The 72,089-nt window shown below is 46.3% G+C and overlaps 1 protein-coding gene across 1 annotated transcript; it reads right to left on the reverse strand.

Moving 5' to 3' along the window:
* Window positions 1-19,180: 19,180 nt before the first annotated feature.
* On the reverse strand, window positions 19,181-48,660 carry MEX3D (mex-3 RNA binding family member D). Its single transcript, XM_063915708.1, has 2 exons — window positions 47,811-48,660; window positions 19,181-23,372 (listed from the first exon to the last, which is right to left on the reverse strand). Exons 1-2 carry the CDS (start codon window positions 48,622-48,624, stop codon window positions 22,105-22,107), a joined length of 2,082 nt encoding a protein of 693 aa, XP_063771778.1. The 5' UTR covers window positions 48,625-48,660; the 3' UTR covers window positions 19,181-22,104.
* Window positions 48,661-72,089: the final 23,429 nt, after the last annotated feature.

Below are 72,089 nucleotides of genomic sequence, written 5' to 3' on the forward strand. Positions count from 1 at the left end.
CACGGCCAAGAGATCACAGGCAGGCATGCTATTGGCTGCTGACTAACGTAATGGTTCGCTATAGCGTAGCGGCCGCTCGGGACCACGAGGAGATCACCAGCGGCGCAGACGCTCACAATGTCAAACCTTTATATCTAAACCATAAACAATGTAATATGCAGTAAAACCTTAGTGTAGAGATAGGGTGTAGATGCAACACAGTGTAACCTTATTAACTTAAAAGCTGTTCGAGCGTCACCGACGCTCTGAGAATACTTAACACTATAAGAAATACACAGATACCGTGCTTAGGGTTTAACGCCTTATATGAATGTTATTACTTGCAAAAAGAATAAAACAATACAAGTCACACACTACAATATAACATAGACTAACTAACCAGATAACTACACAGGAAATACAATATAATACAATTACGTTTGCAGGAAAATTAAGAGAGAAAGGGGAGAAGAGAGAGAGAGAGAAATGGCCCACAATAACAAGAAATACAATATGATTGCGGAGAAAAACTTACGCACAAAGGGGAACGATCGCATGCGCCTCTGGACATCCAGCTCCCGATTATCAGCAATGAGAACCGTTGAAGAGTGAGCTGGATGTGATCGGCTTGTCTATTTATGCCCCACACACAATACAATTCAATGGTCCCTACAACCTCATTGTTCATTGGACACAGGAATTCCTCCTCGCATTATAACAAAAGGTCATAGGTTGATTCATACAGGTGGGCTGTGACGATTTCCAACTGCTCAGGTGGGTGGGAAACTAGGTTTCCTGCCGCATGGATAAGTAAGTGCAAATAATAGTAAATGGACATAAACTTCTTATGTCCATAACTATTCGCACGAGCGATTAATTAGCTTCAAACCAACACCGGAATATTGCTAATTAAATACTCTTCCGATGGATACTAAACACCACTGTATTACTCCTGTCTGACCCTTCGTATCAAACAAAGAGGGATTTCTCCGTACATGAACATTCTACATTAACCAAACTTTCAGATTCTATCAAAGGGACCATAATCTACAAAATACATTATATAGTAAAAATATGTAACGAAAGAGTCGCCCGCTAGACGCATACAATCTCTACCGTAAATGCGCATACCGTGCGCCTGCGGGTGCCCGCAACAGCGAGTATGCGCACGCACGGGAGAGCGCACGCATGCGCAGCAGGGACACATATGAGGTGCAAATATGGCAGTGTGCATCGTGATATTTTTCTGACTTTGACAATATATACATACCTCCCAACTATCCCAATTTTCGCGGGACAGTCCCGGTTTTTGGGGACTGTCCCGCTGTCCCACCCGCGGGCCGCAGTGTCCCGCGGTGGGGGGGCAGTCGGGAGGCTCCTGTCATCGCTGTCCTGCTTAGCTATTCACTTGAGACAGGAGAGGGGGCATGCCAACAGCTCATCGAGCGCTGGGCATGCCCCCTCAGTGACCAAAACGGGGCGTGGCTTGCGATTGCAGTCCTCCACGAAGCCACGCCCCTTTTCAATAAGTCACACCCCTTTTCGGGGCTTCGCCGCACGTGCGTCCCTCTTTCAAGATTTAGAAAGTTGGGAGGTATGTATATATATATATATATATATATATATATATTGTGACAAGAACACTGGGATAGTGTTTGAGGGCAGGTATATTTGTCCCAGGTTCTTGTCTTACATGTTTTAGAAAATGTTAACTTCTAGGAAAAATGCTTTTTGTTTTGTCTGAACCTTTTCAGTTTGCTGTAAAAGCTGGGTAAAGGCTCTGAGAGAGAGATAAGGCGAGTTCTAGACATTGGGCCCAGTTCGGGTCTTTGGCCTCACAGAGGGCTAATCAGGGTTTCAGCTGTGTAAGAGTGATATAGTGCTTCTAACCTGATTAGTATGGGCAGACTGCCTGGGAAGGCTGCAGGATCTGTGTGTGAGAGACACGCTTTCTGATGCAAGTAAGCTATACAGTATGTACTGAAGAACTCTGTGTTTTGTTTAGTGACAGTTAGGAACGTCTTATGTTTAGTTAGTGCCGGACAGGCAAGGTATTTTTATTTTGGGGTTTGTTTTATTTTCTGTTTCAATAAAACTGGCCGGGGTCAGTTGTACCAGAAACTGGACTTGTGTTGTTCCTCAGCTGCTGCGTGCTGCCATATTCCCCAGGAAAAGGCACCTTGCACCCCTACAGTGTTACAACTTGGTGGAGAATGCGAGCAGGCCGTTCTGCGCATAAGTGAAAGCAGCAGCTTTGTGAGGCCTGCAGAAAACGGTGGTTTATGCAGATACAGCCCAGTGTGAAGTTACTGAGACTCACCCCTGAGGGTTTGATATATGTCCTGGGTGAAAGCAGCTGCAAAGCCGCCTGAAAAATCTGTTGACATGGAGGATCTGCTTAAAGCCTTGCTGCAAGCTACAGCGGCTCAGCAGGAGGCCAACCGACAGCAGCAGGTGGCAATGGAGGAAAATTGGAGACTACAGCAGGAGGCCAACAGACAGCAGCAGGTGGCAATGGAGGAAAATAAGAGACAACAGCAGGCAGTTGTTGATGAACTTTACAGGCAACAGCGTCAGGATAGAGAGGCCTTAGCAGAAGTGGTGCAGAGACTTGCAGCTCGGGTTGGAGATGTGGCCGTCAGTGCTCCAACCAGCTCTAGTTCTATACGAGCCAGTCACTTCCTGCAGAAAATGACAGAGGCTGATGATGTGGAGGCCTATCTGACCACGTTTGAAAGGACTGCCGAGCGTGAGAACTGGCCGAAAGCACAGTGGGCCAGTCTGCTGGCACCTTTCCTGTCAGGTGAGCCCCAAAAAGCTTACTTTGATTTAAGCCCTGCTGAGGCTCGGGACTATGATAAACTAAAGACTGAGATCCTGACCCGCCTGGGAGTCACGCTGTCAGTACGAGCACAACGGGTGCACCGTTGGCTGTACGCCATGGAGAAGCCTCCGCGCTCCCAGATGCACGACCTTATTCAGCTAACAAAAAAATGGCTACAGCCAGAGACATTAACTGGTCCCCAGATGGTGGAAAGAGTCGTCATGGATCGCTACTTGAGATCTTTGCCCATGGTCCTGCGCAAGTGGGTGAGCCATGGAAACCCGGGTACTGCTGACCAATTAGTGGACATGGTAGAGAGGTATTTGGCAGCAGAGGAACTACTGATGACCACCCAGCAACCCATAGATCCTCGACAGCGCCCTTCAGTAAAGACTGGTAAGACTGTTCCGTGGGAAAACGTTGCTGGGCGGTTAAGAGAACGCAAGGCTGGAGAGACTGTAAACACTGGCCCTGGAAACAGGCCAATGGGGCTAGACTGGTCTATGCTGCCCAAATGGGTTGATAATCGTGTGGTTAAATGTTTTAGGTGTGGTATGCCAGGTCATGTTATTGCCAATTGCCCAGTCACGCAAGAACCCATGCAATGTGATGCTGCCTTTGAATGTCGCAGAATGTCTTTCTTTGCTAGGTTAGCCTGTACTGTGGTACCTTCACCTGAGCTGGAAAAACAAATGTGTGATGTGTTCTTAGAAGGTAACCGGGTAGAGGCCTTGCTAGATTCAGGAAGTTTAGTTACCCTCGTGAAAGCTGGGTTAGTGAACCCCTTAAAGGTCCAGCAAATACCTATTGGGGTAACTTGCATACATGGGGATACCCAACATTATGCCACTGCTGAGGTGAATATAGAAACTTGTTGTGGGTCAGCAATGGTTAAAGTGGGACTGGTCCCTACCTTGGTGCATGAGGCCATAATAGGGAGGGATTTTCCTCATTTTTGGAAACTGTGGGAATCACGGTTATCAACAGATGTGAGAAGTAAAAAGCCAGTTGATAATACCGGTGATTTTATGGATGTACGTGGGTCTTCGGAACTTTCTGGCCCTTTGCCTTTTGCTAGTTTGGCTGGGGAAGTGACAGATGGGGAGTCCAGTGAGGACCCTCTTGCCGGGAACAGAGACATAGTAGTTAGAACTGAAAGCGTGCCTGACCTGGAGGTAAAGAAGGATCTGTTTGCGTCTGAACAGTTAAAGGATCCTACCTTAATAAAGGCTAGAGAGAATGTTAAGATTGTTAATGGGGAACCTGTGGTACCAGGTGACAGGGTTACGTATCCCCACATGGCCATCTGTAATGAGCTCTTGTACCACATTGTCAAAAGGGGTGAGGATGTGGTGGAACAGCTGGTAGTTCCCCAGCCTTATCGGAGAACGGTACTAGATTTAGCTCATAGTCACGTTACCGCAGGACATTTAGGGGCAGAAAAAACCACTGAAAGAGTTTTACAAAGGTTCTTTTGGCCAGGGGTTTATAAAGAAGTGTCTGAATATTGTTCTTCCTGTCCTGAATGCCAGTATCATGCCCCTAGACCCCATTTCAGGAGCCCACTAGTTCCCATGCCTATTATAGAGGTCCCGTTTGACAGAATAGCCATGGATCTCGTGGGGCCCTTGTTAAAGTCTGCTCGGGGCCATCAGTATATCCTGGTAATTATGGACTATGCCACTCGATATCCTGAGGCTGTCCCTTTACGCACTATCACAACCAAGGCGATAGCTAGGGAGCTGGTGCAGGTATTTAGTAGAGTGGGAATACCAAAAGAAATTTTGACTGACCAAGGTACTCCATTTATGTCAAGGATCATGAAAGAATTGTGCAAGTTATTTAAGGTCACTCACCTCAGGACGTCCATCTACCATCCCCAAACTGACGGGTTGGTGGAAAGGTTTAATAAAACATTAAAAAGTATGTTAAAAAAGGTTGTTGAGAGAGATGGGAAAAACTGGGATTGTTTGTTGCCCTACTTGTTAATGGCCATCAGAGAAGTTCCTCAGTCCTCTACGGGGTTTTCTCCATTTGATTTGTTGTATGGTAGACACCCCAGAGGGCTGTTGGATGTTGCCAAAGAGACGTGGGAAGGACAGCCCACTCCTTATAGAAGCGTTATTGAGCATGTAACACAAATGCAGGATAGGATTGCAGCCGTGGTACCTGTTGTCAGAGAGCACATGGAACAGGCCCAAAGTGCTCAACAGAGGGTCTATAACCGGAGTGCCAAGATACGGGAATTTGCTCCTGGAGATAGAGTTCTTGTTTTGGTACCCACTGTGGAAAGCAAATTCCTAGTTAAATGGCAGGGTCCATTTGAGATTAGGGAAAAAATGAATGAGGTTAATTACAAAGTATACCAGCCGGGAAAGAGAAAACCCGAACAGATCTACCATGTTAACTTAATCAAACCCTGGAAAGATAGGTTGTCTCTGTCAGCGGAGCCTTGCCCTTCGGTGTCTTCACCCCGGTTGCTTCCCGCAGTGAAGGTGTCAGAGACATTTTCAGCTGATCAGAACAATCAGGTTAAAGAATTTCTCATCCAAAATAGGGAGGTATTTTCAGAGCTGCCTGGCCGAACGACCATAATAAAACATGACATTGTCACAGAACCAGGGGTCAGGGTTCATTTAAAGCCATATAGGATTCCTGAAGCTCAGCGAGAAGCTATTTCTAAGGAAGTTAAAACCATGTTAGAACTTGGAGTCATAGAGGAGTCTAACAGTGAGTGGTCCAGTCCCATAGTGCTCATCCCGAAGCCCGACGGTAGCATACGCTTCTGTAATGACTTTCGTAAGTTAAATGAGGTGTCCAAGTTTGACGCATACCCCATGCCCCGTGTGGATGAGCTTGTAGAAAGGCTGGGAACAGCCAGGTTTCTCACCACATTGGACCTGACCAAAGGTTACTGGCAAATACCTTTATCTGATAGCGCCAAAGAAAAAACAGCCTTTTCGGTTCCGGAGGGGCTGTACCAGTATAAGATGTTACCCTTTGGGTTGCATGGGGCTCCAGCAACCTTTCAACGGGCGATGGATAAAATTTTGAGGCCCCATAGAAAATATGCAGCTGCCTATTTGGATGATGTGGTAATTCACAGTACAGACTGGGGGTCACATTTGGTTAAAGTACAAGCAGTACTGGACTCAATCAGAGAGGCAGGGTTAACTGCTAACCCAAAGAAGTGCTGCCTCGCAATGGAGGAGGTCAAATACTTGGGCTTCACCATAGGCAGAGGTCTGATTAGGCCCCAATTGAATAAAGTTGATGCTATTCAAAACTGGCCTCGTCCAGTGAATAAAAAACAGGTAAGGGCTTTTTTGGGAATTACTGGGTACTATAGACGGTTTATTCCTAATTTTGCGACCACAGCGGTGCCGTTGTCAGACCTTACCAAAGGGAAGCAGTCAAATGTGGTGAAATGGAACCCTGATGCAGAAAAGGCGTTCCAAGCGTTAAAAGTGGCTTTGTGTTCACAACCGGTGTTGATAACACCAGATTTTTCAAAAGAATTTGTGGTACAGACAGATGCCTCAGAGGTAGGGATAGGTGCTGTGCTGTCCCAAACCAGAGATGGGGACGAACACCCTATCATTTATTTGAGTAGGAAACTCAATGAGCATGAAAAAAGGTATGCCATTGTGTAAAAGGAGGCTTTGGCCATTAAGTGGGCACTAGATACCTTGAGATATTACCTCTTGGGTAGACAATTCAGACTAGTGACAGACCATGCCCCTTTAAAATGGATGTATGTAAATAGAGGCAAGAATGCTCGTGTAACTAGATGGTTTCTAGCGTTGCAGGACTTTAAGTTTACTGTCGAACATAGACCGGGAACACAATTGGCCAACGCAGATGCATTGTCTCGCATCTTCTGTTTGGGGGCTACAAGTGTTCCGGCCCCTAGGTCGAAACAGGGGAGGGGGATATGTGACAAGAACACTGGGATAGTGTTTGAGGGCAGGTATATTTGTCCCAGGTTCTTGTCTTACATGTTTTAGAAAATGTTAACTTCTAGGAAAAATGCTTTTTGTTTTGTCTGAACCTTTTCAGTTTGCTGTAAAAGCTGGGTAAAGGCTCTGAGAGAGAGATAAGGCGAGTTCTAGACATTGGGCCCAGTTCGGGTCTTTGGCCTCACAGAGGGCTAATCAGGGTTTCAGCTGTGTAAGAGTGATATAGTGCTTCTAACCTGATTAGTATGGGCAGACTGCCTGGGAAGGCTGCAGGATCTGTGTGTGAGAGACACGCTTTCTGATGCAAGTAAGCTATACAGTATGTACTGAAGAACTCTGTGTTTTGTTTAGTGACAGTTAGGAACGTCTTATGTTTAGTTAGTGCCGGACAGGCAAGGTATTTTTATTTTGGGGTTTGTTTTATTTTCTGTTTCAATAAAACTGGCCGGGGTCAGTTGTACCAGAAACTGGACTTGTGTTGTTCCTCAGCTGCTGCGTGCTGCCATATTCCCCAGGAAAAGGCACCTTGCACCCCTACAGTGTTACAATATATATATATATATATATATATATATATATATATATATATATATATATATATATATATATATATATATATGTGTGTGTGTAAACACACATACACACACACACACACAACTAGAATAACCCAGCACTCCTGATGCTCCCCAGCGCGATGTCACCTGCTCCCATGCCTTCTTTAGACGAGAGTGCAACCTCTTATACATAGTAGATCCATGAAAGCGGCACTGACAGACTTAAGTAAAGTTGAAGTAAAGTGCTTTTAATATAGCATCATCTACATTTCGGGGTCGCAGCCCCTACGTCAGGATGGAGAAAAAAAAATAGCATTTTGGTACTTACCGATAAATCCATTTCTCTGAATCCAGTCGGGGACACTGGAACAGTCTTATACAGTATGGGTGTGAAGCTTGCAACCGGAGGTGTGGCACAATCTAAAAATTAGCATTGTCTGCACAGACTGTTCCTCCCCCTTCACATCCCTCATCCCCCAGTTTGGAAAATTTGACTGAGAGAATAGGACATGATATTATAGCACATGGCGAGGAACCGAACCATAGAACATATCAAACAGCATCCAAGAAACTCTTTTAACAGAAAAACTAACACTGTTTGCACAAACTGTTTGAACAAGAACTTTGAACACAGCAGGTTGACAGCACCGAGGTGGGCTTCCAGTGTTCCCGAGTGGATTCAGAGAAATGGATTTATCGGTAAGTACCAAAATCCTCTTTTCTCTTTCATCCACTAGGGGACACTGGAACAGTCTTATACAGTAGGGGACGTCCCAAAGTTATCCCCAAGGGAGGGAGTGCTGTCGGTGGCCTGCAAAACTAAACGTCCGAACTTAGAATCACCGGACGCAAAGGTCCAAAAAGATAAAATCTAAAATTCTAAGATCTAAGCAAAGTCTAAGATCCATGAGTACCCGGCAATCCTCATCACGACTGTACAACTAGGGGTCGTAGCATACCGCTGTGGACACACATTTAATCACAGCGATCTCCCCCGTTTTGGATGAAATAAGTAGTACCACAGAGACTTTTATTATCCGTTTAAAGGGACAACTATACTCAATTGAGAACTTAATAAATTGGCTACAAGCTGTACTATGGACTGCAACATTATAAAATCAAGAGAGATGGTGATATAGAAATGGAGGCAGGGGCTTTAACTAATTAATTGTATGGTATTAAAATATTTTTTATTGTTTTTTATGTGGAATGCTATGAAATTAAACATATATTAATAATTTAACAGTATATCTTTATTCCAGCGCTCTTTTTTATTTATTGTATTTCTCTTGTATTGTGTGTGGAACAGTACCACCAGTAGGAGCAGCAGGAAATTGATAATAATTGTAGTGGTTAATGGATATAGGTTTTTTGTGGTGTGATAAGCGCTGTGTTTTTATTAATTATTATTGTTACATTGTCCACCTGGATCTGCACGGGACGGTCTTGAAGAAGATGTACCGCTTGTTGAAGGCCATTGTAAATGGCTCTTAACTCCAGAACGTTTATGTGAAGGCAGGCTTCCTGTTGTGACCAACGTCCCTGGAAGTTTTCTCCCTGAGAGACTGCTCCCCAGCCTCAGAGACTTGCATCCGTGGTTACTAGGACCCAGTCCTGAATCCCGAACCTGCGTCCCTCTAGCAGGTGAGAGCTGTGCAACCACCACAGGAGCGAAATCCTGGTTTTTGACGACAGGATTATCTTTCTGTGCATGTGTAGGTGTGACCCTGACCACTTGTCCAACAGGTCCCATTGGAATACTCTGGCAAGGAACCTGCCAAACTGTATGGCCTCGTAGGCCGCCACCATCTTCCCCAACAACCGAATGCACTGACGGATCGACACCCTTGATGGTTTCAATATCTGTTTTACCATTTTCTGGATTTCCAGAGCCTTTTCCAGCGTAACAAATACTCTTAACTTCTGTGTCCAGAATCATCCCGAGGAAAGACAACCTTGTCGTCGGTTCCAACTGTGACTTTGGGTAATTTATGATCCATCCGTGTTGTTGGAGTATTGACAGGGAGAAGGATGTGTTTTGTAATAACTGATCCCTGGATCTCGCCTTTATCAGGAGGTCGTCCAGATAAGGAATTATATTGACTCCTTTCTGACGAAGGAGGACCATCATCTCCGCCATCACCTTGGTGAATACCCTCGGTGCCGTGGAGAGACCGAAAGGTAACGTCTGGAATTGGTAATGGCAATCCTGAATCACGAATCTCAGATAAGCCTGGTGAGGAGGATAAATGGGAACATGCAGGTAAGCATCCTTTATGTCCACCGACACTAAGTAGTCCCCCTCCTCTAGACTGGCAATCACCACCCGAAGTGATTCCATTTTGAAATTGAACCTTTTCAGGAAGAAATTCAGATCTTTTAGATTTAGGATCGGTCTGACCGAGCCGTCCGGTTTCGGAACAACAAAGAGGCTTGAATAAAAACCCCGCCCTTGTTGTGACAACGGTACTAGGACTATAACCTGGTCTTGACATAATTTTTGGATTGCCGCTGTTACTGCTTCTCTCTCTGGCGGAGAAGCTGGCAAGGTCGATTTGAAAAAATCGGCATGGGGGAACGTCTTGAAACTCTAGTTTGTATCCCTGGGATACTATTTGCAACACCCAGGGATCCAGGCCAGACAGAATCCAATCCTGACTGAAGAGTTTGAGACGTGCCCCCACCCGAGTGGCCTCCCGCAAGGGAGTTCCAGCATCATGCTGGGGATTTGGCAGAATTAGGGGTAGACTTCTGCTCTTGGGAACCTGGAGCCGGTGTGGGCTTCTTTCCCTTTCCCCTACCTGCAAAGAAGGGGGAACCTCTCGCCTTTTTGTATTTATTGGGCCGAAAGGACTGCATTTGCGGGTGATAGGTCTTTTTTGCCGGTGCAGGCGCAGAGGGCAAAAATGTTGACTTAACTGTGGTAGCCGCCTAGACTAACGCAGCCAGGCCATCGCCAAATAAGGCCTCACCTTTATATGGGAGAGCCTCCATGTTTCTTTTGGAATCTGCATCCGCGTTCCACTGGCGAATCCATAACGCCCGCCTAGCCGATACTGCCATGGTAGCGGCTTATGAACTCAAGAGTCCAATATCCTTCATTGCTTCCAGCATGTAGGAGGCAGAGTCCTTGATATTCCCTAACTTAAGGAGTATCTCATCTTTATCAATCGTGTCATTTTCTGATGACACGCTTTCTGACCATTTTTCAATAGCGTGACTCACCCATGCGCAGGAAATAGTGGGCCTGAGCAGTGCACCATTGGTAACACAAATGGATTTCAATGTCGTTTCCATTTTGCGGTCTGCCGGCTCTTTAAGAGAAGCCATGCCAGGAGCACGGAGAATTACCTTCTTTGTCAACCTGGAAAGTGCACTGTCTAACACAGGGGGTGACTCCCATTTTTTCCTGTCTTCAACCGGGAAAGGATAAGTTATGTGAATCCTTTTGGGAATACAATTTTTTATTATCAGGATTCACCCACATCCCTTCAAACAGAGCATTTAGTTTGTGTGAAGGAGGGAACGTGACTTTGGATTTCTTTTCCTTACATAAATAAGCTTTCTCCTGAGGTACAGGAGTGCTTTCTGTAACCTCCAACACGTCCTTTATAGCCACAATCATATATTGTATACTTTTTGCCAATTTATGATCTATCTCTCTGGATTCACTATCGTCGACACAAGAATCAGAATCCGTGTCGGTATCAGTGTTTACAACATTTGCAAATGGTCTCTTATGTGACCCAGAGGGGCCGCCCGCATAAGGAATAACAGCATCCTGAAAAATCACATCTTCCACAGATTTTCTCCAGCATGCAGCCTTAGATTCAGACTTATCTAATCTACGGTTAATCAGATGCATACGGTCACGTAGCTTTCACCCATGCAGGCTCTTGGTGTGCCGGTAGCACCACCACATTACAAGTCTGTGTCCCTAAAATGGCTTCCTCCAGGGAGGAACTCCTTGCCTCAGACATGCCTCACACGTGTACAACACACTCACAGACACACTGGGACTTATTTTGGGGACAGACCCACAGTAAAATCTGTCAGAGGGACACAGGATAGGAGCAGCTAGTTCACAAACCCAGCGCCAGTATTTCCTGTGAACACAGTATGTCCACAGCCCAAAAGCGCTTTTAAATAGTAATATATACTATCAAATGCACCACAATCGCTTTGTGCCCCCCCTTTATAGCACCCTGTACTTGTCAGAAGTGGAGGAGAGTACCAGCGTGTTCTCTGCAGCCTGAGGAGACAGAGAAAATGGTGCAGAGTAGTGTGCTGGCTGTCTGAGGAAGAAGCTCCGCCCCTCAGTATCCATGACAATATTTATACTGGCGGGGGTAGGGCTGTGCCAGCGGTGCCTTATGCACCCTTTTAGCCAGTTTGAGGTATTTTTCTTGCTGCCCGGGGCACCCCACCCCCAGCAGTGCCTGTGTGCGTGGGCAGCAATGGCACGCTGCGCTCCCGCCAGCCACGCTGCACCTCAGCCATCACTTACTTGATTTAAGATCATTCTTCTCATACTCACCTGTCTTCTGTCTTCTGACTCTGTGAGGGGGGGGACGGTGTGCTGTGGGAGTGAGCATCTAGACACGGCTAGGATTCAGTTCCCTTCAGGAGCTAATGGTGTCCTGTCAGCCAGAAACAGAGTCATGAAACTTGAGGAAGTTGGTTCTGGTTCTGCCCCTCAGTCCCACGAAGCAGGGAGTCTGATGCCAGCAGATCTCCCTGAAAAGAAAAAACCTAACATAAGTCTTTTCAGAGAAACTCAGTAGAGCTCCTCAGAGTGCATCCAGTCGACCTGGGCACATTTCTAAAACTGGGGTCTGGAGGAGGGGCATAGAGGGAGGAGCCAGTTCACACCCAATGAAAAGTCTTTGGAGTGCCCATGTCTCCTGCGGATCCCGTCTATACCCCATGGTCTTGATGTCGTCCCCAGCATCCTCTAGGACGTATGAGAAATTAAAAAAGGACTCTTACATGATAAGGCTCCTAACTCAGAAATCCTTCTGGCCGAAGCCAAGGCAAGTCATAACGTGACCTTCCAAGAAAGATATTTCAGGTCTGTTCTTTCCAACAGCTCAAAAGTTGGTGATTTCAAAAATTCCAAACACCAAATTTAAGTCCCACGGCGCCGTGGGAGGACGGAAAGGGAGTTGTATCCTCAGAACCCCTTGTAAAAAGGTTTGAACCTCTTGCAGGGATGCTAACCGCTGTCGAAATAGGATGGAAAGAGCCAAAACTTGAACCTTCAGAGACCCTAGTCTTAGTCCGCCATCTAGACCAGCTTGAAGGAAAAGTAGAAGCCTGGATAAGTGGTAGTTTGTTGAGTTCCACCCACGTTCCTGACACCAGTCCATGTACCTCTTCCAAATCCTGTAGTAGTGCATGGTTGTGACCTGCTTCCAAGCAGCAATCATCGTAGGAATTTCCGTTCTTGGTATTCCTCTGTTTCTTAAGGTCCAGGTTTCAATAGCCACGCCGTTAAACGCAGTCTGTTCAGGTCTGGGTGTAGGAATGGTCCCTGAGATAGCAGTTCCTCTCTCTGAGGTAACCGCCAAGGATCTTCCGCTAGCAACCCTTGCAAGTCTGAGTACCAACTATTGCGGGGCCAATCTGGTGCTATCAGTATTGCCCACACTCGTTTTAGTTTCATCTTCTTTAGAACCCTGGGTATGAGTGGGAAAGGTGGAAAAATTTAAACCCTTCTGTAACTCCAAGATAGTGTCAATGCGTCCACTCCTTCTGCTACTGGATCTCTTTGTCACGGGGCTTGGATTTTGAATATCCGGACTTGTGGCTTGGGTTTCGGTAGCTTTCCACAGGATAAACCGGGCAGGCTGGATAAAAGTCTTTTTCATAGGACTTCTGAGAGGATTATGCTGGAGCTGAGAACTGAGGATTCAGTCAGTGAAGTGAAGAAGCCTGGAATTCAAGGAACTTGCAGAGAAACTGGAACAGAATGCTGTAGATTCAAGGCTGTGGAGCGCAGATTGACACACACACACAGTACTGTGTGAGACGTTGCACTGGCGATTTCTTACCCAGAAATCCCCAGATTTATACCTGCAGACTGTTTCCCATTGGTTTTGCAAACCTTGCAGGTGACTGAGTGTTTTAGATTAGCTGATCCTTCACAGGCGGCAACGCCCATCCCATACCTCTGCAGCTGGAAGCTGCACAAACTTTTGCTGCTGCCTCTGAGACCTCTCCTCCCAGATATGCCTGCAAGTCGTGCCCCTCGCCAGCAGCCCGCACCCCCACCGGAGGGACCACGCCAGAGCGTCCGGACAGGTAAGTACCGCTGGTCCCGGAATCCGATCCGCCGGACCGTGACACTCTTGTCCTGGACACATATCTGGGCAGTGGATGGTTTGGCAGAGACGCCATTAGGTCCACTTGAGGTAGACCCCATCTCCTCACCACCATGTCAAAACTCTCCCGGATGCATGTCCTGGCGGCTGATGAGATAATCTGCTTCTAAACGAAAGAGCGACCGGGCACTGGTATGCAATAAATTCCAAAAGAATTATGAGAAACCAAAGTTGGACAATTAACCTTTCAATTAAGGTCCCTTTTGGTTGTGCGCCCAGAGCCAGAAAGTACAAGTACTGACAAGGAGAGAAAGAGAAAGCTCTTATGTGGGCGCACTCTTATGAAAAAATTAACATTCAATTATGACAAATACATTAAAACATGTTTATTAATCAACTTAAAAATGAAAGATAGTCCCTCTATGATCCAAAAAAGGGGGTGTACACATAAGAAAGATGTGAGAGGGAAAAAAAAATGAATATAAATATAAATAGTATATATAATAATAATAAAATGTTCTGGTCTTCTTTTGAAGGGTGGACACCAACAGCAGTATCACCACTACGTACTATCTCTAACATTCCTTTTTTACTCCTACTAGTGTTCAGGTTATGCTGATCTAGACATTCTCAAATTTGTTTGAACAAAATTGATTAACGGGTTAATATCTAACTACTTGTTATTAACCCAATCTAAGCGGTCCTCCAATATACAGTACTGATCTCCTTGGTTGGTCTCATTAATACAGATTATCTGTACTGGTCAGGAGAAACGGGTGCTAGACTAGTCTGCAGCCTTTCTAAATCCTTCTTGTGTGATTCAACAGACCAGAACATTTTATTATTATATATACTATTTATATTCATATTCATTTTTTTTCTCTCTCTCACATCTTTCTTATGTGTACACCCCCTTTTTTGGATCATAGAGGGACTATCTTTCATTTTTAAGTTGATTAATAAACATATGTTTTAATGTATTTGTCATAATTAAAATGTTAATTTTTTCATAAGAGTGCACCCACACAAGAGCTTCCTCTTTCTCTCCTTGAGATAATCCGCTTCCCAGTTCTCCACACCTGGAATGAACACTGCCGAGAGGATGATGTTTCGCCTTTCTGCCCACAAGATCTTTGTGGCTTCCTTTAAATGCCATCCTGCTCTTTGTTCCTCCTTGACGGTTTATGTAAGCCGTCGTCGTGACATTGTCAGGTCTTCGGCTAAGAGAAGTGCATTGTAAACTGCTCTCAGTTCGAGAATGTTTATGGGTAGGCTGCTCTCCTTTAACGTCCATCTGCCCTGAAACTGATGTTCCTCTAGGACGGCACCCCAACCTCTGACAACGGCGTCCGTTGTCAGGATCTTCCAATCCCAAATGCTGAATCTCTTTGCCTGCTGCGAGATAATCAAGGTGGTTCGTATGCGCGGTGGAAGTCAGATTCTTCGATGTAGAAGCCAGTGTAAACCTGCTCCCTGAGCAATGAGGTTCATCTGGAATGGTCGGGAATGAAGTCTGCCGTACTGGAGAGCTTCGAACGACACCACCTTCTTCCCGAGAAGTTGCACACAGAGTTGTAGAGAAACCATCTGTGTCCTTAGTACCTGAACCACTAATCTCTGTAGGTCCTGGATCCTGTTCTCTGGTAGGAATACTCTCAATTGTACAGTGTCCAAGATGAGACAGAGGAATTGAATCCGTTTAGTTGGCATGAGGTTGGATTTTTGGAAATTCACAATCCACCCATGTTTAATGAGAAATTGAAGAGATGTCTGAACATCCTTGATCAGCTGTACCTGAGAAGATGCCTTGATCAGTAGATCGTCTAGATAAGGTATAATCGTAACCCCCAACAGTCTCAATCCTGAAACCATGATTGCCATGATCTTCGTAAAGATTCTTGGGGCTGATGATAGACCGAATGGCAAGGCCCTGAATTGGTAATGATCAGTCACAAGTGCAAACCTTAAGTAAACTTGGTGAGGAGTCTAGATTGGGATATGCAGATATGCATCCTTTATGTCCATGGATACCATGAACTCGCCTTGATCTAAGCCTTCAATGATCGACTGGATTGATTCCATCTTGAATTTGTAGACCCATAGAAACTGGTTTAAAACTTTTAAAATTGAGTATCGGTCTGACCGTCCCGTCTGGCTTTGGCATGACAAAAAGATTGGAATAGAAACCCGTTCCTCTCTGAGAGGCAGGAACTGGAATAATAACCACTGACCATAGCAATTTTTGAATTGCTGTCAGTAGTGCCTTTGCTTTCTGAGGGCACCGAGGCAATCCCGTTGTAAAAAACTGACTGTGAGGTCTCTGTTGAAAATCCATTTTGTACCCCTGGGAGATTATGTTTATCCAAAGTTCTGGTGAGGTTTTGGCCCAGATATCCCTAAAACCTTCTAGACGCGCGCCCACCAAGGGGGACCCCAGGTGAGCTTGGAGTCCGTCATGCCACGGTCTGGACAGCAGGTTTATCCTGCTGTCTGGTCGTTGCCTGTGATCGGCCTCTACCTCTGCCCCCACGTACTTGTGTACAGAAACCTCTTCCACGGGCTTGAAAGGACTGCAATGTAAATAAATTAAACGCTGGTCCCAAATAACCTCTCCAAACCGGTGGAGTGGCTCTCGTATAAGGAGTAGGTAGAAAGGTGGACTTCCCTGCTGTAGCTTGCGAAATCCACTTGTCCAACTCTGGACCGAAAAGCATTTTACCCCCAAAGGGGATGGATTCTACCGCCTTCTTGGCGTCAGAATCTCCGTGCCCTTCTCTGAGCCATAAAATCAGTCTAGCCGATATGGCCGATGCGGAGATGCGCAATGCTATCCTGCTATATCCTTTGAGGCTTGACACAAGTGTGAAGCAGATTCTCAAATGTGTTCCGCCAGTTGGGTAATCTTTTCCAAGCTATTTTCCTCCTCAATAGCCTGTACAATACATCCAGACCATGCTCCCTTGTTGACCCAAGCACAGACGATCGTAGGTCTCTGTGCTGCACCTGCTGCTACAAAAATGTACTTTAAAGCTGTGTCAACCTTCCGATCTGAAGCATTAGGTATTGGTAAGATTATCTTGTTTGACAACCTTCCTAGGGAAGCATCCACTACTGGCGGAGTCTCCCACTTATCCATTACACCCTTAGGTAAAGGGTAAGTTGCTTGAAACCTCTTCAGAACTTGAAAATGTTTGTCAGGCTGTTTCCAAGCCTCCTCTATTTGAGATTGGACGGATTTAGGAATGGGAAACACTGCTGAACGCGTTTTTTTGGAATTCGAACAATTCGAAATCTACTGGCTCCTTTACTTCTTCTACTTTAAAGTTTAGGCTCTCCTTTACCGCGTCAATTAAAGAATCAAGACCCGAGATTGCCGTGTCCTCTTCCGTAAAATCAGCGTCTAGGTTAGATTCAATTAACTCATCTTCCTCTGTATCAATGAGAAGACCCTCTTCCTCCTGATTCCGGTACAATAGGAAGAGGTCTTAACTGCATTGCGTACATTCGTTTCTGCTTGTGCGGGCGGTGTTAACCTGATGAGAAATTCCTTTGTCTTTGAGAATCCCGCAGCCCATTCCGATTGTTGCTTGCGTGATTCCGCCATCTCCTTGGAGATTCTATCTGTAAGGATGTCTTCCCATGACCTAGCCAGCCAGAGCACTGTTCCCAGGTGGAGCGTCCTTGTCTAAGAAGGAGTCGCACACCCCGGAGCTGCCAACTCGCGTGCTCTTCCTGTTACATTTCGTACAAACATAATAGGTCTTGGTTGGTGCTTTAGACATGTTGTTTGAACCCCTTACCAGGGTACTACGCAGCACTTTCACCCTTTAAACTAGGAAGAGAAAGACTGAGAGATGACGGAAGCAAAGGTATCTGATCCGGCTGGAATTACCTTTCCCTTTATATAGAAAAGGCGCAGGACAAAATAACTTATGAACAAAAAAACAAAAACACCAGCCGACTCGCAACCCTCACACCCCCAACTGTAAATCAGCTACGATGTTAGAGTTAGTATCCGCTTGCTTCCATGTATTTTCTTCAGGATCTTTGAAACAGAATTCCCTTGAAAATATAAATAGTAAATTATAATTACTTTTCAGATCCTCACAGAACGTAATATATATTTCTCACCAGCAGAGGGAGCTGTTCGCACAATAAAATCTCTCTTCTAATAACTATATATTTCACCAGAAGGGGGAGCTGTTGATATAATAAAAATCTGAAGAGGGGGAAGAGCTCATCCATCTGAGATTGGCGCCTGTCTAGGAATATTAAGATGGCCGCCACTGAAAGAAAAAGGTTACCTTATATTTTATGCCGCAGGCTAAGCAGCGCTATCTCCACCACTTGCTCCTCTAGAAAGGAGTTGATCACATATACTTGGTTCCCACTGCCGCTGGCTGTGTGCTCCCCCTGCCCCACACGCGGCTGAGGGAATCTCCTCAGCCGCGCTGCACTGATCACTGCAGTGTCTCTCCCCCACCGGTCAGCGCGCGCCGGGACCGCGCTCACCAGGTCTCCATAGCGGCACCTCTCAGTGTACCAAGGACCATTGCGGAGTCTCTGTTCCCCTCCCGCTAACTTTGCTGCTGATAGGAGACCCTCCTGACTGCTGCCTTGTGAGGGGACTTTGGCCGCGCTGCTGCGGGGATCTGACATTATATACCTACAGATGTTTCTATTACAGCCTATAGGAAAATAATAAAATAAAAATTAACACTACTTGGGCCCTTATAACAACCAGTACTCACGCTGCCCAAGTTGAAGAGGATCTCCTGTTGAGAGATGCAGGTACCTTCAAAGGGATCTTTGTCTCTCAAATATAAACAGGCCATGTCTCCCTTTTATTAGGTGGACGCAGCACACTGTTTTAGAATTTTAGTCAGGAGCTCAGTGCTCCCACGTGCTGTACCTCCAGCACAATTTTTCAAACTGGGGGATGAGGGTTGTGAAGGGGGAGGAGCCGGCTGTGCAGACAATGCTAATTTTTAGATTGTGCCACACCTCCGGTTGCAAGCTTCACACCCATACTGTATAAGACTGTTCCAGTGTCCCCTAGTGGATGAAAGAGAAAACAACTTAACGGGATAGAAGAATTCTTATATCCCGTTAAGCTGTTTTTTTCATTGAGTGCTATACAGATTGCTGCATCCCATTTATTGCTAGATACAATTTGTTATTCATGGTTACAGGTTTCCATTTTTGAAACCACATTAGTATCCATTTGGTTAGTTTGTTTTTGATGTGTATTTAGTAGCACGATTTGTATGTGTAGTAATGGTTACCCTTAGATAGATAGATAGATAGATAATCTCTATCTCAAATAAATGAGACTAATGAAACCGTTACTGGGGAAAGCAAGTTGAGGACGTCAAACGAAATGTACAATATACTTGATTAAATACCATGGTTTTGTCTTTTTGCTTCAATCACCCGATTTATAAATTAGATAGATATTCAGGATATAAATCTCCTTTTAAGCAACACAAACGCCACATTGAAAGTAGGGAGAAACTTTTACATCAAAGGCAAGAAAGCATGTTATATTAAAAACTTTTATTAAAGAAAGTTTAACATTACAAAAAAATAAACTCTTGTTAACAGTTGTACACACCCAATTGGGTTTCTTCAGATTAAAACATTGCTTAATACTCTTTAAAATAAAATATTTAAAGTATTTTATTTTTATGTTCAATATTACCCAACCCCCCTCCCCTTGCAAATTATAAAATAAAAACACAAAAACAAAAAAATAAAAATACAAAAACTGTACCAAGGGCAGGGGAAATAAAAATAGCTCTAAGTACAAAAGACAATCACAATGTAAATTCACCAATGGTATTTTCTTTTTGTAATTTTTGGTCACCTGAGGAATAATGTGTTGCAAACTACACCAGCAGTGACAGCAGCTGCCATGCGAGGTAATGGACATGGAGAGAGGGAAAAAATAAAAAATAGAAAAATATAAATAACACAAACCTCTTCCACATCATTGATGCAAAAAGATTATTTACAGTAATATGGAATGCTATATATGTTCCAGTAATGGGCGCAAGACAAGGGTTGGGTGCTTCCATACATTTGTGAGGTTGGCAAACATTTTATCTAACAAAATTTAAAGTTGGCCTAGAGAAAGAGAGCAGGTATGGCTATCACATGTATTCAGAGCTGACTGCAATACAAAAAGTTATAGGCAGCAATATAACAGATATACATTAAGGGAGGAATTAGGTTGAGTTAAGGATTCATTACATTTCACAGTTAAAATTTGTGTGGTTTCAGTTTTTCAGTTACATGTTTAACCTCAAGTGTTAAGCTACACTAAAAACTCAAATCTCAGGGGGGGTGAATTCAATTAGCTGCAGTTAATTACCACTGCTAATTGATCCGGGAGAGGGTGGGTAGGTGTGGGTGTGTGTGTGTATGTAATTAAATTACCCCTGATAGCTGGCACTATTGGGATTGTCTTTCACTTGAGGCTGGAGAAACAAAATCCCAGTGCAGTTTTTTTATTTTGTGGCCGCCATATATGTATGGGTCCGGGAAAAGTTCCCAGATGCCCGTTTTGTTTAAAAACAGCCACACAAAAAAAACAAAAAAAAAACCACAGAGTAATTGAATTGCCCCTAGAAGGGGAAAAAAAATAAAAAAATATTGCAGTAAATCAAATAAACATTGTTTGTTTTTTTTTAATACAAACCACCTTTGTAAAACAACACTTTGGTTTTTGAAGACAGTGTTAAATGTTGATCTACAAAGCAGCTATTTGAGGATTATTGCAATTTAAGGCAGCCATAGCAATTTAAACAACCTACATTTACACTAAAATTCACTATACCATGTACTGAAAGTGTTGAATAATCATCCAATTCTAAATAAACGGTGTGTCCTTTACACATTGCCTAACCTGCTGCAGCATTATATAGTTCCCAAATGAAAGGGGGTGTAAGGTTGTATGGCCTCTGGTCATGTGCCATGGCTTACCAAGAGCCATTAACACATGAACTTCTATTTTGTCAATATTAAAATAGTAACACATTTGCTTTAGCAATATGAAAATATATAATTTAATGTGGCTTAAGGAATATAATTTATAACACTTATGATATGCTTAAAGAGAAGTAAAACATGGCAAACCTATGTGGAAGTCTGTCATCATCATATGACCATTAGTGTCCTAAAAGAATACGTACATTTTAGGAAGCATTAGGTTTATGATTTTCAAGTTTCATCAAAGACATACTTGGCTCAGTAGAAGCCGTGTGTCTGAAAATAAAAGTTTTACCTTACTACTAGGAAAAGTTAAACCCAGCAGTATTTCCTGCACTGGAAGCAAAGCACTTAAGCATTTAAATAGGGTTACCACTACAATGACAAAAGAAAAATACTTTTAACGAAACCCTAAAATGCTCAACCTAAAGCATGATTTTAAATGACTACAAATAGAGATGATCAAACTGCTTAATGCAATGCATATGGTAATTCTGTTTTTTTACATAATATGCAATGCAAGATATTGGCCTAGAAAGGTTACAATACTTATTAAACTTCTACTAATCTGTTTATCACCATTATTCTATGATTTCAAATATACATTAAGGTTAGAAAAGTGATCCAAATGTAGTTTTTCTATAGAAAAATAAAAATGTATTTGACCATATTTTTTATTTATTTATTTTTAGAGATCATGAAACGGTCTTTGTATTTATATAGAGCCGAGGTCCTACAGGGAGAATATGTTGTCCCATTACGTATTGGAACATCCCCATTTATCATACTATTATAGAACAGTGCATGTAAGGTAACAGAAAAGATGATCAGAAACTGTTCTAGTCTATAAAGACAGACTTCAATACTGGATGTTTCCCACATGTCTGGCTTACTTGTGGAAGTGCAGCTCATTATTAAGTTTATTGTGTTTGATTCCCCCCTTTACAGAGCAGAGGACCTGAGGCAGAAGTGACATGCTACTCTGAGGCTGCAGCTAATGCACACTTATGCAGCTGTTCCAATATATACTCATTTGTTTCATTTAAAAATAAAATCTGTTGGGCAGATCACAGTTAGGAGACCCATACACACATCAGCTCAACTATCAAAACAGACATCTCCTTTCCTTTCCATTTTCCAATATTTCTTAGTTTATTAGACATAAAAGTGCAGCTTTTCTCTTTTCATTTCATAAAATGGAATACTATTTGGGGTTGAAAAGATGGAAGAGACGTCTTTCTACAGGTATCTTGATGTACAAGAGAAAGTCTTGTGTAAAAGGGTTATTGTTCTGTAAACATCAAAGTTTTTTTTGTTTCAACCCATTTGCCGCTGAGAAAGTGTCTTGACCCCTCCGCATTTATTTTGACGTTACATATATATAAAAAAAAAAAAAGTGGTTTTAAAACCATCAGTAAGTAAAGTGTAGTGCTAAGAGACATGCCACTTTTGGCTAGTGTTGGCAAAACGTGCAATTATGAAAAGATGCGGATTGCCTGGGTGGCAGGGGTGTGGCAGGCTGGGCACTCTGGTAAAACCCGCTCGCAGATCCGGATGGCACATTCCATGCAGAAGAGATTGTGCCCACAGGGCACCAACGCTGCTATGACCTCACTCTCGTAGCAAACTACACAGTCTCTCCCACTCTTGCGCTGGCCATCTGAGCTGCTGGAATCAGTGGGAGAGCCAGATGCCACAGATGAACTTCCGGGAAGAGAGGAAGATGATGAATAGCCAGCACTAGTCGAAAAGGAAGAGAGAGATCCTTGGTTTGGCAGCCAAGAAATACTATTGACTGGATCACTGTGAATCCTACGTGCTAGTGGATGCTCTAGTCCTATCCCAGGATCAGGCAAGGTGGGGGAGAGCAAAGGGGTGGCACTTCCACTCATGCCGCTATTTCTCCTCAGACTTGGGCACCCACTTAAGTTCTGGAGCTGTCCACTGTGTGTTTCATAAGGTGACCAAATAGCTGCGGGTGTATTTAAATCCAGAGCAAGAATCTCAAAGCCATATTCACAATCCTCTATTCCCACAGCAGCCTGCCCTGTGGGGAGTTCTTCCACTGGAAAGGTTCCACCCATGATTGATCTGAAGGGGCTTCTTGGACTTTGCTCTCTGCCATCTGTCCCAAAGTAAGTACTCTCCACTGATGAGCTACATATACTTCCATTGCGTGATCCCGCAGAGTCACGACGTGGGGCTGCCATCTTGGCCCACAAATTGCCAGAGCCTCCACCTAGCAAGTCCATGCAAACATCTGTACCGTTAGTATGGAAATCACTGTCTGGATGGAAATCTACCAGAGAACCTGTCCTCATAGTAATGTGGGCTTCAATCTCCTCTCGTGCACGGTCCACGTTTTCTGGCATCCCTGTGACTTCAAAAACAGGTTCTTTGTCTCGGCTGGGTGTTACAATATAAGTGTGAGTGCTTTGTTGAATTCTCTTAATGGTAGCCCCTTTAGGTCCTACAACAAGACCAACCACACGGTAAGGAACGCGGACTTGAATTGTAGTTTGACCTGGCAAATTTGGTGGTGCCTGGGTGGCTCCAGGAATTCCATTTAACTTATTTCTGGTTGCCCTAATTATTGAGAAGTGTTCAGCTGCTGCAAGGATCTCTTGTTTTGCCATCTCTACATCCTCTTTCCGGCCAGTTACAATAAAGACAGGCTCCTCTCCTCGTACAGGTGTCTTGATATAAGTATTTGTCTTGGCTCGCAGGGCTTTAATTTTACATCCTAAGAAAAATGAGAGTGTTATATGTATTGTTAAGGAATTCGCCCCATGGATTTCAGTGAACCATACAAATATATTTCCCAAATAAAAGCTAATGGCTCAGTTATTTTATTGCTCGACCAATACTAAAATAGAACTTACAGAACCAACCTAATACTGCAACTGTCCTAAAATGCAGTTTATATGGCAATAACCTCTAGACAGGTATGGGAGCAGTAGTGCACTTCCTTGTGGGAAGATCACATTTTTCAGCAAGTAAAATAATAAAGACTGTTAGCATTTACTAAAATCCATGAGATGCACTCAAAATTTTTGTTTTTAGAATTACATTTGGATTGTATCTGGTGCCTAACTTTATCTTTAAAAAGTAGTACACTTCTGCGTTTACAACAGTACAAAGTGTTGAGTGATTTGGATTACTGAAGCAAAGCTCAATTTAAATATGCAAATATGGGTTGCATTTGCCATCATTTTATTATTTGAGTAAAAATCTGGATTTGGTATAATAAAAAAAAAAAAAAAATAATTATCTGCACACCCTATTTTAAGTGAAAGAAAAAATAAGATTTTACTCACCGGTAATTCCATTTCTCGTAGTCAGTAGTGGATGCTGGGACTCCGTAAGGACCATGGGGAATAGCGGCTCCGCAGGAGACTGGGCACAACTAAAGAAAGCTTTAGGACTACCTGGTGTGCACTGGCTCCTCCCACTATGACCCTCCTCCAGACCTCAGTTAGGATACTGTGCCCGGAAGAGCACACACAATAAGGAAGGATTTTGAATCCCGGGTAAGACTCATACCAGCCACACCGTATAACTCGTGATACTATACCCAGTTAACAGTATGAAATATAACTGAGCCTCTCAACAAATGGCTCAACAATAACACTTTAGTTAGGCAATAACTATAAACAAGTATTGCAGACAATCCGCACTTGGGATGGGCGCCCAGCATCCACTACGGACTACGAGAAATAGATTTACCGGTGAGTAAAATCTTATTTTCTCTGACGTCCCAAGTGGATGCTGGGACTCCGTAAGGACCATGGGGATTATACCAAAGCTCCCAAACGGGCGGGAGAGTGCGGATGACTCTGCAGCACCGAATGAGCAAACTCTAGGTCCTCCTCAGCCAGGGTATCAAACTTGTAGACTCTTGCAAAAATGTTTGAACCCGACCAAGTAACAGCTCGGCAAATTTGTAAAGCCGAGACCCCTCGGGCAGCCGCCCAAGAAGAGCCCACTTTCCTCGTGGAATGGGCTTTTACAGATTTAGGGTGCGGCAGTCCAGCCGCAGAATGTGCAAGTTGAATCGTGCTACAGATCCAGCGAGCAATAGTCTGCTTAGAAGCAGGAGCACCCAGCTTGTTGGGTGCATACAGGATAAATAGCGAGTCAGTTTTCCTGACTACAGCCGTCCTGGAAACATACTTTTCAGGGCCCTGACTACGTCCAGTAACTTGGAATCCTCCAAGTCCCAAGTAGCCGCAGGCACCACAATAGGATTGGTTCACATGAAAAACTGATACCACCTTAGGAAGGAATTCGGAACGAGTCCACAACTCCGCCTTATCCATATAAAAAAAAAAAAATCAGATAAGGGCTTTTGCATGACAAAGCCGCCAATTCTGATACACGCCTGGCCGACGCCAAGGCCAACAGCATGACCACTTTCCACGAGAGGTATTGTAGCTCCACGGATTCAAGTGGCTCAACCCAATGCGACTTCAGGAAATCCAACACCACGTTGAGATCCCACGGTGCCACTGGAGGCACAAACGGGGGCTGACTATGCAGCACTCCCTTAACAAAAGTCTGAACTTCAGGCAGTGAAGTCAGTTCTATTTTGGAAGAAAATCGATAGAGCCGAAATCTGGACCTTAATGGAACCCAATTTTAGGCCCATAGTCACCCCTGACTGTAGGAAGTGCAGAAATCGACCTAGCTGAAATTCCTCCTTTGGGGCCTTCCTGGCCTCACAGCACGCAACATATTTCCGCCATATGCGGTGATAATGGTTTGCGTTCACTTCTTTCCTAGCTTTAATTAGCGTAGGGATAACTTCCTCCGGAATGCCCTTTTCCTTCAGGATCCGGCGTACAACCGCCATGCCGTCAAACGCAGCCGCGGTACGTCTTGGAACAGACAGGCCCCCTGCTGCAGCAGGACCTGTCTGAGCGGCAGAGGCCATGGGTCCTCTGAGATCATATCTTGGAGTTCTGGGTACCAAGCTCTTCTTGGCCAATTCGGAACAATGAGTATAGTTCTTACTCCTCTCCTTCTTATTATTCTCATTACCCTGGGTAAGAGAGGCAGAGAAGGGAACACATACACCGACTGGTACACCCACGGTGTTACCAGAGCGTCCACAGCTATCGCCTGAGGGTCCCTTGACCTGGCGCAATATCTTTGTAGCTTTTTGTTGAGGCGGGACGCCATCATGTCCACCTGTGGCCTTTCCCAACGGTGTACAATCATTTGGAAGACTTCTGGATGAAGTCCCCACTCTCCCGGGTGGAGGTCGTGTCTGCTGAGAAAGTCTGCTTCCCAGTTGTCCACTCCGGGAATGAACACTGCTGACAGTGCTAACACATGATTTTCCGCCCATCGGAGAATCCTTGTGGCTTCTGCCATCGCCATCCTGCTTCTTGTGCCGCCCCGTCGGTTTACATGAGCGACCGCCGTGATGTTGTCTGACTGGATCAGCACCGGCCGGTGTTGAAGCAGGGGTCTAGCCTGACTTAGGGCATTGTGAATGGCCCTTAGTTCCAGAATATTTATGTGTAGGGAAGTCTCCTGACTTTTCCATAGTCCTTGGAAGTTTCTTCCCTGTGTGACTGCCCCCCAGCCTCGAAGGCTGGCATCCGTGGTCACCAGGACCCAGTCCTGTATGCCGAATCTGCGGCCCCCTAGAAGATGAGCACTCTGCAGCCACCACAACAGCGACACCCTGGCCCTTGGAGACAGGGTTATCCGCCGATGCATCTAAAGATGCGACCCGGACCACTTGTCCAACAGATCCCACTGGAAGATCCTTGCATGGGACCTGGCGAATGGAATTTCTTCGTAAGAAGCTACCACCTTTCCCAGGGCTCGCGTGCATTGATGCACCGACACCTGTATTTGTATTAGGAGGTCTCTGTCTAGAGACGACAACTGCTTGGACTTCTCCTCCGGGAGAAACCCTTTTTATCCTGTTCTGTGTCCAGAACCATACCCAGGAACAGTAGACGCGTCGTAGGAACCAGCTGCGACTTTGGAATATTCAGAATCCAGCCGTGCTGTTGTAACACTTCCCGAGATAGTGCTACTCCGACGAACAACTGCTCCCCGGACCTCACCTTTATAAGGAGATCGTCCAAGTACGGGATAATTATTTTGGCCATTACCTTGGTAAAAACCCTCGGTGCCGGGGACAGACCAACGGCAACGTCTGGAATTGGTAATGACAATCCTGTACCACAATTTTGAGGTACTCCTGGTGAAGAGGGTAAATAGGGACATGCAGGTAAGCATCCTTGATGTCCAGTGATACCATGAAATTCTCCAGGCTTGCAATAATCGCCCTGAGCGATTCCATTTTGAACTTGAACCTTCGTATATAAGTGTTCAAGGATTTCAATTTTAGAATGGGTCTCACCGAACCGTCTGGTTTCGGTACCACAACATTCTGGAATAGTAACCCCGGCCTTGTTGAAGGAGGGGTACCTTGATTTCACCTGCTGGAAGTACAGCTTGTGAATTGCCACCAGTACTACCTCCCTTTCTCCGAGGGCAGCAGGCAAGGCTGATGTGAGGTAACGGCGAGGGGGAGTCGCCTCGAACTCCAGCCTGTATCCCTGTGATACTACTTGCAGAACCTAGGGATCCACCTGTGGGCAAGCCCACTGGTCCCTGAAGTTCCCGAGACGCGCCCCCACCGCACCTGTCTCCACCTGTGGAGCCCCAGCGTCATGCGGTGGACTCAAGAGGAAGCGGGGGAAGATTTTTGATCCTGGGAACTGGCTGTCTGGTGCAGCTTTTTCCTTCTTCCCTTGTCTCTGTGCAGAAAGGAAGCGCCTTTGACCCGCTTGCTTTTCTGAAGCCGAAAGGACTGTACCTGAAAATACGGTGCTTTCTTAGGCTGTGAGGAAACCTGAGGTAAAAAAATTTTCTTCCCAGCTGTTGCTGTGGATACGAGGTCCCAGAGACTATCCCCAAACAATTCCTCACCCTTATAAGGCAGAATCTCCATGTGCCTTTTAAAGGCAGCATCACCTGTCCACTGCCGGGTCTCTAATACCCTCCTGGCAGCATGGACATTGCATTAATTCTGGATGCCAGCCGGCAAATATCCCTCTGTGCATCCTTCATATATAAGACGACATCTTTAATATGCTCTATGTTAGCAAAATATTATCCCTGTCTAGGGTATTAATATTATCGTACAGGGTATCAGACCACGCTGCAGCAGCACTATTTATGCTGAGGCAAATGCAGGTCTCAGTATAGTACCTGAGTGTGTGTATACAGACTTCAGGATAGCCTCCTGCTTTTTATCAGCAGGCTCCTTCAAAGTGGCCGTATCCCCAGACGGCAGTGCCACCTTTTTTGACAAACGTGTGAGCGCCTTATCCACCCTAGGGGATATCTCCCAACGTGACCTATCCTCTGGCGGGAAAGGGTACGCCAGCAGTAACTTTTTAGAAATTACCATTTTCTTATCGGGGGAACCCACGCTCTTTACACACTTCATTCACTCATCTGATGGGGGAACAAAACACTGGCTGCTTTTTCTCCCCAAACATAAAACCCCTTTTATGTGGTACTTGGGTTCATGTCAGAAATGTGTAACACATTTTTCATTGCCGAGATCATGCAACGGATGTTCCTAGTGGATTGTGTATATGTCTCAACCTCGTCGACACTGGAGTCAGATTCCGTGCCGACATCTGTGTTTGCCATCTGAGGTAACGGGCGTTTTTTGAGCCCCTGATGGCCTTTGAGATGCCTGGGCAGGTGCGGGCTGAGAAGCCGGCTGTCCCACAGCTGTCACGTCATCCAGCCTTTTATGTAAGGAGTTGACATTGTCGGTTAATACCTTCCACCTATCCATCCACTCTGGTGTCGGCCCCACAGGGGGCGACATCCCATTTATCGGCCTCTGCTCCGCCTCCACGTAACCTTCCTCATCCAACATATCGACACAGCCGTACCGACACCGCACACACACAGGGAATGCTCTGACTGAGGACAGGACCCCACAAAGTCCTTTGGGGAGACAGAGAGAGAGTATGCCAGCACACACCAGAGCGCTATATAATGCAGGGATTAACACTATAACTGAGTGATTTTTCCCCCCAATAGCTGCTTGTATACACATATTGCGCCTAAATTTAGTGCCCCCCCTCTCTTTTTAACCCTTTGAGCCTGAAAACTACAGGGGAGAGCCTGGGGAGTTGTCTTCCAGCTGCACTGTGAAGAAAAAATGGCGCCAGTGTGCTGAGGGAGATAGCCCCGCCCCTATTTCGGCAGACTTTTCTCCCGCTTTTTTCATGGATTCTGGCAGGGGTAATTTATCACATATATAGCCCTGGGACTATATATTGTGATGATTTGCCAGCCAAGGTGTATTATATTGCCCTCAGGGCGCCCCCCCCCCCCCAGCGCCCTGCACCCATCAGTGACCGGAGTGTGAGGTGTGCATGAGGAGCAATGGCGCACAGCTGCAGTGCTGTGCGCTACCTTGTTGAAGACAGAAGTCTTCTGCCGCCGATTTTCCGGAACACTTCTTGCTTCTGGCTCTGTAAGGAGGCCGGCGGCGCGGCTCCGGGACCGAACATCGAGGTCGGGTCCTGCGGTCGATCCCTCTGGAGCTAATGGTGTCCAGTAGCCTAAGAAGCCCAAACTACCACCAGTTAGGTAGGTTCGCTTCTTCTCCCCTTAGTCCCTCGCTGCAGTGAGTCTGTTGCCAGCAGATCTCACTGTAAAATAAAAAAATAAGAATTTACTTGCCGATAATTCTATTTCTCATAGTCCGTAGTGGATGCTGGGGACTCCGTAAGGACCATGGGGATAGCGGCTCCGCAGGAGACTGGGCACATCTAAAGAAAGCTTTAGGACTATCTGGTGTGCACTGGCTCCTCCCCCTATGAACCTCCTCCAAGCCTCAGTTAGGATACTGTGCCCGGACGAGCGTACACAATAAGGAAGGATTTTGAATCCCGGGTAAGACTCATACCAGCCACACCAATCACACCGTATAACCTGTGATCTGAACCCAGTTAACAGCATGATAACAGAGGAGCCTCTGAAAGATGGCTCACAACAATAATAACCCGATTTTTGTAACAATAACTATGTACAAGTATTGCAGACAATCCGCACTTGGGATGGGCGCCCAGCATCCACTACGGACTATGAGAAATAGAATTATCGGTAAGTAAATTCTTATTTTCTCTAACGTCCTAAGTGGATGCTGGGGACTCCGTAAGGACCATGGGGATTTTACCAAAGCTCCCAAACGGGCGGGAGAGTGCGGATGACTCTGCAGCACCCAATGAGAGAACTCCAGGTCCTCCTCAGCCAGGATATCAATTTTGTATAATTTTACAAACGCATTTGCTCCTGACCAAGTAGCTGCTCGGCAAAGTTGTAAAGCCGAGACCCCTCGGGCAGCCGCCCAAGATGAGCCCACCTTCCTTGTGGAGTGGGCATTTACAGATTTTTGGCTGTGGCAGGCCTGCCACAGAATGTGCAAGCTGAATTGTACTACAAATCCAACGAGCAATAGTCTGCTTAGAAGCAGGAGCACCCAGCTTGTTGGGTGCATACAGGATAAACAGCGAGTCAGATTTCCTGACTCCAGCCCTCCTGGAAACATATATTTTCAGGGCCCTGACAACGTCTAGCAACTTGGAGTCCTCCAAGTCCCTAGTAGCCGCAGGCACCACAAATAGGTTGGTTCAGGTGAAACGCTGAAACCACCTTAGGGAGAAACTGAGGACGAGTCCTCAATTCCGCCCTGTCCGAATGGAACATCAGATAAGGGCTTTTTCAGGATAAAGCCGCCAATTCTGACACGCGCCTGGCCCAGGCCAGGGCCAACAGCATGACCACTTTCCATGTGAGATATTTTAACTCCACAGATTTAAGTGGTTCAAACCAATGTGACTTTTGGAACCCAAAACTACATTGAGATCCCAAAGTGCCACTGGAGGCACAAAAGGAGGCTGTATATGCAGTACCCCTTTTACAAACGTCTGAACTTCAGGGACTGAAGCTAGTTCTTTTTGGAAGAAAATTGACAGGGCCGAAATTTGAACCTTAATGGACCCCAATTTCAGGCCCATAGACACTCCTGTTTGCAGGAAATGTAGGAATCGACCCAGTTGAATTTCCACCGTCGGGCCTTACTGGCCTCACACCACGCAACATATTTTCGCCAATTGTGGTGATAATGTTTTTGCGGTTACATCCTTCCTGGCTTTGATCAGGATAGGGATGACTTCATCCGGAATGCCTTTTTTTCCCTTCAGGATCCGGCGTTCAACCGCCATGCCGTCAAACGCAGCCGCGGTAAGTCTTGGAACAGACAGGGTCCTTGCTGGAGCAGGTCCCTTCTTAGAGGTAGAGGCCACGGATCCTCCGTGAGCATCTCTTGAAGTTCCGGTTACCAAATCCTTCTTGGCCAATCCGGAGCCACGAATATAGTGCTTACTCCTCTCCATCTTATCAATCTCAGTACCTTGGGTATGAGAGGCAGAGGAGGGAACACATACCAGAGCGTCTACAGCTATTGCCTGAGGGTCCCTGGACCTGGCGCAATACCTGTCGAGTTTTTCCCAACGGTTTATAATCATGTGGAAGACTTCTGGGTGAAGTCCCCACTCTCCCGGGTGGAGGTCGTGCTGAGGAAGTCTGCTTCCCAGTTGTCCACTCCCGGAATGAATACTGCTGACAGTGCCATCACATGATTTTCCGCCCAGCGAAGAATCCTTGCAGCTTCTGCCATTGCCCTCCTGCTTCTTGTGCCACCCTGTCTGTTTACGTGGGTGACTGCCGTGATGTTGTCCGACTGGATCAACACCGGCTGACCTTGAAGCAGAGGTCTTGCTAAGCTTAGAGCATTGTAAATGTCCCTTAGCTTCAGGATATTTATGTGAAGTGATGTCTCCAGGCTTGACCATAAGTCCTGGATATTCCTTCCCTGTGTGACTGCTCCCCAGCCTCGCAGGCTGGCATCCGTGGTTACCAGGACCCAGTCCTGAATGCCGAATCTGCGGCCCTCTAGAAGATGAGCACTCTGCAACCACCACAGGAGGGACACCCTTGTCCTTGGTGACAGGGTTATCCGCTGATGCATCTGAAGATGCGACCCGGACCATTTGTCCAGCAGGTCCCACTGGAAAGTTCTTGCGTGGAATCTGCCGAATGGGATTGCTTCGTAGGAAGCCACTATTTTACCCAGAACCCTTGTGCATTGATGCACTGAGACTTGGCTCGGTTTTAGGAGGTTCCTGACTAGCTCGGATAACTCCCTGGCTTTCTCCTCCGGGAGAAACACCTTTTTCTGGACTGTGTCCAGGATCATCCCTAGGAACAGAAAACAAGTCGCCGGAACCAGCTGCGATTTTGGAATATTGAGAATCCAACCGTGCTGCAGCAACACTATCTGAGATAGTGCTACACCGACCTCCAACTGTTCCCTGGATCTTACCCTTATCAGGGAATCGTCCAAGTAAGGGATAACTAAAATTCCCTTCCTTTGAAGGAATATCATCATTTCGGCAATTACCTTGGTAAAGACCCGGGGTGCCGTGGACCATCCATACGGCAGCGTCTGAACTGATAGTGACAGTTCTGTACCATAAACCTGAGGTACCCTTGGTGAGAAGGGTAAATTTTGACATGAAGGTAAGCATCCTTGATGTCCCGAGACATCATGTAGTCCCCTTCTTCCAGGTTCGCAATCACTGCTCTGAGTGACTCAATCTTGAATTTGAACCTCTGTATGTAAGTGTTCAAAGATTTTAGATTTAGAATCGGTCTCACCGAGCCGTCCGGCTTCGGTACCACAACAGTGTGGAATAATACCCCGTTCCCTGTTGCAGGAGGGGTATCTTGATTATCACCTGCTGGGAATACAGCTTGTGAATGGCTTCCAAAACTGTCTCCCTGTCAGAAGGAGACATCGGTAAAGCCGACTTTAGGAAACGGCGAGGGGGAGACGTCTCGAATTCTAATTTGTACCCCTGAGATATCACCTGAAGGATCCAGGGGTCTACTTGCGAGTGAGCCCACTGCGCGCTGAAATTCATTGAGACGGGCCCCCCACCGTGCCTGATTCTGCTTGTAAAGGCCCCAGCGTATACTGAGGGCTTGGCAGAGGCGGGAGAGGGTTTCTGTTCCTGGGAACTGGCTGATTTCTGCAGCCTTTTTCCTCTCCCTCTGTCACGGGGCAGAAATGAGGAACCTTTTGCCCGCTTATCCACGAAAAGACTGCGCCTGATAATACGGCGTCTTCTCATGTTGAGAGGCGACCTGGGGTACAAACGTGGATTTCCCAGCTGTTGCCGTGGCCACCAGGTCTGAAAGACCGACCCCAAATAACTCCTCCCCTTAATAAGGCAATACTTCCAAATGCCGTTTGGAATACGCATCACCTGACCACTGACGTGTCCATAACCCTCTACTGGTAGAAATGGACAACGCACTTACTCTTGATGCCAGTCGGCAAATATTCCGCTGCGCATCACGCATATATAGAAATGCATCTTTCAAATGCTCTATAGGCAAAAATATACTGTCCCTATCTAGGGTATCAATATTTTCAGTCAGGGAATCCGACCACGCCAACCCAGCACTGCACATCCAGGCTGAGGCGATTGCTGGTCGCAGTATAACACCAGTATGTGTGTAAATACATTTTAGGATACCCTCCTGTTTTCTATCAGCAGGATCCTTAAGGGCGGCCATCTCAGGAGAGGATAGAACCCTTACAAGCGTGTGAGCGCTTTATCCACCCTAGGGGGTGTTTCCCAACGCACCCTAACCTCTGGCGGGAAAGGATATAATGCCAATAACATTTTAGAAATTATCAGTTGTTATCGGGGGAAACCCACGCATCATCACACACCTCATTTCATTTCTCAGATTCAGGAAAACTACAGGTAGTTTTTCCTCACCGAACATAATACCCCTTTTTGGTGGTACTCGTATTATCAGAAATGTGTAAAACATTTTTCATTGCCTCAATCATGTAACGTGTGGCCCTACTGGAAGTCACATTTGTCTCTTCACCGTCGACACTGGAGTCAGTATCCGTGTCGGCGTCTATATCTGCCATCTGAGGTAACGGGCGCTTTAGAGCCCCTGACGGCCTATGAGACGTCTGGACAGGCACAAGCTGAGTAGCCGGCTGTCTCATGTCAACCACTGTCTTTTATACAGAGCTGACACTGCCACGTAATTTCTTCCAACAGTTCATCCACTCAGGTGTCGACCCCCTAGGGGGTGACATCACTATTACAGGCAATCTGCTCCGTCTCCACATCATTTTTCTCCTCATACATGTCGACACAAAAGTACCGACATACAGCGCACACACACAGGGAATGCTCTGATAGAGGACAGGACCCCACTAGCCCTTTGGGGAGACAGAGGGAGAGTTTGCCAGCACACACCAGAGCGCTATCTATCTATCTATCTATATATATCTATATCTATATACATATATACACACACACACACACACACACACACACACAGGGATAACCTTATATAAGTGTTTTTCCCCTTATAGCTGCTGTATAGTTAATACTGCGCATAATTTGTGCCCCCCTCTCTTTTTTAACCCTTTCTGTAGTGTAGTGACTGCAGGGGAGAGCCAGGGAGCTTCCCTCCAACGGAGCTGTGAGGGAAAATGGCGCCAGTGTGCTGAGGAGATATGCTCCGCCCCCTTATCGGCGGCCTTATCTTCCCGTTTTTTTATGTATTTTGGCAGGGGTTAAATGCATCCATATAGCCCAGGAGCTATATGTGATGCATTTTTTTGCCATCCAAGGTGTTTATTATTGCATCTCAGGGCGCCCCCCCCAGCGCCCTGCACCCTCAGTGACCGGAGTGTGAAGTGTGCTGAGAGCAATGGCGCACAGCTGCAGTGCTGTGCGCTACCTTGTTGAAGACAGGACGTCTTCTGCCGCCGATTTTCCGGACCTCTTCTGCCTTCTGGCTCTGTAAGGGGGCCGGCGGCGCGGCTCTGGGACCCATCCAAGCTGGGCCTGTGATCGTCCCTCTGGAGCTAATGTCCAGTAGCCTAAGAAGCCCAATCCACTCTGCACGCAGGTGAGTTCGCTTCTTCTCCCCTTAGTCCCTCGATGCAGTGAGCCTGTTGCCAGCAGGTCTCACTGAAAATAAAAAACCTAAACTAAAACTTTCACTAAGAAGCTCAGGAGAGCCCCTAGTGTGCACCCTTCTCGTTCGGGCACAGAGATCTAACTGAGGCTTGGAGGAGGGTCATAGGGGGAGGAGCCAGTGCACACCAGATAGTCCTAAAGCTTTCTTTAGATGTGCCCAGTCTCCTGCGGAGCCGCTATCCCCATGGTCCTTACGGAGTCCCCAGCATCCACTTAGGACGTTAGAGAAATTAGGTAAGGGCTTTTATAGGATAAAGCCGCCAATTCTGAGACACGCCTGGCTGAAGCCAGGGCTAACAGCATTACCACCTTCCATGTGAGATATTTTAAGTCCACAGTGGAAAGTGGTTCAAACCAATGTGATTTTAGGAATCCCAAAACTACATTTAGATCCCAAGGTGCCACTGGAGGCACAAAAGGAGGTAGTATATGCAGTACCCCCTTGACAAACGTCTGTACTTCAGGAACTGAAGCCAGTTCTTTTTGGAAGAAAGTCGACAGGGCCGAAATCTGAACCTTAATGGACCCTAATTTTAGGCCCATAGACAGTCCTGTTTGTAGGAAATGCAGGAAACGACCCAGTTGAAATTCCTCTGTAGGGGCCTTCCTGGCCTCGCACCACGCAACATATTTACGCCAAATACGGTGATAATGTTGTACGGTTACATCCTTCCTGGATTTGATCAGGGTAGGGATGACTTCATCCGGAATGCCTTTTTCCTTCAGGATCCGGCGTTCAACCGCCATGCCGTCAAACGCAGCCGCGGTAAGTCTTGGAAGAGACAGGGTCCCTGCTGGAGCAGGTCCTTTCTTAGAGGTAGAGGCCACGGGTCCTCTGTGAGCATCTCTTGAAGTTCCGGTACCAAGTCCTTCTTGGCCAATCCGGAGCCACGAGTATAGTCCTTACTCCTCTCCTTCTTATGATCCTCAGTACCTTGGGTATGAGAGGCAGAGGAGGGAACACATACACTGACTGGTACACCCATGGTGTTACCAGAGCGTCCACAGCTATTGCCTGAGGGTCCCTTGACCTGGCGCAATATCCGTCTAGTTTTTTGTTGAGGTGGGACGCCATCATGTCCACCTTTGGTTTTTCCCAACGGTTCACAATCATGTGGAAGACTTCTGGGTGAAGTCCCCACTCCCCCGGGTGGAGGTCGTGTCTGCTGAGGAAGTCTGCTTCCCAGTTGTCCACACCCGGAATGAACACTGCTGACAGTGCTATCACATGATTTTCTGCCCAGCGAAGAATCCTTGCAACTTCTGTCATTGCCCTCCTGCTTCTTGTGCCGCCCTGTCTGTTTACGTGGGTGACTGCCGTGATGTTGTCCGACTGGATCAACACCGGCTGACCTTGAAGCAGAGGTCTTGCTAGGCTCAGAGCATTGTAGATGGCTCTTAGCTCCAGGATATTTATGTGAAGTGATGTCTCCAGGCTTGACCACAAGCCCTGGAAATTTTTTCCCTGTGTGACTGCTCCCCAGCCTCTCAGGCTGGCATCCGTGGTCACCAGGACCCAGTCCTGAATGCCGAATCTGCGGCCCTCTAGAAGATGAGCACTCTGCAACCACCACAGGAGAGACACCCTTGTCCTTGGAGACAGGGTTATCCGCTGATGCATCTGAAGATGCGATCCGGACCATTTGTCCAGCAGATCCCACTGAAAAGTTCTTGCGTGGAATCTGCCGAATGGAATCGCTTCGTAAGAAGCCACCATTTTTCCCAGGACCCTTGTGCATTAATGCACTGACACTTGGCCTGGTTTTAGGAGGTTCCTGACCAGCTCGGATAACTCCCTGGCTTTCTCCTCCGGGAGAAACACCTTTTTCTGGACTGTGTCCAGAATCATCCCTAGGAACAGCAGACGCGTCGTCGGAATCAGCTGCGATTTTGGAATATTTAGAATCCACCCGTGCTGTCGTAGCACTACTTGAGATAGTGCTACTCCGACCTCTAACTGTTCCCTGGACCTTGCCCTTATCAGGAGATCGTCCAAGTAAGGGATAATTAAGACGCCTTTTCTTCGAAGAAGAATCATCATTTCGGCCACTAGCTTGGTAAAGACCCGGGGTGCCGTGGACAATCCAAACGGCAGCGTCTGAAACGGATAGTGACAGTTCTGTACCACAAACCTGAGGTACCGTTGGTGAGAAGGGCAAATTGGGACATGGAGGTAAGCATCCTTGATGTCCAGAGACACCATATAGTCCCCTTCTTCCAGGTTCGCTATCACTGCTCTGAGTGACTCCATCTTGAATTTGAACCTTTGTATGTAAGTGTTCAAGGATTTCAGATTTAAAATAGGTCTCACCGAGCCGTCCGGCTTCGGTACTACAAACAGCGTGGAATAATACCCCTTTCCCTGTTGTAGGAGGGGTACCTTGATCATCACCTGCTGGGAATACAGCTTGTGAATGGCTTCCAATACCGCCTCCCTGTCGGAGGGAGACGTTGGTAAAGCAGACTTCAGGAACCGGCGAGGGGGAGACGTCTCGAATTCCAATTTGTACCCCTGAGATACTACCTGCAGGATCCAGGGGTCCACTTGCGAGTGAGCCCACTGCGCGCTGAAATTCTTGAGACGACCCCCCACCGTACCTGAGTCCGCTTGTAAGGCCCCAGCGTCATGCTGAGGACTTGGCAGAAGCGGGGGAGGGCTTCTGTTCCTGGGAAGAGGCTGCCTGCTGCAGTCTTTTTCCCCTTCCTCTGCCCCGGGCAGATATGAGTGGCCTTTTGCCCGCTTGCCCTTATGGAGACGAAAGGATTGAGCCTGAAAAGACGGTGTCTTTTTCTGCTGAGAGGTGACCTGGGGTAAAAAGGTGGATTTCCCAGCCGTTGCCGTAGCCACCAGGTCCGATAGACCGACCCCAAATAACTCCTCCCCTTTATACGGCAATACTTCCATATGCCGTTTGGAATCCGCATCACCTGACCACTGTCGCGTCCATAACCCTCTTCTGGCAGAAATGGACAGCGCACTTACTCTTGATGCCAGAGTGCAAATATCCCTCTGTGCATCTCGCATATATAGACATGCATCCTTTAAATGCTCTATAGTCAATAATATACTGTCCCTGTCCAGGGTATCAATATTTTCAGTCAGGGAATCCGACCAAGCCACCCCCAGCACTGCACATCCAGGCTGAGGCGATTGCTGGTCTCAGTATAACACCAGTATGTGTGTATATACTTTTTAGGATATTTTTCAGCTTTCTATCAGCTGGCTCCTTGAGGGCGGCCGTATCCGGAGACAGTAACGCCACTTGTTTTGATAAGCGTGTGAGCGCCTTATCTACCCTAGGGGGTGTTTCCCAACGCGCCCTAACCTCTGGCGGGAAAGGGTATAATGCCAATAATTTTTTAGAAATTAGCAGTTTTTTATCGGGGGAAACCCACGCTTCATCACACACCTCATTTAATTCATCTGATTCAGAAAAAACTACGGGTAGTTTTTTCACACCCCACATAATACCCTTTTTTGTGGTACTTGTAGTATCAGAAATGTTCAAAACCTCCTTCATTGCCGTGATCATGTAACGTGTGGCCCTACTGGAAAATACGTTTGTTTCCTCACCGTCGACACTGGAGTCAGTGTCCGTGTCTGGGTCGACCATCTGAGGTAACGGGCGCTTTAGAGCCCCTGACGGTGTTTGAGACGCCTGGACAGGTATTAACTGTTTTTCCGGCTGTCTCATGTCGTCAACAGTCTTTTGTAAAGTGCTGACGCCATCACGTAATTCATTCCATACGACCATCCAGTCAGGTGTCGACTCCCTAGGGGGTGACATCACTATTACAGGCAATTGCTCCGCCTCCATACCATTTTCCTCCTCATACATGTCGACACAACGTACCGACACACAGCACACACACAGGGAATGCTCTGATAGAGGACAGGACCCCACTAGCCCTTTGGGGAGACAGAGGGAGAGTTTGCCAGCACACACCAGAGCGCTATATATATACACAGGGATAACCTTATATAAGTGTTTTTCCCTTATATAGCTGCTGTATTATTAATCTGCCAAATTTAGTGCCCCCCTCTCTTGTTTTACCCTGTTTCTGTAGTGCAGGACTACAGGGGAGAGTCAGGGAGCTTCCCTCCAACGGAGCTGTGAGGGAAAATGGCGCTTGTGTGCTGAGGAGATAGGCTCCGCCTCCTTCTCAGCGGCCTTTCTCCCGCTTTTTTAAGGAAAAACTGGCAGGGGTTAAATGCATCCATATAGCCCAGGAGCTATATGTGATGTATTTTTAGCCATCTAAGGTGTTTTTATTGCGTCTCAGGGCGCCCCCCCCCCCCCCCCCAGCGCCCTGCACCCTCAGTGACCGGAGTGTGAAGTGTGCTGAGAGCAATGGCGCACAGCTGCGATGCTGTGCGCTACCTTATTGAAGACAGGACGTCTTCTGCCGCCGATTTCCCGGACCTCTTCAGTCTTCTGGCTCTGTAAGGGGGCCGGCGGCGCGGCTCTGGGACCCATCCATGGCTGGGCCTGTGATCGTCCCTCTGGAGCTAATGTCCAGTAGCCTAAGAAGCCCAATCCACTCTGCACGCAGGTGAGTTCGCTTCTTCTCCCCTTAGTCCCTCGGTGCAGTGAGCCTGTTGCCAGCAGGTCTCACTGAAAATAAAAAACCTAAACTAAACTTTTCACTAAGCAGCTCAGGAGAGCCACCTAGTGTGCACCCTTCTCGTTCGGGCACAAAAATCTAACCGAGGCTTGGAGGAGGGTCATAGGGGGAGGAGCCAGTGCACACCAGGTAGTCCTAAAGCTTTTACTTTTGTGCCCAGTCTCCTGCGGAGCCGCTATCCCCCATGGTCCTTACGGAGTCCCCAGCATCCACTTAGGACGTAAGAGAAACCTAAAATATACTTTCTTTCTAGGAGCTCAGGAGAGCCCCTAGTGTGCATCCAGCTCAGCCGGGCACAAGATTCTAACTGAGGTCTGGAGGAGGGTCATAGTGGGAGGAGCCAGTGCACACCAGGTAGTCCTAACGCTTTCTTTAGTTGTGCCCAGTCTCCCGCGGAGCCGCTATTCCCTATGGTCCTTACGGAGTCCCAGCATCCACTTAGGACGTCAGAGAAATATATATTAAAGTTCATTGAGGAGAACCAATAAACGTTTAGTTAGCTATAAAGAACTGCACAATCGCAACCCCATACCCTCTGTACAATCGAGAAATTTCTAGGCGAAGGTGCGATGTTCAGGTGTCCTCATTTATTTTGGCCATGTAGTGTACATAAGTAAAGGCCCATATAGACGGGACGATGCGGGGAGCCAATCTAGCAGCAGCGATAGCGATGCGCGGGGCTGTGCATCGCTATCGCTGTAAGGGCTACACACGGAGCGATCAGGCTTATATTCTAAGCAATCTAGTCAGATTGCTTACAATATCGCTCCGTGAGTACCCCCCTTAAGCTTTTCTCACAATCTGCCTCCTCCTTACAGGTATATTTGGTATATCTTTTCACTACATTTACAAAAAAAAAAATAGTGGAAAATGCTTTATAATAATTTACCAGATATGGCTAAAGGTAAACTGTATTATAAAAATAATGTGTACTTAAAGTGTGAATATATACATACACACAGTTTAATAAAATTATATGTTGTATGTTGACAATAACCCCTTCCAGAACCAACAGTAACAATTGGTTAATGGTGAGGATAAAGGGATAATAAATAAGAATTCACTCACCGGTAATTCTATTTCTCGTAGTCCGTAGTGGATGCTGGGTACTCCGTAAGGACCATGGGGAATAGACTGGCTCCGCAGGAGACTGGGCACTCTAAAGAAAGATTCAGTACTATCTGGTGTGCACTGGCTCCTCCCTCTATGCCCCTCCTCCAGACCTCAGTTAAGGAAACTGTGCCCGGAAGAACTGACATTACAAGGAAAGGATTTTGGAATCCAGGGTAAGACTCATACCAGCCACACTGTACAACTTGTGATAAACTTACCCAGTTAAAAGTATGAACAACAACTGAGCATCACTCAACCGATGCTACATAACCATAACCCTTTGTTAAGCAATAACTATATACACGTATTGCAGAAAGTCCGCACTTGGGACGGGCGCCCAGCATCCACTACGGACTACGAGAAATAGAATTACCGGTGAGTAAAGTCTTATTTTCTCTAACGTCCTAGTGGATGCTGGGGACTCCGTAAGAACCATGGGGATTATACCAAAGCTCCCAAAACGGGCGGGAGAGTGCGGATGACTCTGCAGCACCGAATGGGCAAACACAAGGTCCTCCTCAGCCAGGGTATCAAACCTGTAGAATTTTGTAAAAGTGTTTGAACCCGACCAAGTAGCAGCTCGGCAAAGCTGTAATGCAGAGACCCCTCGGGCAGCCGCCCAAGAAGAGCCCACTTTCCTTGTGGAATGGGCTTTCACTGATTTCGGCTGTGGCAATCCCGCCGCAGAATGAGCCTGCTGAATCGTGTTACAGATCCAGCGAGCAATAGTGTGCTTTGAAGCAGGAGCACCCAGCTTGTTGGATGCATACAGGATAAACAGCGAGTCAGTCTTCCTGACTCCAGCCGCTCTGGTTACATAAATCTTCAAAGCCCGGACTACGTCCAGCAACTTGGAGTCCTCCAAGTCACGAGTAGCCGCAGGCACCACAATAGGTTGGTTCAAATGAAAAGATGACACCACCTTTGGCAGAAACTGCGGACGAGTCCGCAATTCTGCCCTGTCCATATGGAAAACCAGATAGGGGCTTTTACATGACAAAGCCGCCAATTCTGACACACGCCTAGCTGAAGCTAAAGCCAACAGCATGACCACTTTCCACGTGAGATACTTTAGTTCCACGGTCTTAAGTGGCTCAAACCAGTGGGATTTCAGGAAATCCAACACCACGTTAAGATCCCAAGGTGCCACTGGTGGCACAAAAGGGGGCTGAATATGCAGCACTCCCTTAACAAACGTCTGAACCTCAGGCAGTGAAGCCAGTTCTTTTTGAAAGAAGATGGATAGGGCCGAAATCTGGACCTTTATGGACCCTGATTTTAGGCCCATAGTCACACCTGACTGTAGGAAGTGCAGGAATCGACCCAGCTGGAATTCCTCTGTAGGGGCCTTCCTGGCCTCACACCAAGCAACATATTTTCGCCATATACGGTGATAATGCTTTGCTGTCACGTCCTTCCTAGCCTTTATCAGCGTAGGAATAACCTCATCCGGAATGCCCTTTTCTGCTAGGATTCGACGTTCAACCGCCATGCCGTCAAACGCAGCAAGTCTTGGAACAGACAGGGCCGCTGTTGCAACAGGTCCTGTCTGAGAGGCAGAGGCCATGGTTCCTCTGTGAGCATTTCTTGCAGTTCCGGGTACCAAGTCCTTCTTGGCCAGTCCGGAACAATGAGTATTGTTTTCACTCTTCTTTTCCTTATGATTCTCAGTACCTTGGGTATGAGAGGAAGAGGAGGAAACACATAGACCGACTGGAACACCCACGGTGTTACCAGTGCGTCCACAGCTTTCGCCTGAGGGTCCCTTGACCTGGCGCAATACCTTTTTAGCTTTTTGTTGAGGCGGGACGCTATCATGTCCACCTGTGGCAGTTCCCACCGACTTGCAATCTGCGTAAAGACTTCTTGATGAAGTCCCCACTCTCCCGGGTGGAGGTCGTGCCTGCTGAGGAAGTCTGCTTCCCAGTTGTCCACTCCCGGAATGAACACTGCTGACCGTGCCGCCCAACGAAGAATCCTGGTGGCTTCCGCCATTGCCACTCTGCTTCTTGTGCCGCCCTGGCGGTTTACATGAGCCACTGCGGTGATGTTGTATGACTGAGTCAGCACCGATTGGTTGCGAAGCAGAGGCTCCGCTTGACTCAGGGCGTTGTATATGGCCCTTAGTTCCAGGATATTTATGTGCAGACAAGCCTCCTGACTTGACCACAACCCTTGGAAGTTTCTTCCCTGAGTGACTGCCCCCCATCCTCGGAGGCTCGCATCCGTGGTCACCAGGACCCAGTCCTGTATGCCGAACCTGCGGCAATCGAGAAGGTGAGCACTCTGCAGCCACCACAGAAGAGACACCCTGGCCCTGGGGGACAGGGTGATCAGCCGATGCATCTGAAGATGCGATCCGGACCACTTGTCCAACAGATCCCACTGAAAGGTCCTCGCATGGAACCTGCCGAAGGGAATGGCTTCGTATGCCACCACCATCTTTCCCAGGACTCGCGTGCAGTGATGCAACGACAACTGTTTCGGTTTTAAGAGGTCTCTGACCAGAGTCACGAGCTCCTGAGCCTTCTCCGCCGGGAGAAACACCTTCTTCTGGTCTGTGTCCAGAATCATGCCCAGAAAGGGCAGACGCGTCGTAGGAATCAGCTGCAATTTTGGGATATTCAGAATCCAGCTTTCCGCCATTACCTTGGTAAATATTCCCGGTGCCGTGGAGAGCCCAAACGGCAACGTCTGGAATTGGTAATGACAGTCCTGTACCACAAATCTGAGGTACTCCTGATGAGGTGGATAAATGGGGACATGCAAGTAAGCATCCTTGATGTCCAGAGACACCATAAAATCCCCCTCTTCCAGGCTTGCAATGACCGCTCTGAGCGATTCCATTTTGAACTTGAATTTCTTCAGATAAATGTTCAGGGATTTTAAATCCAAGATGGGTCTGACCGAACCATCCGGTTTCGGTACTACAAACATAGTGGAATAGTAACCCCTTCCCTGTTGAAGGAGAGGAACCTTTACAACCACCTGCTGGAGGCATAACTTGTGAATTGCTGCCAGCACTACCTCCCTTTCCATGGGGGAAGCTGGCAAGGCCGATTTTAGGTAACGGTGAGGGGGTGTCACCTCGAATTCCAGTTTGTATCCCTGGAGACACAACTTGTATAGCCCAAGGATCCACCCGTGAGCGAACCCACTGGTGGCTGAAATGTCGGAGACGCGCCCCCACGGCTCCGCCTGTGGAGCCCCAGCGTCATGCGGTGGATTTAGTGGAAGCCGGGGAGGACTTTTGTTCCTGGGAACTAACTGCGTGGTGCAGCCTCTTTCCTCTACCCCTGCCTCTGGCAAGAAAGGATGCACCTCTGACTTTCTTGCTCTTTTGCGAACGAAAGGACTGCATTTGGTAATGCGGTGCTTTCTTAGGCTGTGGCGGGACATAAGGCAAGAAATTTGACTTCCCAGCCGTAGCTGTGGAAACTAGGTCTGAGAGACCGTCCCCAAACAATTCCTCACCCTTATAAGGTTAAACCTCCATGTGTTTTTTAGAGTCGGTATCCCATGTCCATTGCAGAGTCCATAAGACCCTTCAGGCAGAAATGGACATAGCGTTAACTCTAGAGCCCAGCAGGCAAATGTCCCTCTGGGCATCCCGCATATATAGGACCGCGTCCGTGATATGTGCCAGGTTCATTAGAACAGAGTCCCTGTCCAGGGTATGTAACTCCTCAGACAGAGTATCCGTCCATGCTGCTACCGCACTACACATCCAGGCCAAAGCAATTGCTGGCCTCAGCAGCGTACCAGAATGTGTGTAAACAGACTTTAGGATAGCTTCCTGCTTTCTATCCACAGGATCCTTTAGGGCGGCCGTATCCTGAGACGGCAGGGCCACCTTCTTAGATAAGCGTGTCAACGCCTTGTCTACCCTGGGGGAGGATTCCAGCGTAACCTGTCCGTTGGCGGGAAAGGATACGCCATCAGCAATCTCTTGGAAATTACTACCTTCCTATCAGGGGGAATCCCATGCTTTTTCACATAATTCATTCAATTCATGTGACGGGGAAAAGCCACTTCTTGCTTTTTCTCCCCATACATATAAATCCTCTTGTCAGGGACAGGATTTTCCTCAGAAATGTGTAACACATCCTTCATTGCCACAATCACGTAGCGGATAGCTTTAGTCATTTTAGGCTGCAAATTTGCATCATCGTCATCGACACTGGAATCAGATTTCGTGTCGACGTCTGTGTCAACTAACTGGGATATTGGGCGCTTTTGAGACCCTGACGGCCTCTGCGCTGTGGGAGCAGGCATGGGTTGAAACCCCGACTGTCCCAAGGCTACAGCTTTATCCAATCTGTTATGTAAGGAGCTTACATTATCATTTAACACCTTCCACATATCCATCCAATCAGGTGTCGGCCCCATCGGGGGCGACACCACATCTATTTGCACTTGTTCTGCCTCCATGTATCCTTCCCAGCGCTATATAACCCAGGGAGTACACTGTACCTTAGTGTTTACCCAGTAGCTGCTGTATGTATGTATGTATGTATGTATGTATGTATGTATGTATGTATGTATGTATGTATGTATGTATGTATGTATGTATGTATGTATGTAGAGAGCGTGGATGTGTGGCGGCACTCAAACAGACTCTTCAATAGAATGAAGAGTCTGTTTGAGTGGCGCCACACATCCACGCTACATATTGTGACCTAGAGTCACCTGGAGGGCACCGCAGCAGATATATTTCAAGGCTTACAGGAGTGCCGGGCCATCTACAGCCTATGCGTATGTATATGTATATATATATATATATATATATATCTATATATATATATCTCTATCTAAATTTATGTGCCCCCCCTCTCTTTTTTTACCCTCTATTGCACCTGTATACTGCAGGGGAGAGCTTGGGGAGCGTCCTTCCAGCGGAGCTGTGAAGAGAAAATGGCGCTGGTGTGCTGAGGAAGAAGGCCCCGCCCCCTCAGCGGCGGGCTTCTGTCCCGCTTCTCATGTGTAAAAATGGCGGGGGCTCGCACATATATACAGTGCCTGACTGTATATATGTATACTTTTGCCATCAGGTATCTTAATTGCTGCCCAGGGCGCCCCCCCCTGCGCCCTACAGTGACCGGAGTGTGTGGGTGTGCTGCGGGAGCAATGGCGCACAGCTGCAGTGCGCTACCTTAAGTGAAGACAGGAGTCTTCTGCCGCCGATTTCGATGTCTTCTTGCTTCTGCTGCTTCTGGCTCTGCGAGGGAGGACGGACGATCAAGGTTAGGTACCTGTGTTCGATCCCTCTGGAGCTAATGGTGTCCAGTAGCCCAAGAAGCGCAACTTAGCTGCAGTGAGTAGGTTTGCTTCTCTCCCCTCAGTCCCACATAGCAGTGAGTCTGTTGCCAGCAGAAGCTCTCTGAAAATAAAAAACATGACAAAATACTTTCTTTTCTAGCACGCTCAGGAGAGCCCACTAGGAGCACCCAGCTCTGGCCGGGCACAGATTCTAACTGAGATCTGGAGGAGGGGCATAGAGGGAGGAGCCAGTGCACACCAGATAGTACTGAATCTTTCTTTAGAGTGCTCAGTCTCCTGCGGAGCCCGTCTATTCCCCATGGTCCTTACGGAGTCCACAGCATCCACTAGGACGTTAGAGAAATGGGCCCTACACATTTAACGATCCGCCGCCGAGCTGCCTGACGGCGGAGACGGCCGACCCGGCAGCGGGGGGGGGGGGGGGCAGTGAAGTTTCTTCACTCCCCCGTCTCACGGCTCCATAGAAGTGCAGGCAAATATGGACGAGATCGTCCATATTGGCCTGTATGCACAGCTGGCGGGGCACCAGCGATGAATGAGCACGGGGCCCGCGCATCGTTCATCGCTGGAGCCTCCACACTCAAAGATATGAACGGTATCTCGTTCGTTGATGAACTAGATCGTTTATATCTTTGAGTGATACCGCCCAGTGTGTAGGGCCTATAAGGATTAGAAAATTGAACAGCAAAGAGGTGATTGGGGGGAGAACATGTTCAAAGGGGGTACAGGTTAATCAGGCCTCTCTAGGTACCCTGGTGATAGCTTTCATTGTTTTTGTTTTTATTTTTCTGTAGCTTATTTTAATGACAACATTATGAATACAATAATTTACGGAGATATAGAACATGCTTGGCTAATCTGGGGCTCTACAACTGTTGTGAAACTGCACATCCAAACATGCCATGACACAGTTTTAGCATTCTACAATAGCAAAACTGTGGAAGAGCATGCTGGGACTTGTAGTTTCACAACATCTACCGAGCTACAGGTTGGCCAGGCCTGACTGAATGCTGTTCGCCACATTGAAAGGGCAGTGTAACAAGAGGAACAGGGGTATCATATTTGAGAATATTTACCCTTTCTACATCTTGTTTATGTGTAGAATATTCTAGGGAGCCCTCACTCATGTTAATGTATAGAGACCAATATTCAGGTAATTAGAGAGCAATATTACAAAATCTATAAATTGTCTATATAACTCTTACTATTTTTTTCTCTCCTCTGTTTGGTGGGAGTACAAATCTCCTGAAGGAGTCTAATTATTCTGCCTGTTGCATAAAACAATTTGGGGGAGCTGAATGGGGCCACTGCCTGACTGTGGGCAGGCAATGTACACCAATCTGAAGCCCAGTAGTGTGAACTCTGATCAAGGCTAATGGCTTCCCCTTGTACATGTCATTCTGTGTTATTCAAAATTTATGACATAAATAATATACATGACAAATCTTTACAAATTTCTCTCTTTCTCCTGGAGCTGCAAGGTGTGCGCCCATTGGTGTCCGAGAGCTGGTTTTACACTTACCAGTGTCGTATCCTAGTTAGAGGTTAGGTCTGTTGGGAGTATCAATGTGACTCATCTGTGTATGGTTTGTGTTGTGGGTGGGAGAACAGGATGATGGGAATGCTTTAGCATAGAGTCTACGCAGCAAGTAACTACTTACACATGTACACCATGTCTTCCAGTGACAATTTCCTTCACCAATTCCCTGAGAATCCTGACTGGATTAAATGCAGAGTGTGAAGCACACACAGCATGTATAAACAGGGTCAGAACCTCTATGTACTTATCTGACACCAAATACAGCATCACTTATGGTTCTCAATCCAAGTCTGTCTGTGGAAGGTGGGATTACTACTAACGGAGCAAAAACCTGTACATTGTTAAGAAAAAAAAAAAACAGAAATAATGACATGTTGTGGACACAAGTGGACAGGAGTTGAGTACCACTGACTTGTACTGTTAGATGCCAACATTTACCAGATATGATCTGCTGCTGTGTGACTATACACACACATATACTCACCCTGCCTGCCCACAATCTCTGCGACGTGCTCAGAACTGGGCACTGGTACTCCCTCCGTCATGTTGGTGCCTCTCCGGCGTGCCCCCGGGACCAGCAGCTGGTCGGCCATCTCCCCAAACAAGTCTTCTGGCTCCGGGCTAGGGGACCCTGTACCCGCCATCTCGGAGCCACCGTCATCCTCCTCCTGATCATCCTGGAAGCCCAGGACAGAGAGCGGGTCCAGCATCAGTGGGAACTCCTCGACGGCAGGCTGCGAGGGGAAGAGCAGGGCAGGTGGCGTGCTGCTGGCAGTTGGGAGGAGCGGAGTGGCGTCTCGGGCCCCGGGGAACGGCACTGGAGGTGGCAGGCGGGCAGACGGCTGGGGTGGGGTGCCGGCTGGCTGCAGGTTCGCCGGGCTGTGCGTCTCATGTCCCGGATCATCATCATACTGCTCCTGCAATTGAGACACTTCAAGCGGGAGGCACATGGAGCCCGGGGGGTGATGGTGCCCGCAGACTGGTAGCCCGCCGCACTGGGTACCCGGAGGGCCGAGTCTCCTGGTTGGCGCCTGGCTGGCATCCTTAGAGTGACGGTTGCAGGATGACAGCTGGGGCCCGTCTGTCAGCTGTATCGCGTATTTCCAGTGCTCTTTATATGGCCCCCGGGTGCCCGTTTCTCCTTCATGTGGCCCCCGGGGGCCCTCTCCGCCAGGCTCCTCCTCCCCCCGGGGCTCCTGCATGCTTCTGCAGCCTCCCCTGCTCGCTCCCGCGTTGGGCGCGTTCTCGTCAGCCAACCCCTTTGTTCGAGGCACGGCGGGTAGGGTGACGTCATGCATCAAAACCCAACGCGACTGCGCAGAAGCCCGTCTGTTTTCAGGTGACTGGCGGCCGAATGACGCTACTTCCGTCGTCGCTAGGATTGGGCGAGACCGCATCCGGTGTCTTAGTGGTTAGACCGCGCATTGGCTGCAGGGTAAATATTGTTGGAGCCGCCTACTTTGCCTATGGCCACACCCTCTTTCATTACAGCAGGCGGGACGGGGGTGTGGGAAGTGCCGCGCATGTACAAAGCCGGCCAGCAGGTGACGTTGTCATGTTTAACAATAGTATATGTGATGTAGCCCCGCCCATGTGTGTTGTGTCATTAGCTGTAAAGTTATACTGTGATTTCTCCCTGTTACTGTTTATTAAACATACTGATTCACTACAATTACAACATATGTAACGGGAAATGTCTAAAAATTTGGAGCTAGCATACTAATCAAATTCTGTTAGATTACAGGCTGCATACCCTCCAACATTTTACACTGAAAAATCGGTACAAACCCGAAAAAGGGGCGTGGCCGCGGGTAAAGGGGGCGTGGCCACGCCCCTTTTCCTATACTTTCAATGGAAGTTTGAAGAGCCAAAAATCGGTACAGACCATGAAAAAAAGGTACTGTACCTATTAAAAAGGTACAGTTGGAGGGTATGAGGCTGTGGTTGAAAAATAATGGACGCAGACTCCTGAATTTAATATATCCTTACTGTGGTGAATTCACTAAAGGTTTCAATAATATAGCAGATTATCCATTTAAAGTCTATTTAGCAAAGCACTGCAGACACCTGATCTAAATTGGAGGTGCTTAACTCCTGCGCCACGCCCCGCCTCCTGCCTGCTATTATAATATACTAGCTGAATACCCGTTCTTCACTGCGGAAGTATAACTTTAATTTTAAAGGACATCCTAAACTTACGACAGGACATGCTCCGCCCACCGCTGCCAATCTTTGTCAGGCCGTACTTCCGGACGGCCCTTCCCCGGATTGATGCTGTCAAAAGGCTGAGGTGAGGAGAAAAATCCGTCTCCTTCTCTGCCCCGTCCCGCCTCTGATGCTGCCCTGCCCAGTGCTGTAACTGCTGGGACAACCGGCCAAGTTCTGCCCGCTGTATGTTAACATACCCTTCAACATTTTACACATAAAAATCGGGCCAAATAAAAAAAAGGGGCGTGACCACAGGTAAATGGGGCGTGGTCATGCCCATTTTCCTATACTTTCAACGGAAGTTTGGAGAGCCAAAAATCAGTACAGACCATTAAAAAAAGGTACTGTACCTGCCAAAAAGGTACAGTTGGAGGGTATGTGTTAAATATGTAAGGTTTGCAGGGATAGGCTGACTCTATTCCAAGGGCCCTAGGTCTACTTACTTAGCTTCTCGCTCTCCTTAGGGCTCCTCCTTTGAGGTAAAAATGTAAAGATATTTGCACAACATTAAAGGTCACTGAGAGCTGTCGGTACTTTACACAGCAGATAAGCATTTGCTGACTATCAAGCTTTCCTTTTATGCATTTAAGGGGGATATTCAATTAACCGCACATACTGTCGGTTGCAATGTATCACATGGGGGGACTATCTAATTAGCCCTGATAAGCCGGTGCGTGCCACGGCTTATCGGGGATTCTGATAGCCCAGTTTTCATCTGAAAACAGGGCTATTTCACCCGAAAAAACACACAGGTTTCACTGAAAATGCACTTTTTAATGGACAAGCTAATCGAATAGCCTGACTGCGAAACCAGAAGAAACATTGGGGGTTTTTACACCCGAAGTCTCTTCGGGGTTAATTGAATATCCCTGTAAGAGTGAAAATATCTATGTCTCCTTTCCTCCTATTGCTCTCTGTTTAGTTCAAATGACATGTTAATCTCCGATAATTGAGACACTATCCTCTTCTGACTGGAAATAGGTTGGTTAAGTACTTGTAGGGATGGACATCGATAACCGATTTTCAGAACCATCAATGTTTTTCTTTCGATGGTAGTGGTGTTTTGGCATTCAATGGTGACCTTCCGATGTTTGTCACCATCGAATGGTAATCTGCATCCATCTCTCAATCAGGTCCCTAGTGAGAAAGAATATATACAGTCCCGAGGTATCATTGGAATGAAGCACCATAACTGTATTTCTCTGACGTCCTAGTGGATGCTGGGAACTCTGAAAGGACCATGGGGAATAGCGGGCTCCGAAGGAGGCTGGGCACTCTAGAAAGATTTATGACTACCTGGTGTGCACTGGCTCCTCCCACTATGACCCTCCTCCAAGCCTCAGTTAGATCTTGTGCCCGGCCGAGGTTGGATGCACACTAGGGGCTCTCCTGAGCCCTTAGAAAGAAAGTATAGATTTAGGTTTTTTATTTTCAGTGAGACCTGCTGGCAACAGGCTCACTGCAGCGAGGAACTAAGGGGAGAAGAAGCGAACTCGCCTGCTTGCAGCCGGATTGGGCTTCTTAGGCTACTGGACACCATTAGCTCCAGAGGGATCGGCCGCAGGCCCAGTCCTTGGTGTTCGGTCCCGGAGCCGCGCCGCCGTCCCCCTTACAGAGCCAGAAGCAAGAAGAGGTCCGGAAAAACGGCGGCAGAAGACATCAGTCTTCACCAAGGTAGCGCACAGCACTGCAGCTGTGCGCCATTGCTCCTCATACACACTTCACACTCCGGTCACTGAGGGTGCAGGGCGCTTGGGGGGGGGGCGCCCTGAGCAGCAATAAAAACACCTTGGCTGGCAAAAATACCACAATATATAGCCCCAGAGGCTATATATGTGGTAAATACCCCTGCCAGAATCCAGAAAAAAGCGGGAGAATAGGCCGCGGAAAAGGGGCGGAGCTATCTCCCTCAGACACACTGGCGCCATTTTCTCTTCACAGTGCAGCTGGAAGAAAGCTCCCCAGGCTCTCCCCTGTAGTTTTCAGGCTCAAAGGGTTAAAAAGAGAGGGGGGGCACTAAATTTAGGCGCAATATTGTATATACAAGCAGCTATGGGGGAAAATTCACTCAGTTATAGTGTTAATCCCCACATTATATAGCGCTCTGGTGTGTGCTGGCATACTCTCTCTCTGTCTCCCCAAAGGGCTTTGTGGGTCCTGTCCTCAGTCAGAGCATTCCCTGTGTGTGTGCGGTGTGTCGGTACAGCTGTGTCGACATGTTTGAGGAGGAGGCTTATATAGTGACGGAGCAGATGCCGATAAATGTGATGTCGCCCCCTGTGGGGCCGACACCAGAGTGGATGGTTAGGTAAAAGGTATTAACCGACAGTGTCAACTCCTTACATAAAAGGGTGGATGACGTAACAGCTGTGGGACAGCCGGCTTCTCAGCCCGTGCCTGCCCAGGCGTCTCAAAGGCCATCAGGGGCTCAAAAACGCCCGCTCATTCAGATGGCAGACACAGATGTCGACACGGAGTCTGACTCCAGTGTCGACAAGGTTGAGACATATACACAATCCACTAGGAACATCCGTGACTTGATCCCGGCAATAAAAAATGTGTTACACATTTCTGACATTAACCTCTAAAAATGGGTTTTTATGTTTGGGGAGAAAAAGCAGGCAATGTTTTGTTCCCCCATCAGATGAATGAATGAAGTGTGTGAAAAGCGTGGGTTCCCCATGATAAGAAACTGGTAATTTCTAAAAAGTTACTGATGGCGTACCTTTTCCCGCCAGAGGATAAGTTACGCTGGGAGATATCCCCTAGGGTGGATAAGGCCCTCACACGGTTGTCAAAATAGGTGGCACTGCCGTTTTAGGAACGGCCACTTTGAAGGTACCTGTTGATAAAAAGCAGGAGGCTATCCTGAAGTCTGTATTTACACACTCAGGTACTAGACTGAAACCTGCAGAGCGTGCTGCTGCAGCGTGGTCGGTGACCCTGTCAAACATACTAGTTTGCTAACATGAGAACATATTAAAGACGTCGTCTTATATATGAGGGATGCACAGAGGGATATTTTGCCGGCTGGCATCCAAAATGAATGTAATGTCCATTCTGTCAGGAGGGTATTAGAGACCTGTCACTGGACAGGTGATGCTGACCTTAAAAGGCGCATAGAGATTCTGCCTTATAAGGGTGAGGAATTATTTGGGGATGGTCTCTGGGACCTCGTATCCGCAGCAACAGCTGGGAAGAAATATTTTTACCTCAGTTTTCCTCACAGACTAAGAAAGCACTGTATTATCAGGTACAGTCCTTTCGGCTTCAGAAAAGCAAGCGGGTCAAAGGCGCTTCCTTTCTGTACAGAGACAAGGGAAGAGGGAAAAAGCTGCACCAGTCAGCCTGTTCCCAGAATCATAATTCTTCTCTCGCTTCCTCTGAGTCCACAGCATGACGCGGGGGCTCCACAGGTGTAGCCAGGTACGGTGGGGGGCCGTCTCAAAAAATTTCAGCGATCAGTGGGCTCGCTCACAGGTGGATCCCTGTTTCATTCAAGTAGTATTTCAGGGGTACAAGCTGGAATTCGAGATGTCTTCCCCCCGCCGTTTCCTCAAATATGCCTTGCCGACAACTCCCTCAGGCAGGGAGGCTGTGCTAGAGGCAATTAATAAGCTGTATTTCCAGCAGGTAATACTTAAGGTGCCCCTACTTCAACAATGACGGGGTTACTATTCCACACGGTTTGGGGTACCGAAACCGCATGGTTCGGTGTGACCCTTTTTTATATTTAAAATCCTTGAACACATACATAAAAAATTCAAGTTCAAGATGGAATCGCTCAGGGCGGTTATTGCAAGCCTGGACGAGGGGGATTACATGGTATCCCGGGACATCAAGGATGCTTACCTGCATGTCCCTATTTACTATCCTCGCCAGGAGTACCTCAGATTTGTGGTACAGGATTACCATTACCAAGTCCAGACTGTTTGGACTGTACATGGCACCGAGGGTGTTACCAAGGTAATGGCCGGAATGATGATACTCCTTCGAAAAAGGGGAGTTTTAATTATCCCGTACTTGGACAATCTCCTTATAAGGGCGAGGTCCAAGGAGCAGTTGCTAGTCGGGGTAGCACTATTTTGGAAAGTGCTACAACAGCACGGGTGGATTCTAAACAGTCCAGAGTCACAGCTGGTTCCTACGACACGTCTACTGTTCCTGGGGATGGTTCTGGACACAGACCAGAAATAAGTGTTTCTCCCGGAGGAGAAAGTTAAGGAGCTGTCATCTCTAGTCAGAGACCTCCTGAAGCCAAAACAGGTATCGGTGCATCATTGCACGCGAGTCCTGGGAAAAATGGTAGCTTCCTACGAAGCAATCCCATTCGGCAGGTTCCATGCAAGAACTTTTCAGGGGGACCTGTTAGACAAGTGGTCCGGGTCGCATCTTCAGATGCATTAGGCTGATAACCCTGTCTCCAAGGACCAGGGTATCTCTACTGTAGTGGCTGCAGAGTGCCCATCTTCAAGAGGGCCGCAGGTTCGACATACAGGACTAGGTCCTAGTGACCATGGATGCCAGCCTTTGAGGCTGGGGGGCAGTCACACAGGGAAGAAACTTCCAGGGACTTTGGTCAAGTCAGGTGACTTCCCTACATAAATATTCTGGAACAGAGGGCCATTTACAATGCCCTGAGTCAGGCAAGGCCTCTGCTTCAAAACCAGCCGGTCCTGATCCAATCAGGCAACATCACGGCAGTCGCCCATGTAAACCAACAGGGCGGCACAAGAAGCAGGATGGCGATGGCAGAAGCCACAAGGATTCTCCGATGGGCGGAAAATCATGTGTTAGCACTGTCAGCAGTGTTCATTCCCGGAGTGGACAACTGGGAAGCAGATCTTCTCAGCAGACACGACTTCCACCCGAGAGTGTGGGGACTTCATCCAGAAGTCTTCCAAAGGATTGTACACCATTGGGAAAGGCCACAGGTGGACATGAAGGCGTCCCGCCTCAACGAAAAGCTATAAAAGATATTGCGCCAGGTCAAGGGACCTTCAGGCGATAGCTGTGGACGCTCTGGTAACACCGTGGGTGTACCAGTCGGTTTATGTGTTCCCCCCTCTGCCTCTCATACCAAAGGTACTGAGAATAATAAGAAGGCGAGGAGTAAGAACGATACTCGTGGTTCCGGATTGGCCAAGAAGAGCCTGGTACCCAGAACTTCAAGAAAATATATCAGAGGACCCATGGCCTCTGCCGCTCAGACAGGACCTGCTGCAGTAGGGGCCCTGTCTGGTCCAAGACTTACCGCGGCTACGTTTTGATGGCATGGCGGTTGAACGCCGGATCCTAAAGGAAAAGGGCATTCCGGAGGAAGTCATTCCTACGCTGATTCAAGCCAGGAAAGATGTAACTACAAAACATTATCACCGCATATGGCGGAAATATGTTGCTTGGTGTGAGGCCAAAAAAGGCCCCAACAGAGGAATTTCAACTAGGTCGATTTCTGCATTTCCTACAAGCAGGAGTGTCTATGGGCCTAAAATTAGGCTCCATTAAGATACAGATCTCGGCTCTGTCGATTTTCTTCCAGAAAGAATTAGCTTCAGTACCTGAAGTTCAGACATTGTAAAAGGAGTGCTGCATATTCAGCCCCCGGTTGTGCCTCCAGTGGCACCTTGGGATCTCAACGTGGTGTTGAGTTTCTTAAAATCACATTGGTTTGAACCACTAAAAACCGTGGATCTAAAATATCTCACGTTGAAAGTGGTCATGTTATTGGCCTTGGTTTCGGCCAGGCGTGTATCAGAATTGGCGGCTTTGTCATATAAAAGTCCTTATCTGATTTTCCATATGGATAGGGCAGAATTGAGGACTCGTCCCCAGTTTCTCCTTAAGGTGGTATCAGCTTTTCACTTGAACCAACCTATTGTGGTGCCTGCGGCTACTAGGGACTTGGAGGATTCCAAGTTACTGGACGTAGTCAGGGCCTTGAAAAATTATGTTTCCAGGACGGCTAGAGTCAGGAAAATTGACTCGCTATTTGTCCTGTATGCACCCAACAGGCTGGGTGCTCCTGCTTCTAAGCAGACTATCGCTCGCTGGATCTGTGACACGATTCAGCAGGCGCATTCTGCGGCTGGACTGCCGCATCCTAAATTAGTGAAAGCCCATTCCACAGGGAAGGTGGGCTCATCTTGGGCGGCTGCCCGAGGGGTCTCGGCTTTACAACTTTGCCGAGCTGTTACTTGGTCAGGGGCAAACACGTTTGCAAAATTCTACAAATTTGATACCCTGGCTGAGAAGGACCTTGAGTTCTCTCATTCGGTGCTGCAGAGTCATCCGCACTCTCCCGCCCGTTTGGGAGCTTTGGTATAATCCCCATGGTCCTTTCGGAGTTCCCAGCATCCACTAGGACGTCAGAGAAAATAAGATTTTACTCACCGGTAAATCTATTTCTCGTAGTCCGTAGTGGATGCTGGGCGCCCATCCCAAGTGCGGATTGTCTGCAATACTTGTAAATAGTTATTGCTAACTAAAGGGTTATTGTTGAGCCATCTGTTGAGAGGCTCAGTTGTTTTCATACTGTCAAACTGGATATAGTATCACGAGTTGTACGGTGTGATTGGTGTGGCTGGTATGAGTCTTACCCGGGATTCAAAATCCTTCCTTATTATGTCAGCTCGTCCGGGCACAGTGTCCTAACTGAGGCTTGGAGGAGGGTCATAGTGGGAGGAGCCAGTGCACACCAGGTAGTCATAAATCTTTCTAGAGTGCCCAGCCTCCTTCGGAGCCCACTATTCCCCATGGTCCTTTCGGAGTTCCCAGCATCCACTACGGACTACGAGAAATAGATTTACCGGTGAGTAAAATCTTATTTTATATAGTTAACTATAAGTTAGGTCGTGATGAAGTAGTATATTTTCATATTACCTAATTTTCTAGCTTTTTGCACATGCACTAATCATATAAGTAGTTTTCACCATCGAATACTTTTGATGTGATGGTTAGTTACTATCACATCTAAAGTTTCAATGGTGGAATCCCAGCCATCATTTGATGGTGGGCTTCTGATGTCCATCCCTAAGTACTTGTATCTGAAATCTATATATAAAAGGCAAATACCATTGACTCATCCCAAAATCTCCTGAACCATAAGGCTGCACTTCCTTGCCAGTGGCAGTTTTAGAGCAGTCCATTATTCAAATTGGGGAGCCACACTCAGCGATGTTTGACAGCGTTTAGGGGTGGCAGTTCATGTGGCTCCCCTATTTAAATAATGGAGTGCTCTGCAACTGCAAGGAAGTCCTGGAAAAGAGCATTGTGTCCTCTCCCCTCTGAGACTTGGTATCACTGGCACGATGCATTCTTTATAGCCCCAGATGGGTGGGCTGTCTAAACTCTCCTCTGTGAGGGGGAAATTTGCTCACCCCTTTGAACCCTTTTGTGGGTGGAATTTTAAAAAATCCATTCTTAGTGGGTGCCTACGTCACAAAAGCAAGTTACTGTCCAAATTTCAAGTTCCTAGTCCTTATGGTTCAGAAGATTTTGGGATGAGTCAGTGGTATTTGCCTTTTATATATATATATATATAGAGAGAGAGAGAATAGAATTAGACTCAAAAGTTGCAAAGATTCAAAATGAATAAAATAATACTTTCTAGTCCAGTGTGAATCCTGGTATCACTTGGCAGATGCTGTTTAAATTAATTATTTAATAACTGGACAGCGTGACTCCCCCAAATCATTAATGAGCTTTGATAAGCTTCCACTCTAAAGGGGATATTCAATTGAAGTTGGAAACTGCCGTCTTGTCAGAAAGACGTCAGTTTCCGACTTTTTGTAGGTCGGAAGGGCTTCCGACCTATTCAATCCTCTCCGACAAGTCGGGATTAGCCACGGATCCATGTGTATTGTCGGATTCCGCGGTCAAATCCTACAGGTTTTGGCCCCCGGTTCTGACAATGCCAATCCGACTTTAAAAAAAATTCGGATTGGCATTGTCGTTAACGGCCATTCATTGAATACTCAGATGTTGGATCCTTTCCGTCGGAAAGGATCCGACATCTATTGAATACACCCCTATCCATTTAACACAAAAAAATAGTACAAACAAAATAAACAGCTCTGTCCCGAAAAACTCACATTGGAAACACTGGTGGTTGCCAACCATTGGTTTCTAATGGCTAATTCTACCACAAAGTCCTGCAGCAGTGCTGTACAGTGGGATCCAGTACAATATACCAGCAGACGTGATGCTGGCTGTCAATATAGTGACAGCGGCATCCTGTCTGCCAGAATCGCTGCGCTCACCATGCTTCGGGCCCCGTGGCAAGCTTCGCTCGCCACAGGTTCTATTCCTACTTGGTTGGTGGCATGAACCGGAATTCTAACATTATACTGGGCGGCCGCTGGTATAATGAGGTAATTCCTACATCGGTATCCTCAGCATCGCTATCTTGAGCGCCGGAATCCTGACAGCCGGCATTTTAACTGTAGTGATACAGACATGGTAAACGGAGGTTTGCCGACAGAGCAAGATTTTAATATTCTTCAATAACAAATGTATAGACTATTTCTTATACTGCATGCTTGAATGATCTGAGCTGGCGATAGCAGCGCGCATGGCCACGCATCGCTATCGCTATGGGGCATACACACACAGCAATTTGTGCTTAACTTCTAAGCGTAGAAAATAGGCTAAAGTCGCTCCGTGTGAAATACTGTCATTATTGTCAGGACCTGTTGATGTGATAGGTGTCAGCAGATGTGTGTGTTGAATCTTAACCATGTGGAAAGTTTTTTAACTGGAAGGACCAGGATGCAGGGAAATATTGGGTTAATGCAGTAGCAGCAAATAGAGCTGCGATAGGTATATCCAGGGTTAATGTAGTACATGCATCAGTACATTCAGGTAAATACAGTAATATAGTCAGTTTTGGCAGTGGAAGTTATATGCCCAGCGGTGGTGGTATAGAGTATTATGCAAAGTTTTGTATGTACTAGGAGTCTTTATTATTGAGGCACTGGGGCACATTCCTCTCACTAAGGAGGAGTACGGGGGTATCCTCTGGATATTAAAGCAAAGAGATCCTTGGATTCTGCATTTTACTCGGAATTACACAAAATGACACAGTCGGTCACACCATCAAAACTTACACCAGCCCTATGGTAGGTGCAGATTTATCGTCTTAGTACGGCCTCCAATGTGAGCGATTAAGCGTGTGTACACAACTTTAGTGACATGCCCACAACATTCTCATTACATAATCATAAAACAACCATCTCCATGTGTCTGAATAGCAACTTCTCAATCACTGCTCAGCTGGCGCCCAGCACATTTCCAATACATTTCTGACATCATGCGTCGCAATTCCAGCTGTGCTACTCTGTGCACACAATATGGGTTGCATGCACTGTATGAGTTTTTAGGGATTTTTGCTTACATGTAATAGCAAAGCTCATCTTTGTGATCTTTAGGATTGCCTGTGACTCAGGATCAGGCCCTAAATGTGGACAAGTCAATTGGAGTGATTCAATTGTTTCTCCCCGTGGCCGACACTAGATGGCGCCCAACGGAACAATTCAATTGTTGCTCTGTTCATGCACGATGAGCTGCCGGGAGACACATTTTATGTTGATGAGCTGAATAGTGCAAAAAAAAGTTACCAGTTTAGGCGCCCAAATGGCACTTTGTGCCACGTCCAGCACTTTGGTTGGGTTTAGCCTGTCTGGGTGCGATCAGCGAGATAAAAAAAAAATTGAATATCACCATCAGGCAAGATAAAAAATTGAATCACCCATAATATGTTGCAAGTTGTTAGTTCCACTTTGGTTGTGATTGATGTAAATAGCATGTATTTTTTATTTTATTTCTATGTATAAAAGTCCTAATGTTAGATGAAGCTAAAGTGCTCCCCAGTTATACCCCTTTTACACTCGCATGAAAATCCCGGGATATTGCACGTGAACGCGCATCATCCCGGGATTTTTCTCAGTGTGAAAGGGTACAGGGACAATTTCCCGGGACGAGCATCCCGGGATTTCCACCCAGGTCTCGACCTGGGTTGAATCCTGGACCGTCCCGGGAAGCTGGGTAGTGTGAAAGGGCCCGTCCCGGGATTCACTACCCGGGACTGTTAAAAGGCCTCCGATTGGAGCTTTCTTGGGCACAGAAAAGATGATGTCATCTTTCAGAGCCCTGGGGAGTGTCCTGGATGCGTGTGAGGAAGGCAGCATGGCGACCTGGACAGACCAGCAGGTTAGAGAGTTGCTGAGCATTAGGGGAGAGGAGGAAATAATGAGGCAGATCACAGGCACAGTTAAAGATGCAGTGATTTATAAAAACATCTCCAAGATGCTGGAAGCCAGAGGAATCATCCGCACACAGCAGCAAGTGTTAAACAAAATGAAAACTCTTAAAAAGCAGTTCCTGAAGGTGCATGACAACAACCGGAAAAAGAGCGGGGTTGGCCGTATCGACTGGCAGTACTATGACATCTGTGCAAATATCTTTGGAAACACAGCTATATGCAGTCCGGTGAGTCTGTCTTCCAGTTCACAGTACACTGCTACAGAAGGCACTTCAGAAGAGACACAGACAAGCAGTGACGTCTGCCCGTCATCACCCTTGTTAATTGACGACACACCCGAGGACAGCGACACATCCTTCCACCCGTCCGTCAACACATCTCGAAACGATGACAGCATAACTGCAACCATTGAAGACGTCGTGGATGCTCAGACCAGCATGCTGTCACCGTCACCCCAACTTTACAGAAAAACAGTAAGTATATGTTTAGAAATGAACACACATAGCACAAATCCACAATTGTTAATCATCTGGTTATGTGGGTAGTATGAGTGGTCGGTGTGGCGGCAGCGTGGCAAGCGCAAATGAGCCCCTTGCGGGATCACTGCACTCGCCACGCTGCTGGCACGGTGGCACGCTTTGCAATTTCTGCCCCCACCCAGGGGGGCTTTGCATTTTTATATATAGATCAATGTTGCCGAGTAGCTAGTGTGTAGGTGGATTAATGCCACAAACACATGTTTGCTAACGCTGCTATTTTTATATACGCTCATTTTGTATTTCTTCTCTTCACAGTTTACACCGTACCGCCTAGAAGGAAGAAACTGAGCAAAGCGGAGCAAGTGGCTAAAGCCATGTCAAATGTCCTTGTTGACCAACTCCGAGAGATGGACACTGCAAAGTCCGCACAGGAGGATGCAAGGCTCGACAGGTTTCTAGAGGCAGAACGCCAAATGCATGATGCATTTCTTTCCCAAGTCATGACAATGCAGGAACGCATGAGTAGAGAGCAGTATGACCGTCACAGGGAAATGCACCAAATGAACATGGCGTTCTATGAGCGTATGACCAATACCTCAAGAGCACCAATCCAACACCACAACTCACAATACCCTGAGCAGGGTTTTTCCTCATTTAATTCTGGCCCATACTATGCCCCAAATACTGCACCATCTAGCGTGCAAAACTCAGAGTTTACTGTATTGCGCAATTTGCCGTGAAACACAGTGAAATTTCTTGTTGTTGTTATATATTGTTAAATAACCACAGTGTGGTCAGTGTTTATGCACAACTGTTTGTGCATTCTTTAATTGTTTTTCTATGTTCTGTTTTGTATAGTGTCTACATTAAAGCACTTTTTATTTATTTTTTACACAGTAATAATATACTGCAGGGACACTGTGGTTTATGGTGTTGTATCTACAAGCCTACCAGTGGTTTTTTTTTTTTTATGCCAATCAAAAAGTGATTGCAAATCTGTTAGGCCCTACACACTGGCCGACATCAGTCAAAGATATGAACAAGCTCGTTCATAAATGAACGAGATACCGTTCATATCTTTGAGTGTGGAGGCTCCAGTGATGAACGATGCGTGGCCCCGCGCTCGTTCATCGCTGGTCCCCTGTCGGCTGTACATGCAGGCCAATATGGACGATCTCGTCCATATTTGCCTGCACTTCAATGCAGCCGGGTGACGGGGGGAGTGAAGAAACTTCACTCCCCCCGTCTCTGCCCCTCTGCCGCTGGGTCGCCTGTCGGCCATATCTGCCGTCGGGCAGCTCGGCGGCGGATCGGCCAATGTGTAGGGCCCTTAAGCATAACATACCCAAATGTGCGTAACAGTAGACCATGTTTTCAGTGTTTTCTAAATCATTGTTTCTACATATATACACAGTTACTGGCAATGTGGTTTTTTTTGTTGGAAATCTTAAAAAATGAAACCAAAGCTCAAAGGTGGAATACAAAATAAAAAAAAATGTAATTCACCAAACATGTTGTGCTGATTCTTAAACACTATTGTACCAGTGCTGCAAGGTTGAATGTAATAGTGTGACGTATTTGTTCTGCAGCGGAGTTTGAGGCAGTCCCAAACAAAGCACCTTCCACAAGTGGGTTTATAACCTCAAGGTCCTGCACAGTCCACTCAGGAAGGAATATCTCATTTTTCAGTTCACATATGTTGTGCAGTATACAGCACGCAGCTACTACATTTGGCATAGTCTTTAGGTCCACATCATTGCGCTTCATCAAACATCGCCATCTTCCTTTTAACCTGCCAAAGGCGTTCTCAACCACCATCCTTGCTGAACTCAGGGTGTGAGTATAGGTTTGTTGCTCTGGGGTTAACTGGACCTGTTGGGTGTAGCCTTTCATAATCCAGGGGCGTAAAGGGTATGCAGCATCCCCGATGATGTGGACAGGGATCTCCACCCCATTCACAATCTTTGCACACTCTTTGGGGTACAGCCAGCCACCCTGCTTCTCCTCTACGATGTTGTACAGGTCAGAATTGGCAAGAACTCTGGAGTCATGAGATCGGCCTGGCCAGCCAATAAACACATCTAGGAAACTAAAGAACAGTAAAATTTAAAAAAAGTTAGAATGTAAAACTCACACATGCAACTCATCCCACCAACCCAAAAATAAACACTTACCAATATTTGTGGTCCACAACAGCCTGTAATATGATGGAGTGCCAGCCCTTCCTATTAAAATAGTCAGCATGTTTGTCACGTGGGGCAATAATGGGGATGTGTGTCCCATCAATCGCTCCTCCACACTGCGGATAGCCTCGCTTCATAAATCCTTTGATGGTATCCTGTAAGCGCTGTCCTTGTGGTAGAGATATGAAGCACTTGTATAAGGTAGATACAATTGCTTTAGTCACCTGGTGGACTATGACACAGCAGGTGGAGATCGCAACACCGAACAAGCATGAGACTGAGCGGTACTCTCCTGGGGTAGCATACCACCACAATGCAATAGCTAGCCTCCTGTGTGCCTCGATGGGTCTCCTAAGCCTGGTGGTCTGCATGTCAAGTGCTGGGGTAAGTAATTCCAGGATGTAGTCAAAGGTTGCATGAGACACACGGAAGTTAGCCATCCACTCCTCATCCAGGTAAGCTTACACGGTCCTCATAAAGGCTTCTCCGTGCCGGCGATCTCTGGACCAAAATGAGCGGTTTGGCCCCATACTCACGCTCAGGATGGTACTCATCCTGGATAATATGAGGGCTCTCCTCCTGCGCAATATTGGCGGTGACTAGCAGCCCTATCCACCATAAATTGTGCCCTCCTCCTCATAAAATATAGGTGCAGTATACTGCACAGTGTGACAAGCTGCATCATGCTGTCACTGGCTGTATGAAACATCTGCAAAGCGGAAAGAATCACGAGCTCCGGCATACACACTGGTACTCCGTCGTCCATGACTGCAGCAATGCTGTGAGCAGGTCCCACCCCTCCCTTTGTTGACTATTGTGACCTCATCTATGTGAGCCAGAAAAAGGCCATTTCTAATGACATGCATATGCATTTGCAGGGATATCACGGGATCAGTGTAAATGGGGCTGTCCCGGGTCGATCCCAGGTCTTAGTGCAGTGTGAAAGGAGTCAGTCCCGGGAATGCATCCCGGGAGTGACCCGGGTGTGCGAGTGTAAAAGGGGTATTAGATGACATATGAGATGGCTACTGCCGTATGTGTTCATCAGACTGCAGATGCCATCATTAGGTCTCAGAGGTCTGAACAGTATTAAGGTGGGAGCAGATATCCAAATAGCCACTGAGAGCTCGATTTATAAAGTGGTGAGAAATTGTTTATCATTCATGACCTGTGATAAAAGAAGACATAGTCAAAAGGTCGATATTCATCATAATGTCGAAATCACATATTGACAATCATGATGTTGACATTGTCAAAATTTCGCCAGGTAACATTTCACATCCTCAGAATGTTGACAGCTGAAACGTTGAGAATGTTGTCAGAATGTTATCATTAGGGTTAGGCACTATAAGACCCTATTCGGGTTGGATTACAAAATTTGAGAAAATGCAATCCAGGCGGTTATCGAACAACTGCTCATGTGCTGCGTTCGCAATGCGCATGCACACCCGCGATTAGTAAATATTTCTGGGAATGCATTGTGCTTCACCGCAATCACATTTTGATTCACAGGAAACCAGAATTTAGGGGAGGAAACATGGGGGTAAATTTACTAAGATGGGAGTTCTATTTAAGATGTGATGTTGCTCATGGCAACCAATCAGATTCTACTTCTCATTTATCTAGCACCTTCTAGAAGATAACACCTGAAATCTGATTGGTTGCTATGGGCAACATCCCATCTTAAATAGAACTCCCATCTTAGTAAATTTACCCCATGGTGTCTTAAGGGTGTGTTTGTAAAAATGCAGGAATGACAAGGCGTGTTTCGGGTGGGTCTCTGACGTCAGTGATGACCACTTACAACCTCTTGCGTAGGCTGAATTGTGGTCGACCTTGCCTGGCGCAGATGGAAAAACTCTTCAGTGTTCTGGTATTTGCGTATGATTATGCGATCACGTCGCGCATTACGATGTGTTCACAATTTCTGCAATGGGCGTTTATTTCTCTATTTCTGGGCGGCAACTATTTGATCGCAGCAACTGATTTTTAGCAAGAGTAGCGATCCAACCTGCATAGTGTTCATGGTTACGGGTAGGGGTTAGGGAGGGCAGTACGGATGGTGTAATGGTTAGCATTACTGCCTCACAGCACTGAGGTCATGGGTTCAATTCCCACCATGGCCCTAACTGTGTGGAGTTTGTATATTCTCCCCGTACTTGCGTGGGTTTCCTCCGGGTACTCCGGTTTCCTCCCACAATCCAAAAATATACTGGTAGGTTAATTGGCTCCCAACAAAATTAACCCTAGGGTAAATGTGAGTGCGTGTACATGTGATAGGGAATATAGATTGTAAGCTCCACTGGGGCAGGGACTGATGTGAATGGCCAATTCTCTGTAAAGCGCTGCGGAATATGTGTGCGCTATATAAATAACTGGTAATAAATAATAGTGGAGAAATACCCAAATGCTGGAGGACCTGAGGTCTGACCTGGAAGTGATAACGTGACCTCCAGGACCTGGCTTTACACTGCTTTCAGTTATTCATGTGCAGAGTTATCATTAGAGACATCTCTGATTTTATTGCTGTTTCCCTATTTTCATCTAATTTTGCTTCCCCATACACGAATACGGGCAAGGTGACCACTCTGCAATTCACAAAACATTGGTAAACTAATTTCTTGTACTGTAATCTCAGGGTGTCATTATGACATTGATCCAGCCTTGTTGGAGGAGGAAATGCATCTTCCAGCTTCCCCAATCGGGGTACAATCCCGCCGATGTATGTGATTCTTTTTCTGTGGGTTTCCACAACACCCATAGAGGGAGAATAGAACCTATGGTGAGTGAAACGAGCCACCGTGTCTACAGCGTGGTGAGTGCAGCAAGCCCACATGGGGCCTCAATGCTCTTGTTGCGCTTACCGGCATTCTGGCGGACGGGATGCCGCTGACGGCATACTGACAGCCGCATCCCGTATGCCAGGATCGCATACCGATCCCCTCCAGCATCATAGACTGTGGGCTAGGAGTGACAGATAACCAACAGACAGTGTCAAATTTCCCATTAGGCACGTGCCTAGGGGCAGCACTTGTTTTCGGGGTGGGGCATAGATGCTTGTGTTGGTAACATCAGCCCAAAAAGTACCAGTAAATGCTAATTATTTTCACTTACTGTATTATATGCCATCTTGAATGGAGTGTAAACGGGTAGGACAAGCACATACAGCCCCTATAAGCTGTCCCATTTAGCAAATATATGTATGTATATGTATGTATGTATGTATGTATGTATATATATATATACCAACAAATGTAAAACCACAGCACTCACCACCCCAGAAGCGGGGTGCAATGTCTGCACTCACCACTCATAGGGTGGGGTGCATGTAGCCCATGGCCACCTACTTAAAAATATACAAACAGAAAGTTCAGCACTCACCAAAGCAAGCTCACTTATTTTCACAACATCAATAAATAAATGATGGGGGTTTAGTTAGTGAATTGGCCAATGCACGGAAGCCTGCAAACCGCTCGCCAAGGTACCCCATCTTCATGCAGGTCCTACACTATCACAGAGTCTCAAAATTAAAACCTACCAACTGTTTCACACATAATATAACTGCAAATATGCCCACTTGGTTTACTGTGTATCTGCCAAATACTCCATGGCTTTTAAAGGTACACTAGTCACCTGACACTGGCTGATAAATTACTAAAGAACAGCTGACTCGGGTTTAAGATAATTGGGCTTGCATATGGGTGCATTAACAAAGCTTGTGGCCACAGTTAATATGAGTTAACCAAAGATTAACCCTACAATATACCAACAAATGTAAAACCACAGCACTCACCACCCCAGAAGCGGGGTGCAGTGTCTGCACTCACCACTCATAGGGTGGGGGGCATGTAGCCCATGGCCACCTACTTAAAAATATACAAACAGAAAGTTCAGCACTGAGTCCGCTGTTCTTTAGTAATTTATCAGCCAGTGTCAGGTGACTAGTGTACCTTTAAAAGCCATGGAGTATTTGGCAGATACACAGTAAACCAAGTGGGCATATTTGCAGTTATATTATGTGTGAAACAGCTGCTAGGTTTTAATTTTGAGACTCTGTGATAGTGTAGGACCTACATGAAGATGGGGTACCTTGGCGAGCGGTTTGCAGGCTTCCGTGCATTGGCCAATTCACTAACTAAACCCCCATCATTTATTTATTGATGTTGTGAAAATAAGTGAGCCTGCTTTGGTGAGTGCTGAACTTTCTGTTTGTATGTATATATATATATATATATATATATATATATATACACCAAAACAGACGGGCGGCACTCAGAACATATGATCAAATGGAAAGTGCAGTGACTTTATTGTCAAGAAGACATCTACGTTTCGGGGATGCAACCCCGTCGTCAGGATAAGTGCAAATGAACAAAGTAAGTGAATAAATACCTTTAGATGTAGGAGGGACTCCTCCCGCCCGTGGAGTCCACGCCGCCCGGATCCCGGTCGAGACGTACCTCACAACCGGAAGTGACGTAATGCCGGTCCGTCCAGCTGACGTGTTATCACTGAGGGGGAGATCACCATGGTTACTGTCCACATACGGAAATAAATACATAAATAAATTTACATGGATAAAAAGAAAAAGAAAAAATACATATACAATGCTATGGTTGGTAATATATAACGTGCAGTATGTGAAATAAAGACCATACAAACAAAAACAGTGTGTCCAAAAAGTGTTGATAAAGAACAGTAACCTAAAGCAATGTGCCGTGTTCAATGTAAATATTACATGTCTGTAATCCTGTGACATCAGTATTAGAGCATATTGGAGCAGTTAATCATAGAACTGGAGAGCAAGTATAAACTCTCTTCATATAACCTATTGTTAACATGGTCATAACACCTAATGCCTGGAGAATATAGAGCAATCTGACACATAGAGGTTTAAGAAGTTAAAAAATACAAAACCTACTGAAGGAAAAATTATATATTTGATGAGCGCTGTATAGATAAGAGTGGAAACTCTGTAACTATTGGCTCATAAAAAACATCTCAGATTCATATATTCATTTAAACCTTTCGGGTGTATGGTATTTAATCTATGTATCCATCTGGATTCTAGTTGCAGAAGTAGTGATTTGGGTACCTGATCTATTATTTTGTACCTCAACGTGGCCATGCTATGTTTGGCTTTGGCAAAATGCCTGGCCACAGGTTGTTCACTGTCGCCTGATTTAATGGCCTCCCGGATTGCATACCTATGCTGCGCCATACGTGTTTTGAAAGTGCAATCCGTTTTGCCCACGTAAGTTAATCCACATGGGCAGGTAATGAGGTATATTACAAATTTGGACTCACGGGAAAGTGGGTGTTGTATAGTAAATAGCTTTCCTGTATGTGGATGCCTAAATTTGTCACCCGGGGTGAGGTAGCTGCATGTTGTGCAGCCACTGCACCGAAAACATCCCGGTTTCCTACTGAGAAAGTGTCGTTTTTGTGTTTCAAAATTAGAAATATCAGTTTTAACTACATAATCCCTGATACTTTTGTTTCTAGTATGGCTAACCAGGAGTTTTGAATCAAAAACTTCCCCAAGATCCTTATCTGATGACACTATGGGCCACAGTTGTTTCATTTTTTTAGTAAGATGTTTACTACTAGAATTATATTGTGTGACCCATGGAAATCTACCTGTCAGTGTTTTTTTCTCTTTAGGGGCTAACAGTTGTTCTCGTGTGTAGTCAAGCGCCTGTGTCCTGGCTTGTTGTAGCTCACTCAGTGGATATCCTCGTTCTTGGAATTTTTTTAGCATCATGTCTAGATCAAGGTCTCTTTTTTCCGGTGTGCTGTTAATACGACATACCCGGAGAAACTGGGAAAAAGGTAAGCTACTAGTGGTTGATCTTGGGTGGAAACTATCTTGGGGAAGTTTTTGAACAGTGACAGTGAACAACCTGTGGCCAGGCATTTTGCCAAAGCCAAACATAGCATGGCCACGTTGAGGTACAAAATAATAGATCAGGTACCCAAATCACTACGAGGTGGTGATCGATCTAGGAAACTTCTGCAACTAGAATCCAGATGGATACATAGATTAAATACCATACACCCGAAAGGTTTAAATGAATATATGAATCTGAGATGTTTTTTATGAGCCAATAGTTACAGAGTTTCCACTCGTATCTATACAGCGCTCATCAAATATATAATTTTTCCTTCAGTAGGTTTTGTATTTTTTTAACTTCTTAAACCTCTATGTGTCAGATTGCTCTATATTCTCCAGGCATTAGGTGTTATGACCATGTTAACAATAGGTTATATGAAGAGAGTTTATACTTGCTCTCCAGTTCTATGATTAACTGCTCCAATATGCTCTAATACTGATGTCACAGGATTACAGACATGTAATATTTACATTGAACACGGCACATTGCTTTAGGTTACTGTTCTTTATCAACACTTTTTAGACACGCTGTTTTTGTTTGTATGGTCTTTATTTCACATACTGCACGTTATATATTACCAACCATAGCATTGTATATGTATTTTTTCTTTTTCTTTTTATCCATGTAAATTTATTTATGTATTTATTTCCGTATGTGCACAGTAACCATGGTGATCTCCCCCTCAGTGATAACACGTCAGCTGGACAGACCGGCATTACGTCACTTCCGGTTGTGAGGTACGTCTCGACCGGGATCCGGGCGGCGTGGACTCCACGGGCGGGAGGAGTCCCTCCTACATCTAAAGGTATTTATTCACTTACTTTGTTCATTTGCACTTATCCTGACGACGGGGTTGCGTCCCCGAAACGTAGATGTCTTCTTGACAATAAAGTCACTGCACTTTCCATTTGATCATATGCTCTGAGAGCCGCCCGTCTGTTTTGGTGCATTATCGGGTCGTTACCTGAGGGAGGGCACCGTGAGCTAAGGAATTCTTTGAAAGGAACTGTGAGTGCCGGGTCACACTGTTTGTCTATATATATATATATATATATATATAAATATATATATATATTTGAGTATCCCATATCCAAATATTCCGAAATACGGAAAATTCCGAAATACAGACTTTTTTGAGTGAGAGTGAGATAGTGAAACCTTTGATTTTTGATGGTACAATGTACACAAACTTTGTTTAATACACAAAGATATTAAAAATATTGTATTAAATGACCTCCAGGCTGTGTGTAAGGTGTATATGAAACATAAATGAATTGTGTGAATGTAGACACACTTTGTTTAATGCACAAAGTTAGTAAAAATATTGGCTAAAATTACCTTCAGGCTGTGTGTATAAGGTGTATATGAAACATAAATGCATTCTGTGCTTAGACTTGGGTCCCACCGCCATGATATCTCTTTATGGTATGCAATTATTCCAAAATACAGAAAAATCCGATATCCAAAATACCTCTGGTCCCAAGCATTTTGGATAAGGGATACTCAACCTGTATGTGTATATATATATATATATATATATATATACACACACAAAAACAAGGGCACTCACCACCTTTTCATATTTAGCAAACAAAATTTATTTAGTTCAATCCTTAGGCACAGCTGTTTCAAACCACTGTTTTTAGTGTGGTTAGCATGTCCAATCACATGGAGTTTCCATTCAGCACAATACTTTGCTTAATGTTCAATCGTCTTCAGATAGCACTGAATAGTCATCACAATTTATACCACGCAGCATTTGTATAAGACTGAAATTATTGAGATTCCATGCCTTCTCTCCACAAAACACATCATGTTACAATTTATGTCTGTTGACTTCGGCCACTTAACGTGCCTTACAAGACCCACATCTAAAATAAATGAACTCAAAATGAACCATTACAAAATTGCATAAGTGCATGTGGCCTTGGTACTCACTTACAGGACTTCGATATCTACCTGTCTGGCCGGACCTCCGGCTTGCGTTCCACCTGGTTACGCATATCCGATCATTATTGCACGGCGCCAGGCTTTAAACCCCCAGCACCCTGTTCCGGTCACGTGACGCGCCAGACGTAACAAGTCTATCCAAATTTGCATGTGACGTGTAGCGTCACTACGTGACGCTTTGCGGTTCAACTGCGTTCCGCTTGAGTTAACAAACCCAGGTGTTTCTATACCGTAGTTTTACTGCGCATGCGCTGTCACTATGCGGATCACCATGCGTGTCACCACTTCATTATACCGCAATTCCATCTCTAGATTTTAATTATTGTAGTCTCTGTCCTGTATTCGAGACCAAAGTACACCTGCACTTTTACAAAAAGATTATGTCCATAATACCAACATTTACGGTAATAATGTTACACACTAAAATCATGAGTTATGTATTACACTCTATACCTATACTACACACCCATTAGAATATCACCTACCTATTACAATTGTATCAAAGGCCGGTATATAACATTTAAAATTAATGTTTTCATTCATTCCTCTTGGAGAAATGGTGTCCAAATCATGGATCCTTCTTGCCTCCTTTCTCAGCAATTTTTGATCCCTATCTCCTCCTCTCTCTAATCGTGGGACATGGGGGGTCATTCCGACCTGTTCACACGCTGCCGTTTTTTGCAGTGCAGCGATCAGTTCACTATGCACCGCAATGCGCAGGCGCGTCGTACGGGTACAAAGTGGATTGTTGCTGAGCGATGGATTTAACAAAGAATCCATTCGCACAGCAGATCGCAAGGAGATTGACAGGAAGAAGGGGTTTATGGGTGTCAACTGACCGTTTTCTGGGAGTATTTGGGAAAACGCAGGCATGTTCGAGCGTTTGCAGGGCGGGTGTCTGACGTCAATTCCGGGACCAGATAGGCTAAAGTGATCGCAAGGGCTAAGTTCAGACCTACTCAGAAACTGCACAAAATGTTTTTGCAGAGCTCGGCTGCACAGGCGTTTGCACACTTGCGAAGCAAAAAAACACTCCCCTATAGGCGGTGACTATCCGATTGCAGCGCTGTAAAAAGTAGCTAGCGAGCGATAACTTGGAATGACCCCCACAATCAATTAGCATACATCTTAATGAGGCCACTGAATGAGACTTATGCAAAAAGTGTCGGGCTACAAGTTTATCACTTTTACCCTCACTAATCGCCTCCCTAATTGACCGTCTATGATTGGCCATCCTCTCTCTGAAATTTCTGGAAGTTTTGCCCACATAGACAAGGCTACATGGACAAGTCAATATATACATATCACATATTTGGATGTACATGTTAGTGCCATAATCTCATGAAATAAGGGTTTTGAACCACACCACAGAATCAAGATATCATCAATGAAACGAAAGTAGTGCAGAATGCTGGGACCATATTTGGGATAAATATAATATTCTTCATAATCAGTCATAAATATATTCACGTAAGCGGGCGCCACATTCGATTCCATCGCTGTCCCAGCATTCTTCATTGAAAATGGTTCTCGAGTACACATAGAATCAAATCACAGACATACTCAATTAGTGGACTGTCAAAGGTTACCTGAGTCAAAGCCTTTCTCACTGCCTCAACCCCCATCAGGTGGGGGATAACAGTGTATAAAGATGCAACATCAAGAATTGCAAAACATACATGTTCAAAGGAATTTTCAAGATTTTTAAATTTTGAGAGATAGTGTGGGGTATCCCTAATGTAGCTTTTGCTTTTAACCACTACTGTTTGAAGGAGAAAATCTACATATTGT

This window comes from Pseudophryne corroboree, chromosome 1 (assembly GCF_028390025.1).
Source record: "Pseudophryne corroboree isolate aPseCor3 chromosome 1, aPseCor3.hap2, whole genome shotgun sequence".
In the NCBI taxonomy this organism is placed as follows: domain Eukaryota; kingdom Metazoa; phylum Chordata; class Amphibia; order Anura; family Myobatrachidae; genus Pseudophryne; species Pseudophryne corroboree.

What these genes read in the sequence shown, in the direction of transcription:
- MEX3D (XM_063915708.1), bottom strand. Translation starts at nt 48,624, where the DNA reads ATGCATGACGTCACCCTACCCGCCGTGCCTCGAACAAAGGGGTTGGCT. An exon ending in AGAGATTGTGGGCAGGCAGG is followed by an intron (nt 23,373 to 47,810) that starts GTGAGTATATGT and finishes CATTTTTCTTAG; the next exon opens with GATGTAAAATTAAAGCCCTG.